The sequence below is a fragment of the Pinus tabuliformis genome, chromosome 9 (assembly GCF_031772625.1).
Source record: "Pinus tabuliformis cultivar Carrire ecotype Pingquan chromosome 9, CPIR1, whole genome shotgun sequence".
Taxonomy (NCBI): domain Eukaryota; kingdom Viridiplantae; phylum Streptophyta; class Pinopsida; order Pinales; family Pinaceae; genus Pinus; species Pinus tabuliformis.
The window spans coordinates 344,173,763-344,245,851 of NC_142307.1; positions in this window are offsets into that span (position 1 = coordinate 344,173,763).

Genomic DNA, 72,089 nt, shown 5'->3' on the forward strand with positions numbered 1-72,089 from the left:
GGATTCTATGGGGCACAGTAATAACAATATGGGGATAATAGGGGCACAACAATATTAATAAGGGATGCAAATACAATAGCAATGGGGTAATTACTAGTATTATAAGGACCCAACGATCCTTGCCGTTCAACGATTGTGGATTTCCATAATCCTTATTCATTGTAGATATCAAAGCATCATTTTGCTGTTTTGAGATGGATAGCATAAGCACTTGGGATGGGGAAGCACGATCACTAGCAACCAAATTAGTTTCTGGGCTCAGAAATGGATCAGTCAACACCGCTGGGGTATTTAAAGCTTTTAAAAATTCCATAACCTTAGCTTTATGTGGACAATCTCTCGTATAATGCTTGTCATTGCATATGCAACATGGATAACAGGGTTTCTTTTGCCCAGTAGGGTTTCCAAAAGATTTTTCAGGAGTCAAATCCTATTGTTTCTTATTTTTGTTTGTCCCTTTCTTCTTGCCTTCTGGTTGCTTCGGTTCTTTTCCTTTGTTGGTCGACACGACATTAACCTCCGAGGCAAGAAGTTTATCATTTGCCTTTTTACTGGAAACTGCAAGGGCTTTACTAGATGAGGCCTTTGCAGTTTGCGTAATTGAGGTGCCAATCACGCTGTCACCAGCATGAGAGTATTTGTTTGATTTAGGAGGAGGAGGAATGGAAAAATCTGGTCTAGGAGAATCAGGAATTTTGTCATAAAGCATGCCAGACTAAGTATAGATCAAGTCTAGATATTGCGCACGAGCAATGACTTTCTCTTTAGTGACAATTCCCCCCTTAGCCACATCTTCTGTAATAGAAGGTAATAATGACTTAATAAAACATTCAACTAGCAGCTGATTAGGAACATATGTTTTTACCATTCGACGACGACGTCACCACTCATGAATATGATCAGATATGTGGGTGGCTGTCGTTTACTTAAAATTGGTAAGAAGCTCCATTCCTATTTCGTACCTTATTGGTAACCGAAAATGGGTTAAAAAGGTGGTGGCAAGGGCGCTGAAGTTATCGAATGAAGCTCTAGGAAATTAGATGTACCATTTCGCTGCCAGACTAGTTAGCGTTCGCTGAAAAAGTTGAAGCCTAATCTAATCATCATTGAGAGTGTTGGACGAACACCACAAATGAAAGGTCATCACATGATTTGACAGATCTTCACCTAGATTTCCATTGAATTTAGGAATATCTGATGGAAGTTTATGAGGAATCACAAGCCACCAAGGGGTATAAGCAATTGGATCATTTGTCAGCCAGTTTAGATCTGGTAATTCTAGAGTTGCTACAAAGGGCAACTATTGATTCAGGTTAGGCGAGGTATACCCGGGATAAGATGGAATCACCTGAGTAGTAGGTCTTTGCATACCAGCGTAATGTATTTGATGTTGGTAAATTTGATAAGGTTGATGGGAATACCCATTATAGTATGGTTGTTGATAACCGCTTTGGAAATGTGGTTGCCCATTACTTACAAAGACTTGTTTCTCAGGTCCTTGGTATGATTGCTGGAATTGCGGTTGCTGGTATTGAATTAACCATGCTTTTTGGACCATTTGTTGTTGTCCAATACTGGATGATTAACCAAGATGAGGAGTCAGAGTACCTATTTGAGTTTGAGTCGCTCTAGATAAGGAGGCACTAACTTGAGGTTGTGATTGAATCGCTAATACGAGAGGTTGTTATATTGTAACTTGAAAAACTTGAGGTTGACATACAATAGGTAGCGCTTGTACTTGTGATATAGTCACCATTGTAGGTTTAGTGGGAATATTCAACACAGAATGGATTGGTTGCATTGAATATACAACCCTTGGTTGTTGAGGAAGTATTGGTATCCAACCGCTTGATGTAATTCTAGTTGACCTAAACTTTGTTGTAAACTCCCATATGGTTGTTCTCCAGGAGGGAACAACGAAAAGGAATATTTCCCCCCATATGGTGGTAATCCAGTACTTAAAGGGTAGATTGGCCTTTGAAGACACATTGGATTAACTTGTTGAGTTTCAACATAAGAAATACTAGATGAGAGTCTGGATGAAGAAATGGGAACTGACCATGTCATCGAGACAATCCCTGATTGGACTCCGGCTTGTTCTTGATAATTTTTCGGGACAGATGGTATACCAGCAATCATTGTAGGAATGGTAGCAGGAAGCTCCACCATAGCTATGTTAGTTGGAATAGTCCTAGATGTTGATGGTTGTTTAGACATTTTTAGTCTATCCAAAATATTTCCTAGCGTAGGAACTTGCGATGAAAAAGAACTAACTTCTAAATTAGAAGGATATAGGTGGATCCCAGTTCCAAAATGTAAGGGGGGAATGGATGGAAAATCCTCCACAATATCTTCTATCGTAATCATTCCAGGTGGAAGAGGCAGACCGTTAGGTACATAAAATATTTCTGGTGCCGAAGAAGGTACAAACTCTGCAGCGATAGATGTTGGAGGGGTGACACCTTCCGAATCAGTCCTAGATGGAGCTAGTTCAGGAATAGAAGTGTTTACCGTTACACTAGGATCAGTTCTAATGTCCTCTTGTAACTGTGGAACTTCTTCTGTAAAGGCAGATGTACCAGAAATGATTGGAGTAACTATAGTCTCTGACGATGTTGAAACACAAGTTTCAAATAAATCAGGTGAATTCGACTCAGTTAAACGAGAATTCCTTGCCCAGGATGGTTTCATTTCTGGGGTCAAAGACAGTTGACTCGCTAGTCTCCACGAATGACCGGGTTTTGATTGACTTTCTTCCATGATTGTGGATTACTTGATCAACTCAAAATAAAAAGGGGAAAAATGTTATTCCGAATTAAATGAATTTTATGACACTTTGACACAACTTGCTTTTTCAATTTTTAAGAGTCGAGAAAAAGCTAAAGATGACTCTAGTCGCCTTCGATTTTTCATGAGCCTGAAGTGACAAGTGCTCAGATGGACCTTTTCTTTTAGGGAGTCTGAAAAGGAATGAAAGTGACTACTCTGGAAATCTAGACAGAGGGATTACCAAACCAATTGCAAAACTGTAGAATACATTTTACGGTACGGGAGTCAATCTTCCTGAATGATGTGTTCAATGCATTGCGATTGATAGGGCAGCAGACATGGATTCTTAAGGATAAAGGATGTAGCCTATTGTCGTCTCCCAATATATACTCAATGGTACGTGGGAGAACAAGTCTGTACTATCACTTATCGTCTCAAAGATGAATCACCCAACCTACGATGAAAGCGATAGTTACCAGGCTTTACAACGCCGGAATACATCTCTAGCGTAGACTTTTAAATGTTGTTCGTTAGGTTCCAAAGCATTTTTATGTTCATTGGAGTTTATTTTATAGTTGATCTTTCTTAAGAAGTTTTCCTTTAAGGTTCACCATGTGATGTAGATATATAATTCCGAAATATACAATCTAATATGATAAACATTCGTTTACTTTCTTTTTGCAATGAAAATCCTAGCTACTAAGGAAAGAGAAATGAAATTCTTTCAACATAGAGTAGAGAGCACACACTAGATGCACTTTCCCTAAATCAATTTCGGCATGTAGTCTAAATGCAAATGCACATGCATGTATTGTTTTCAATTTCCTTAATGTGAGAATGACAAAAAGAAAACTAAGTATAGATCTTAACTATCTTCTTTCAAAGCGACAGTACTAACAATTTTCTCTTCAAAAAACGAAAGGAAGGCTAAGACGACACTTTGTAATTTTGAGTTTAAAACTGCTTTCGACACTTGAAATACTATTAATTCAAATCAAATACGATGGCAAAAGTGTAATCAACTATCTAAAATAGGAATTCTTTATGAAACTCTTTTTCTTGACTGAAAACGACACTTGCGACACTTTCAAATCAAAAGATGACAGTTCGATTAAGCTACTATTTGCAAAGGAGAACTGTGAATGATGAAAAATGCATAAAACAAAAACATTCATAATTCCTTCTGATGGAGGCTGAATAATGAAAAGGAAGATGGTTTCAACAGAGATATACTAATCATAGACAGCAAAACTACTGAATAAACATGATGACAATGAAGAAAAAACCAAAATCTAGATGCAGAAACAGTCTCACTCAATCATCGTACCTGTAACACAGGGAAACAGGGATGCATCTCATCTGCAACGCATGGGAGGTGAGATGCATCCAAATTTCCAAGAAGAGACAGTGCGATGGTCCAGGTATGAGACTGAGCTTGGTTTTTACTCACAGTTTGTAGCTAATTTCAAGGATTTATGCTGAGATAATGATTGTCATTAAACACAAAGTATAGGTGCTGATCTAATGAGGTTATTTGAGCTACCACCAGGGCACTTAGGATGTTTTCAAGTTAGATGTTCAGTTCATAAACCAACTCAGAGATTAACTGAAGAAACATTGATCTACTTTGCAGTTGCATATAAAAAGCAGTTCGAAGGCTAGTTGGCTTAACTTCAGGCTCCGTCTGTGGTTTATAAAGCAAACAATAGTAACAAAACAAACAAACTATTAGCTTCCCAGCGGAGTCAACATTTTTCTATCTGGAAAACTAGTGTCCATTGAGAACTGCTAATCCCACTAAGATGGGTAGCTATCTTAGAAACAAGAAAACTAAAGTTACTTGTGTTTTCCTTTATGAGAGATAGATGAGAGAGAAGTAGAGAGTATCAACCTCAGTCTTTCGCTAGTCTCCTTACTCGTTTCCTCTCTCCCTTGATAGAGCTTTCACCGCTCCTTTTTCACTTGTCCCACTTCAAAGAAAATTTGTAGAGTCAAGGCAACAAAATCACATCAAAGCATATATATCTATAGCCATAAATAATGTAGGATCACATGTACATTAACCATATAAATGCATATACAAATACAAGATTCAGAGATATACAAGCATATGGAGGAAAACTCAAATAGCTTTATTGATAGAAGTAGTAGAAGAGAGGATTAAAACCAAGCTTTCTGATCTAGCATCATCCTCCAAGTATGAAAGCCCTCTTCACCTCACATAGAGCAAGATCACCCAACAATGTCTTTAAAGAGAAACCAACAACACGTCCTTGCAAATTACAAAATTCCAGCCTCTGGATCTCTAGGATGAGGGATCCATATATAGATGTTTGCAGGAGAGTGAATCAGCTTCTAGGATTTTGATTAGTGTCATTTCACTGATAGTTCTTAGTTCCACTTGGAGATTTCTTTGATCTCTTACTCATCCTTGGGCGAATTCATAGAGGCAAGTGTCATATGAGAAGTTTCTAAAAGATTCCATGATCATCCACTTAGCAAACTGTCTCTGCCATTTGTCCTTTCTCGCTCATCGCACCCTACAGAAGGCCTATTTAGTATGCACCGCACCTCCCATGTGTAAAAGGTGAGATGCATCGCACTCTGGCCATGGAGCAGGTGAGATGATCCAGTTTTGACCAGTTCTGAGCAGTTTTTCAGGGAGAACTCCTGGGAAATGATGTAATCAGTTGACCTTGATCCTTTAAGGTATGAAACAACACTTTTAGGGGTTTGAGAGCCCTTGGTTTATTAACATATGTGATTGGGGTTGTAGTGACCAAATATGTCTATAACACCTGGCCATCCCCAATTGTAGCAAATCAATTGTCCACGACCTCTACCAGGTCCTCCTCCACCTCGTCCATGCCCCTAAAATCCTGTCTGAACAATTCTTGTATTCTGACCAAGGGGTTGCGTTTCAACATGAACCCTGTAGGATGGTGTTTTACCCATCATCAATTCATAGCTTCTACAAGTATGCTCGTCATGTCCCATCGAGCTACAAAAGTTGTAGAAAAAATGTTGCGAAGTTTGCGTATACTTATGTAACATGTGGCAATTATTCGTGCCATGTTTTCAAGCTATTTGACAGATAATGCACCATAAAGTAGGCACCACATTAGGTCCTACTTGAGCTTCTGGCCTTAAAAGCATCAGTCCTACTCCTGCAAGGTAACTTGTAAAGACCGGGCATTGGTGTTATGCTCTTGACGTGCAAGAAGATACCAGAATACCAAATATGCGAAGAAATATACCCAGAACACAGAACAATAAGAAATAATAGCATGTGTTTTATTATTTAGAAAGGAAAGCAATGTTGACTTGCCTCTATGAGGGGGAAACCTCCAAGAGAGTTGGGCTTAATTACAAAATAAGACACGACACTCCTCGAGGGGAGTCTCTATCCTTTATATAGGATTCATACATGCAATACCATGGGTCAATACCATGGTTCTTATTAATACCATCTATCTAATACCATGACCCATTTGCAACTAACTGTGGTCCCTTATTTAAATGTGGGTCAACCACTTACAATTATTAATATGGGTTTTATTGACCCTTTAACTAACTATAACTATGAATCGACCCTATTACATAAATGAGGGGTTTAGGGTTGGACCCTAACATGCCCCCCCCCCCATAAAAATAACCTTGTCCTCAAGGCTGAAGCTACGGAAACTACTGAAGAATAGTGGTTTCTTCCTAGGTCTCATCTTCTCTAGAGGTGTCTTTCCACATTACGAGGACTTCCTTGATTGTGCGGCCGCACAGGTGTCGTTCTCGCATGTCAAGAACCTGTTCAGGTTAGAGCCAGATTGAACCTTCTTCATCCAATTCCGATAGAATGGCTTGAATTCTGCAATGGTTACCAACCACTTTCTTGAGGCATGAGACATGGAAGATGGGATGGATTTTTGCAGTGGGTGGCAAGGCTAGCTTGTAGGCTACTTCTCCGATGAGTTGAAGTATTTGATATGTTCCATAGAATTTTTGAGATAATTTGTAACAACCATTGTCTTTGAGTGATGTTTGCTTATATGGTTGTAGCCTCAAGAATACCTGATCCCCTTCTTGAAATTTGCACTCTGAACGATGTTGGTCTGCTTGTTGCTTCATGTGATTTTGATCTTGATGGAGATTCTCTTTGAGGTGCACCAGCATGGTTCCACGGTTCTGTAGGAGTTGATCCACTGCTTGTACCTTTGAGCATCCCTAGATATAAGAAGTAGGTGAAAGAGGGAGTTGACCATAAACTGCTTCATATGGAGTCATTTTTGGTGGTGGCATGATAGTTATTATTATACCACCTTTCAGCTAGATATAACCACTATACCCATAGATGTTACTTTTCTGGAGTGAAACACCTAAGGTAGGTCTCTAGACATTTGTTGATTGCTTCAGTTTAACCATCAATTTGGGGATGATAGGAAGTAATGAGTTGTATTTGGGTACCTTGTAGCCTAAATATTTCTCGCCAAAAGTTACTGGTGATGATCTGGTCACGATCAGACACAATGGAAGTGGGCATGCCTTGCAATTTGAAGATCTGGTCCATGAAAGATTGAGCCACCAATGCTAGTGTAAAAGGGTGGGCTAGGGTGCAAAAATGAGCATACTTAGAAAGTTTGTCCACAATCACCATGATGGATGAGTTTTTTCCTGACTTTGGAAGACCCATAATGAAATCCATAGAAACCTCTGTCCAGATTGAGCCAGGGATGGGCAATGGCTGTAATGTGCCTGGGGATTTCACTGTTTCTCCTTTGTGGCGCTGGCACACATCACACTCAGCTACAAAAGTAAGAATGTCCTTTTTCATACCTGTTCAAATGAATGAATGTCAAGTGCGAGCATAAGTCTTCTAAAAGCCTGAATGGCCTACAATGGGAGATGAGTGCAACTCTACCAAAATGCAACTTTTAAGGGTGGATGTTGGTGATATTACTACTTTTTCCTTATAGCAAAGAATCTCGTCCTACCAAGAGTAGCCCACTGTGGAATTTGGATCCACCTACAATTTATTAATGAGTTGGGAGAGAAAAGGATGTGAAAACCATTCCTTGTGAGCCTCTTCAATCCACTCTAGAATGGGAAGAGAGATTGTTAGCAGGGTGCTTTCCTCCTCAAATTGGCGTGATAAAGCATCTGCTATGACATTTTCTCACCCTTTCTTGTAAAGTATCTCATAATAATATCCCAAAATTTTGGCTAGCCATTTATTTTGTTGTGGTGAGGATAGGCATTGCTCCAAAAAATATTCAAGGCTTTGATGGTCTGTGCATATTTGGAAACGCTGCCCCAATAAGTATGGTCGACAGGTATCCACTACATGTAAGATGGCCATCATCTCCTTCTCATAAGTAGATTGTACCAGATTTGTCCCACTTAGTTGTTGGCTAGTGGAGGCCAAGGGTCGACCTTCTTGCATTAATACAGCCCCAATACCCGTACTTGAAGCATCACATTCAACCACAAAATATTTGGTGAAGTTGGGTAGTGCCAATACGGGAGTGGAACACATGGCATGTTTGAGAGCTATAAATGCCTATTGTTCTTCATCATTCGAGAGGAATGAGTTTTTCTTGAGAAGGTGAATGAGGGATCTAGCAATGCGGCCATAATTGTGGACAAATTTGTGATAGTAGCTAGTGAGACCCAGAAATCCTCTCAAGCTCTTCAAGGTCTTTGGTTGAGGCCAATCCTGCATTGCCTGGATCTTTTTGGGATCCACCCTGACACCTTCATCCCCCACAATGTGGCCCAAATTCTCAAATTATTCCATGCCAAAAGAGCACTTGAACAATTTCACAAATAATTTATGCTTCCGAAGTAGTTGCAAGAGCAAATCTACATGTTGAAGATGTTTTTCCTAGGTGAGGCTGTAGATGAGGATGTCATCAGAGAAAACAAGGGAAAATATTCTGAGTTATGGTTTGAGCATGTAATTCATGAGGCTGTAAAAAAGTGGATGGGTAATTACAGAGACCAAATGGCATGACCAGGAATTCATAATTGCCTTCATGAGTTTAGACAACAGTGTTTGTAATGTCTACTTCTTTCATGCAAATTTGGTGATATCCTGAGTGAAGGTTGAGCTTAGTAAAGAATTGAGCCCCATTTAGTTCATCCAGCAAATCATCAACAACTGGGATGGGAAATTCATCTTTGACTGTCATCTTGTTGAGGGCCCTGAAGTCTAAACACATACGCCATTCCCCATCTTTCTTGAGCACCATGACCACAGGCGATGTGTTATCACTCAGATTTTCCTTAGAAGTTATGTGAAAGAAGGAAAGGATCCAAGGTAACTACAAACCAATCTTTTAAGTACATATCCTAGCCAATCTATACTCAGAGAGGGCTCTCTCTTTATGATTTATCGTTGTTTTAATATGATGTTAGGCTAGTTATTAATGCTGAATGGATTTGTTGTGATTTGTTTGGTGGAATTAAAGGAAACAGATGGGAAAAGCAAATATCTGGGCCATTGGGATATGGAGTCAAGTAGGAAAGGTTTATCTGGATTTGATTAATCACTATGGTAAGAGTTCACAAGGCAAGCTAGCACAGTAAGGACAAATCTAAAGGTTTCAATGGATGGAGGACTTAACCAGGGCCAAGGGAAATGAAGAATCCTTAGCAGGGATCAAGTGGAAGAAGGGAAGATTGGGAAATAGCAAGGGAAATTAAGAATCCTATACCAAGGGCCAATAAAAGGAATGAATTACAAAACTAAGGGAGCAATTAAGAATTCCCAAACTTAAGCAATTTAGTGGAAAACATTAAATGAGCAAACAGTTAAAACAGAGAGCACTTAAGCTAATTCTAATAGTATTATTCCTCGTTTGCTTTTAAGAATTGTAAGAAACACATATGATATTTAATAACATAAAGGAAAACAATATTCAAACTCAAAGAGGTGATACCTATTTGTTTCCCACAGTGCACATGAATCGAGTGAAATTTCCTCAGCTTTATTTAATCTAGTAAACCAATCCAGCCTTGATTACAATAGATCCTTTAGCTCCAAACAAAAGGTCTACAGAAATTCTTTTTAATCCACACTAATTACTTCATTTTGTAAATTATTTATACAAAAACTATTACAAAATATCTCATAACTATACGAGATTTATTATAGGAAACAAAAGTTATCTTCCATCAGAAGATAGAGACAGATGGTAAACAGATTCTTTGATGTCCCTCTATTTGTGAATGTGTTGGATGCTGGAATTCGAATTTGTATCATGTAGTTGTCTTGGTAATTGTGTGTTGGACTTCACTCTTATCTTCACCTACTGATACTCTTTACCTGTAATTACCAGACATTATCGTAGTAGACATTTTTACTCCATGGATTTAGTATAGTAACTTTATAGTATATCAGTTATACTAGTCCACCATTCATCATTTGGCATTTTCATTCTGATCATTTTCCTATACACTTCATTAGCTTCTGTGTACTTAATAAAATTGTGTTGGTTGGTGAATAGGTGTTTTACTTCATGTTCTATGTAAAAGAGGCTTTCCAAGCCATCATAAAGCACCTTTCTTGTAGGTAGTGCTTTTACTGCTGAAGAGCTAGTTTGGCTCTTGGCCTATTTCTTTAGTCTCTCGATGTAGTCATCATGTTTCATCAACTTTTCATTTATGACCAATGGGCTTGGAAGACCTTTCTCTCTCAAGATTCCATACTTTAACATGAAGTCACCTATATATGCTTGAATACTTTGACTCCTTTTCTCCAAGTTGAGCACCAAGTTCCTCTTAGTAAGAACATTCTTAATTTCGAGGATGGTGGTTGTTCTAACTTCAATATCTAATGCATCCAATTGGTACTTGTTCCTGCTATTCAAGAAGTCAATCAAATAATTTTCGTCTTCAGGCTTATCTCCTAATTCTTCTTTGGTCTTTTGTATAGCTTCCACAACTATCTTGACTAGCTCAGTCGGTTAAACAATTATTTGGATAGAAGGCCAAATATTATTGATGGAAGCAATGATATTGGCCCACAATATATTTCTCATATCTCCCGGGGGTTTTTCTAGTGTTAAGTCATTTTCCAAGACTCTGATTCTCTCCTCCATTCTTTTGTTCTTTCTTTCTTCTTCTTTGTTTTGAAATTGTGCCAGTTCATAATCTATTTCCATACTTGATATTTTTTCTTTGATATTTTTTAATTCTATAGCCTGGATACTCATCTATTCCATGGCTTTGATCACTTCATCTATTTTTTCTGTTGTTTTCCTTGCATTGGTTGATGTACCTGTAGTAGGAATAGCTTCTGCTACTGGCAGTGTTGTTACCGGTGGAAGTGTTGGTGTCAAAGATGCTGCCAGAGTGGAGGGTACTGCTGTGGAAACTATGGGTATGACAGTTGGAGGAGTGGTGGCCAGCTCACTCTACCTAGACTGTATTGCATTTTCCAATTCCTTCTCAGTTTCCTTTAGTTGTTCATTTAACTTAAGGACTAGGTCCATAAGTTCTTCTTCCTTTTGTTTCTCTATAACTTCTGCAGTTTGAGGATGGTGGAGAGGAGGGATCTTAAGCTATTTCTTTAATGCAACTATATCATAATTTTTCTTTTTGATCAATTGTTCAACTGCTTTGACATCCTTGGGATCATGTACCAATTCTATAACCAAATATTCTAAGGTTTTTATTCTGACGTCTTTACTCTGAGAGGAGGCTTTTTCTAGTTGCAACTATGTTGATGTGTTGTGCAAAGAATTTTGCAATTGGTGGGCTGTGATGGCTTTACTAGTCAATGTAGAATAGACCATTTTACCAGTCTTCTTGTGTAGTTCTATTTGGTCAATTGGATGGATATCCTTGGCCAAAACTTGAAAATCAGTTTTCAAATAGTCATCCATTGACTTAGGCTGCTCTACAGTTGGTTTGGGCTTCAAAAGCTGACATAAGCCTGGTCTGGTTAGCTCGAGCCCTTTTGAGGTAATGAGCATAGGTTTGGGCTTCAAATTTCTCATTCCTTGCTTTGATTTCTTTGTATTTCCCTTTAATGTCTAAGCTTTGTTCAGAGAAAGCTCTGAAAGAAGACACTTTTGTGCTTTGTTGTCTTTCCAATGCTTGTATATGGGAGGTGGACGACGTACCACCTGCTGGGATAGTCTCCATACTATCTGTCTTTTCTGCCATTGCATTTCGTATGGTCTCCTCAGTATATTATTCTTCTGAATAGGGATTCAACCGTTGCCTTTTAGCAAAAGTTTGATCAATAGGCATGTTGGAAGGAGTGGCCTCTTCTCTATCTCTTTTGAGATTTCTTTCCTCATTGAGGGGAGTCTGCAACACAGGGGGATTGCCCATGATTTGCTAAGGTTGAGCCAGCTCCTCTAAGATTTCGGGCTGCTCAGATTCTTCTTGTTGTTTTGAATATTCTGCTATTTTTGAGGTTCCTTGTTGCTCTGATGGGTGTGTATTGGGTTCCTGTGACTACTTTCTAGATGAAGTTTCTCCAAACACCTATACAAATGAATCCTCATAAAATCTTCTTTCTAAGTCCACCATTACATTTTCAACTTCAATTTGTGTGCTATCTTGATCTATCAGTGTGCCTTCCACCCATTCTGATTGGTTGGCGTATTGTTCAATCTCTAGGATCCTATGGTGGATATATGGTGATAACTTATGTTTCTGCCTTCTATGAGAAACTAATCCGTGAGGGCCATCAGGAGAGATGAAACTCTTTTTTTAATCTCAATCTCTCAAAGATTTCATCTGCTACCTTTCCGGCTTCTCCGTTATTGAAAATAAATAGGCCTAGATGATCCTTTATCCTAATCTAGGCCTTCTTTTTAGTCTTGACAAAGTGAATTTCATCAGAATTAATCATTTGCTTGTAGTAATCTAGAGCAAATAATCAAATGGGGAGATATTTAGGTAATTTATATGGAGGTAGTTCACACCCATAAATTCTGATTTCACTATGGTTTTGGTATAAATACTAATCCCCAACTTTGTACTGTTTGGACAACTAGAGAACCCTATTAATGTCTACACTAATTCTGGGAGGGGGATAGCCTATCAACATAATAGTTACTGGATACACAAATTGGTTAATAAAATATATATATGGATAGGGATAATCATAAGACCTGTGAAAAAGAGAAGTATGGAAAATGACGTATCTAGGATTTCCTCTGGTATCAAGTTTTTGTACAGAGAAGGAAAACCTACCAGTCTAGCAATAAAGAAACAAATGATATAGGAATGATGAATACTTGAACACCCTCTCATTTTCAAGTCTCATAAACCGATCATGCATTTTATCTGCCATGAATTTGGCATAATCAAACTTGATTGCAGGAGGTTGACCAGGGGTAAATATAGACATACCAAAAAAAATAGTTTCATCTATATACTCATTAGTGATGTATCTGCCTAGATCAAGAAATAAGGCTGACATGTAAGGATGGGGTTCCTTTGGTATGTATTTTTCTTTAGAAATGAAGGTCTGGAGGATTTGAGTACTTCTAGAACTAGACAGTTTGGAGAAGCTCTCAAGCAAATTAGGAATGGACAGGGGGGTGAGGTCTTGACCAGGATGCAAATGTAATATCTCGTTTATGGACTCAGTTATAATGGTGAAAAGGATTTTCTGGTCTGAAGATATTACAACATTCCAAACGGGGTCATAATTTGCATGGCAGTAATGAATAATTTCCATAAAGATGTGAACACTTGGGAATTGATATTTGGGCAGGTTTGACTCCTAGAGACCTATATTATCTACATGGTTTAAGCAATTATCTTTGTATTTGCAATGCAATTTCAAAGGGGTTTCATCAAAAGTGAGGTCCTTGATCTGGAAATCCTTGTCAGCCAGGGGAGGATGGTCTAAATCTCTGTGGGGAGTGGTAATTGGCCTGGCATCTAAGGTAACTAGAAGATCCATCCTTGGTTCTTGTGGATTCAAGGACAAAGGTAGGGAATTTCAGGGAATTTGTGAGGAATGGGATCGTTTTAGGGAGTTTCTAGACTGTTGAATAGCTTGCTATCACTAAATTTACTTGATTTTCACAATAATTTAGTCCAGGTTGAATATGAAAATAGGGATTTTTTCAGTAAAAAAGGTAAATACCTGGTTATGGTTGCATGACGGGACAAATGGCTCTGGCACGAGTCTACAATGGCAATCTAGAATTTAGTAGCTTCTGAAAGTTGATGGTTGGAAGCAGGGTGATGGCTCGAACGTACTCTGAGTGTGCATGGAGAACATAAGTTTCTTTTCTTGGTAAGACAAAATGATGAGTATTTTTTTTTATTAGGAAAATTCAATATTTTGTTGAGTATAATGAAAACAATAGTTGGCACCAGTTAACGGATGGGACAATTTGTCATTTAGAAAGGGTGGTAAGCGGGGGCGGTAAGTGGTATCTATCGCACTGCTTATGAGGGTGTAGTGGTATTGGGGGAGGTCCGCCCAATGCCATTCATTGGGTGACACATAGTGGCGGGGTGAATAGTGAAATTGCTCATATCAGGCAGGTAAATTTCGGCATTAGGGGCCGCCCAATATGAGCGTCAGCTGTTAGATCTGAAGGTGTCAAATCATATGGTGGTCGGGGAAGGGACTTGATTGAGATTTAATGGAGGGGTCCAACGGGGTAGTAATTGCAGATTAGGGAGTTTAAAGACATTGGGAGTGAAGTGATTGGAGGAAGGTAATTAATTAATCACAGGTTGATTAACTAATTCCTTTTTATGCAGCAGAGGGTTATATGCCTTAATTTAATTGCAGATAGATTAATTAATCTATCAATTAATCAATCTATCAATTAATCAATCTATCGAATTATTCCTTTATTTATGGTTTACATTTCAAACCCTGGCGGGATATTTAGAATAAGGGATTTTAATAATACATAGGGGATGGACTGTATTTTGTGGGAGCTAACTATAGTAAATTATGTTAATATGAAATAGATGTGGACATGAGAATATTCTAAGTAAAATTTTAAATGAAATGGATGAATTATGGGGGAGTGAATGTTGATGAGTTAGCACTTGGAACCTGTAAATCATTGGGTCGAGGGTCCAGTCCCTCCAAAAGTCAGAGAAATGCTCTGAGCCCCTTTGGTTTAAGGTTTTTGGTGCTTTGATTGTTATTTGTGGGAAATTAGTGACATTAGGGGTAAAAGCAGATGAGGGAATTAATAACTTGACTTTGTAAATGTTTCTGTTGTCCATCTTTTCAAAGTAATATGATGATGAAAGTAAATGATATGAGCTTCAACTAATCATTCATCATACACCATTCTGCAACCATTCATCTACTTACCCACTTACACATCCTACCATTTTTTATACTCTTTATTAGGGTGCACTTAAGCTGGCAAACCTTTATGAAACTTTTCTTTTCTTTTACAATGGAAATCTATCAAAGTCTATCCTTATTACATCGAAGGGCTCAGATTAAACTGTTGAGCTCTTTTATTTACTCTACCTATCTACTTATCTGTCAAGATTAAACAGTTTGATTAGATTTTATTCTCTATCTGTAAGCATGAAATTGAAAACATGGAATAACCAAGACTAAACTATTTAGTTGGCATGGATTATGGCATAACAACACTTTGCACACAATCATTATTGTATAGAAAGTAAAATAGTAGTGGCATTTGGACTTGCACACTTTCATGGTTTTTTTCTTTTCCTTGGGGTTCATTTTTCATCTTTTTTGACCTTTTTTGACCTTTTTCTTTCTTTTTGTCCTTTGATTTTTCTTTCAGGACATACCCTCTTTACATTTTTTAATTTTCTTGAATTTTTGAATATGGAAAACATTTTAAGAAAGCAAAGGTATGTACATATTACAGAGATAAACTAAGTCAATCATAAATTATGACGCTTATTGGTATAGGAACATAACAGTGGCTCCACTTGGGGATGGCTTTCCCTGGTGGAAAGTCAAGAATTGTATATCAATGGCCTTTTTAATGATTGTGATTTTACTCTGCAATTTTCCCTTTTACTTTGCTGCTTTATTGATATTTATGACAGTGAAACTTTTGAAGCTTAAGGCCTTCTCTTCAGGCTTCAACTTCAAAATTATCATCCAATCAACACTAAACCTTTATCGAAGGATATAATATGTACAACTGAAACTGATAAATTCCTAACTTGGATCAATATAGTGCTTCAACATTCAACCATTTACTGGTCTTCCTTCTACCTCTGCACCGTTCAATTCTTTAAGAATGTAAGCATTATTACCCCTAAAAGCATATATAATGTATGGACCTTTTCACAGGAAGTCAAACTTTCCATGCTTCCCTTTATCTTCCCTTGTAGAGTCCCATTTCAAAACTTTATCGCCAAGATAGAAGTCTTCTTCCTTGGTTCTTTTATCAAAAACTCTCTTAAGTTTCTCCTGAAGTACTTGGGCTCTAATGTACACTTCCTCCCTGGTTTGCTACAAATCAATGGTCTGATTGATTCTCCTCTGAATATCATTTGGGTCAACTTGGGATTCCTTGAGAAGTTTCATTACTAAAATTCCTAATGATGAAGGGAAAACTACTTCTATCCCATAGACTAATTGATAGGGACTGGTACCAATAGATTTCTTAGCTGTAATCTTGTCTGCACACAAAGCATTGATTAGTTTTTTGTTCCGTGTTTTCTTATTGTCTTCCAGTAATTTGTTAATAATATTCATTAGGCTTTTATTGGAGGATTCTGCAAGTCCATTCCCTTGTGGATAGTAGGTTGTAGAGTGACCAAGGGTTATATGGTATTTATGGCAGAAATCAATCATTCTTTTTGTTTTAAATGTTGTATCATTGTCTGTGATAATTTTATTGGGGCAACCAAATCTGGACAGAATATTGGCCTCTAGAAAACCTATGATGACAGTATCAATGGCTTGTCTCGAGGGAATGGCTTCTATCCACTTTGTAAAGTAATCTGTGGTAGTCAAGATCCACTTATGTTGAGTAGAAAAGGGGGGCCGAATTTCACCAATGAAGTCTAGACCCCAATGTTGAAAAGGATTTTCAATAGAAATGGGTTTCAAGGGTAAAGGAAGAAGCTTTCTTTTTCCTTCAAAGATTTGACACTTGTGGTGGGATGCAAAATTTTTCACATTAGAAAACAAGGTTGGCTAGTAGAATCTAGCTCTTAAGATTTTATCAATTGTCGTCTTCTAGTATAGGTACCCTCTTCAATCACCTGCATGAAATGCTTTGAGTACTTTGTCAGATTCTTCCTTTAATAAGCAACTTAACAGAATGCTTTCATGATTTTTCCAAAATAAAGTATTATCCATTATGCAAAATTTCAAATATTTAATTTTCAAGAACCTACTTTTAGTTCTGGACAACCCTAAAGGAGCTTGTCAATTTTTTAGAACGTATATTATGTCAGCATACCAGGGTGATTCTAAAAAGCCTTTGCTAATTTGTGGAGTCACCATCTCCTCTTCGTTGTCTAGTTCTGCTATAAAATTTATGCCTAGGGTTTGATAATTGGTTTCAGCCATAAGTTTAGCCAACCCTTGGCCTTTAATTAACTTTGTAGGTTTAATATCTATAAAATAATCTAATATGGTAGCTATCCACTTTCCCCTTTTACCATCAACTCCATTCTATGTTAAAATGTCTTTGACTACAACATTGGGAACATAAGCTACAATGTGAGAATATAAGATATAGAATCCGAAATCTTTAATAGCTTTTACCAAAGCAAAAGCCTATTTTTCCATTATGTTATACTTTAAAGATGCAACTATTAGAGCTTTACTAAAGAAGGTTATTGGTTGTTCAAATCCCTGATCGTTCTTCTGTAGTAAAACTGCAGCAATACTATGTTCAGGTACAAAAGAAAAACTGATAAATTCTCAGTCAAACATTGGACTTATGAGGACTGGTGTTTGATTCAAGGCTAGATTTATGTCTTCGAATGATTTTTTAGCCTCTACTATCCATTTAATATCCGAATCTTTTTTCAACATGTTATTTAGCAGTCTAATTAGTTAAGCTAGGTTAGAGATAAATCTTCTTAAGAAAATTATTTTTCCTAAAAATGCCTGAAGTTCTTTGATGTTTCTGGGGTGAGGTATTTGCAAAATAGCTTCAATCCTAGTTGGGTCAATCCTAATACCATCTTTAGAGATAATGTGGCCTAATAATTTTCCTTCTTCCAAACCAAATAAAGAATTCTTTGGATTCAGAGAGATGCCATATTTCCTGCATTTAATAAATACCTGCATTTTTAAGTCCAAAAGGAATTTTAAGATGCATAAAGGTATCCCATGAGGTTGTGAAAGCAATCTTTGCTTGGTCATCAGGATGGACTAGGATTTGGTTGTAAGCAAAGAAACCATCTAACAATGAGATCCTTGTGGAACCTACTACCCTTTGCAATATGTGATCCATTTTAGGTAGGGGATAGTTGTCTTTGAGAGAAACTTTGTTTAAATTCCTTAGGTCAACACACAGTCTTATTTCTCCTGTTTTCTTTCTTGTGGGAAAATATTAGATACCCAATCTGAAAACCTAATGGGCGCAATAATTCCTACTTCATCATTCATTTGATTTCCTTTTCAATAGAAGGTAGTAGAACAGGCTTAATTCTTCTAAGATTTTTTCTAAAGGGCTTTTGATCTTCTTTTAAAGGGATAGTGTGTTGTATAATGCTGGTATCATACGATTTGAGATCCTCATAACTCTAGGAAAAAACGTCCTGGAATTCCTTCATAAGTTCCATATATTTTAGTTTTTCATTGGGAGGCAATGATTTAGACAGTTTTATTAACTTGGGATTCTCTTTAGATCCTATGTTACATTCCTCAATGTCTGATTTCAAAGGTTCCATTTTAGTCTCTTTAGGAATATCATTTAAGTCGAATAAGTCCTCTAAAGGAGTTAATCCTTTGGGCAAGAAATTATCTTTGAGGTTTATGACTTCGTTTCATCATTAGTTACTTCATCAATTTCCATTTGTTTTAAATCTTGAATATTTGTTTTTGTCAATTTTGTAGGATGAAGTCTATCTTTTATTTGATCTCCTTCTAGTTCATTTATTTCTACTTCATTAGAGCAATTAAAATCTACTGCTATGTCAGTGTCTATGTTGGTATTTACAAATTCATTATCTAAAGTTAAAAAATTATTGATTTGTTGATCATTCTAAAATACTTGTCAATTCTTTAAATTGTCAAGAATTACAGGTCTATGCCTAACCTCAACAATGTACTGATGGTTAGGCTTGAAAGGCAACTTACAAGTACTAGCAAACATGGCTAAGCTATGAGACTGCATGTTGTGTTTTCTGGGGATAACAACAAGTTTGGTTTCTAAAAAGGTATTTAGTATTTCTATGACTGTTCCTCTATAAAATCCTAACCTAGGATCCTTGGTCATGTAAATAGCTTTAATTTGTTTGATCACTAGCTCAGAATCTCCCATGATAGAAACTCTGATGGCTCCTAACCTTTTAACCAATTTCAGTCTTAACAGAAGTGCTTCATATTCAGCCATATTGTTTGTACATTTGAAGTTTAACCTATAGGCATGACCTTCTGCATGATCATTCTATATGGTGTAAATCCATATGCCTGCTCCTGCACCTAGTTTGTTTATCAGACCATCAAATTCCAGATGCCATAAGATTTCATGTTCATAATTTTCATCTGGGGTAGTGGAATCTTTCTTAACTAGGGCATCTAGATTTTCTTTGTTATCTGATTATAAATTTGGACATTTGAATTTTCTTTTGCAATTTATTTTGGTTCTGCTATTATATCACTTAGAATATCTTCTTGATTAGTTTCAACATTTTAAAGAATAAAAATATAATGTCAGAATGTACTGAATATATAGGAAAGTTTTGAAGCTTTTCCTAACTACTCACTACATACTTCATCAAAGTTTCTCTATAAAATTTCTTGGGATGTCCAAAGACTAAAATGGTAGCATAAGACATATCAAATTGTAGAGATCCTTGGAGTTTAGCACCCCAGGATCTAGGTAACAGCATGCCATACTTGGGTGGTATATTAGCAACAACAATGTCCATGAGTATAGTTTTGGTAGGATACTGAACTAGGGAGACACACAAATCTTTTATGAGGCCTAGGCATGTAACCTGGCTTGAATCAAAGGAGAATAGATATTTATAATGTCTGGTGATATCCAGGTTAAGCTTTTCCATTATAGACTTAGTCATAAGATTGTGTGAGGCTCCAGAGTCTAGCATGGCATTATGTAGGATTTTGTTGTGGATGTTAAGGATGATATAGAAAGGTGGTATCCCTCCTTCAACTGGATTTCTGTTGACATCTAGTCCAAAAAGTAACTCAGGTTGGTCATCAAAGAGATTCACAAAATCTTCTAATTCAACATAGTTCAAAGATTTACTAATTTGAGATTTGTAAGTTTCATGTTTTACCAATTTTGTCAAAGGTACTGAAATTTTGAGCTTGGCCACTTCTGCTCCCAAATTGAAAGGAAGAGGAGATTTGTCTGTTTGAATATTTGGAATTTTAGAGCCAAAGCTCTAGGCAGTGTGTTTTTCTTTTTCATTGTTAGGAATATTTTCACTTGGATCTTCTGGAGGTTGTTCCACTCTTCCTTTGAGGGGAACTGAAGTGGAAGGGTGATCATTAGAAGGTTGGTTATATGTTACATCTTCGATGGTGGGGTTAGGAGGATTTTGATGTGGTCTAGAAAGGATCTGTAAGGTTTTTGTAGCTTGAGGATTCTGATTTAAATCTTTTCCTTTCTTAGGCTAACTTAGAATTGTTTTCCTATTTTGTTCCTGGGCATTGGTATTCCTTCTGCTTCTTAATTTGTATTGTTTATGTACTTCAAAAATAGCATAGTCATACCCTTGTTTGAAATCAAATGATTCCCCTATTTTTGTTCAGAACTGTTGGAGCACGTGTGACTCTTGGTCATCCTGAGTTAGGAAAATATCTTCGTCATCTTCTAAACCCATCAAATTTATTTGAGTGTCTGGTTCAGGGCCTTCTAAGTGTGAGGTTTCTGCATAATTTTCTTGGAAAGGTGGTCTGATGTTCCGGTTAGGAATATTCTTTCCAGTATTTTGGTTCTGGTTTTTCCTAAAATTAGGATTTCTCACTGGATTAGCTTGCTGGTTATCCCAGTGCGGTTTCCTTTCAATAATTTCAACCTTGTCTAACAGTCTTTCCATCCCTTTACCTAAAAAATCAATTTTTTGTTCAAAGGTTGTAGTTTCCTCTTTCAAGGGTACCCTTCTCTCACTCCTAGCTCTAGCACTTTTGGCAAGCAAGTTAGCTTTAACACTTACTACTACGCTTTGAATTTCTTGCAGAGTGGGGGGATTTCTTTCTCTTAATTGAAAGGCCATATTTGAATCAAATCCATCCGGAAATTTGATCAGGGCTAAACTAGGTGGAGGTCTAAGGTCAAGTTGGATAGCATTATATATACTATTAAACTTGGTACAATAGTCTTGAACAGTTTCATGGGGACCCATTTTAAGGTTTTCATGTTTAGATAAAATTTGAAGGGGGTCCTTCTTCTTTTCCCACCTATTCAAGAATTTCTGGTAAAGGACTCTTAGACTATCTATGCTCTGAGGGGCCAAGGATCTAAACCACGTTCTCACTTCCCCAGCTAGATTTTGAACAAAAATTCTCATTTGGAGCCATGTCAATCTCATAAATTTGAAAGTAATCTATCATTTTCCTAGTGTGTTGTAGGGCTGTGTATGTTCCAGTACCATCAAAGGTAGAAAAGGTAGCAATTTTACACTGGTAGTGTTGTGGCATTGCACCCTGGGGGGCAGGCATCACGAGGGGGCCATATCTATTGGCCATGATTCTAGGTTTGGGTAGTAGTGTGAACGGGAGGTCAGGTAATAGGAGGTTTTTGGGTCATGGAGGAAGAGCTAGAGGTAGTGGTGGGATGTTGGGAGATGATTGGCTGGAGAGGAAGTGAAGGGATGAATGGAGGAGTGAACTACTCTTCAAAAAAGTGAGGGAATAATGATGAACCAACAAAAAGTGAAGTTGTTTCAGAAAGTTCAGGGGTTCTATCAGTGGTAAGGGATGACTAAGTGGAGATCTGCAAATATCGATGAATTGACAAATTGGCTCATTGGGTTTCAAGTTTTCTGAGGAATTTTGGATCTTGGACTAGGTCCAATAGTTCACTATCAGATGTGGTTCTAAACAAAGAAAGTTTAAAATGTTCGTGAAAAGGGATGTCTTCCAAGAACAACCACTTGTTGTTGGGAAAAGTATCCAATACGGAATGACCCTATCCCACTCTAAGGGTGATAGTACCTCAGCAACAACCGAATGCAAAGCTATTCAAGATTACTTCTTTATGAGATGTAAGAGAGAGGAGAAAGAGATCCACTAACCGTTATCTTTCGCTAATGGTTGATCCAATCTTCCCTCTTTGCTACTTGCTCCCGGCTCCTTGCTCTTTCACTGGCCCAGCTACACCAACATCTTGCAAAATCACAAGAAAGGGAAACTACAAGAAGCATACATCCATAATTGATTCAAGGATTAGAATAAATCAAATATACAAGCATCAGTACGCCATTGAGACACATGCATATAGAAGAACCTCAAATGCTTTATTAATGGAATAAGTAAAGTTCTGAGAGTGTTACAACCATAAGAGGCCCAATCCAGCAACACCTCCCAGCAGAAAGAAATCTCCTCTTCACCTCCTTCAAGCAAATCACCCAATAGTTCTATACTCAAACCAACAGCACTTCCTTACATTCACAAGATTCCCGCCTCCCTAGACCTCATGAGAGAGCTCTATATATAGGAGATTTGGAGAAAGGATGAGTCAGCTTGAGCTTGGCATGAAGCTGACTAGTGTCCTCTCCCACTTCAGTTATTCTTCAGTTCTTGAGTCCACTTGGAGTTTCTTGCTTCCACTTGGAGATCTAGACCCTCTTACTCATCACAAGGCGAATTCCCTGATCCAAGTGTCATTTTGGAAGCTTCCTGGGCATTTGACACATTGAGGAATGACTGTGCCACTTGGCCAAACTCGCCCAGCGCAGGTAGCCTTCATTACTGTTGACATTCAGCGCAGGTACAGAGTGGAGTAGTTGACATTCAATGCAGATGCTCAGTGGAGCAGTTGACATGATCCAGAATTAGCTTGTTTTTGAGTGTTTTCAGGTGGAGAACTGATTTTTGTGCTGTGGTTTGTTGACCTTGTTCCTCTAGGGGTAGGAACAACATGTTTAGGGACTTTGGATCCCTCAGATTATTGACATTTCATGCTTCATGCTGTAAGGCACAAAAATGTCTATAACAGTTGCCCCCTAAAGTATGAGGTCGTTTATCGGGTGAAATGCTTTATCAGGAGGATCCGAAGTTCATTCAATCGCTGAGAGGTGCCCTGTAATAAAATAAAATACAATACATTATTTTTCATTCTGCTTTCATGATCTAGTTGAGGCGGGTATTCCCATGCTCAGCTTTATAAATTCATTTTGGTACATAGAACAGACGATCGTCTGATGGTAGACTGATAATTATCTACTGAAATTATCATCCTTTGAGTAGGATGATCATCTGTTGTAATAATGTACATATCAAATGTCTTTATATTTCTTGAATATATATTGCAGCCCGGATGGATGAAACTAGATCCAGGGTTTTCAAACTCGTTCGATCTTCACTCTAAGTACAAGTCGATCCATGTGAGAATTGCGCTGACGTCGAACATGGAAAGACATCGCTTGATTATTGGTCAATAATGTAAACCGTTAACAAGCGCGAGAGGAATCACCGATAATGATAATGATCCTCAAGGTACTGCAGTACAATTCACGTGGTGTGAATAGAGGACTTGGCGTCGAACACCATGCAAAATCTTCTGGTCGAAGGTCATTGATGTATACCTGTCGCCGGAAGTGAGAAACTTGCCATTGAGGCATGCAAGCTTCAAAGTATTGAGGGGGGTGTTCCTAGATCAACTTCTTGGATAATGAGCTGAAGTCGACAAGAAGCGATCCGTCAAAGGAGGGCCTTAATGAATCCCACATCAGTGACACGGAACGGAGCTAATGATTTTAGTGGAGGTGAAAACAATCTGTGAGATATGATTCAGGGTGGCGATCATGGGTGGATGAAGGATAATGTATGGCAGTGGATGGGACACGGTTGACTCTTTCTTAACAACACCTCTTGAACATATAACGACACTGATGTGATGGATCGGTAGCATTACCCCAAATGTGGATGGTTTGGCGAGGACCAAGTTTGTCGCTATTTAATCATTTTAACGAGTCTAACGACAAGGAAAACTCGGTCCTTTTCATTTTTAGAGAGTCTGAAAAGGTATAGAAAGTTAACTCCAAAATTCCTTTTTCGTCATCTAATCCCTTAAGTCCGAAAAAGTATAAAACAATACAGAAGGGATGAGTTTTCGATAACTTTAACGAGCCGAATAAAACAAGCGCTTGACCTTTTTGTGTAATAATCCCTCAGGTCCAAAAAGATTAAAATTTAGAGGAGGGATAGCTCTTCCGGTCACTTTAACGAGCTAGAAGGCCAAAACTCGGCAAACTTTTCATATTTTACGAGTCAGGAGAAAAGAGCTCAAAGAAGACTCGTCTTTTAAGGAATGAGTGATAAACAAGGATAGCAGCAGATTCCAGGTACAGGTTGGAATTTTCCAATCACGACAGTGTCACAAGGATGGCTAAGTGAAATCACTCTTCGCAGATGTTCCTCAAAATGGGTAAACAACCATATGGAGGTGAACGATTGGCCAAATGGAATGGAGGTGGCAGGTGCAAACACGACCAAGGCTTTTTATGGCTAATAAATTTACGATCACAGAGGTTATTTACCGGACATAGGTTCATTTTTTATTTAAAAATGAGCTTAAACTCTGGGGGAAACATTGCTCACTGCTTTTATTTATTTTTTAACGAGCATGAAGACCTCGTTAAAACTGCTCGAATCTTGCGTTTATTTTTTAACGAGCATGAACTTTATGCTAAAACTGCTCGATATACCAGTCATAAGATAAGAATGTCTCCTGTGAGATCTCTATTTTTTATAGAGCTTCATATTCACTAAGCTTTGCTCCCTCTCATCCTTTCTTTATGCAAGTTCGGACACGGCTAATCCCAAAAACAGATAAATAACCGCTCCTAGCTTGCACTCCAAAAGGTTTGCATGCCCCTAGGTATAAAGTACAATTTCAAGGCTGCCCCTACTTATCCAATAAAACATTTGTTTTAAATGGTGAGGCTTGCCTCTTTCTGGTTACCCAAAGATTGTTTTGTTAACACCATCAAACGAAAACACTTCCTCGGCACTGTCTACCGAAGTAGACAATGGTGAATGACCCTCGTCAAACAAGTAACCTTGACAAAATAATCTTGTTCTAGAACAACCCCTCTTCCATCCACGGATGGGGTACGGACTAGTCATATTCTTTCGCGGAAATTCTACCTTATACCCAAGGTTTCCTCTGCCCGAAGCAGACCAGGATGCATGCCCCCTGGGTTCCAATCCCATCTTTCCGAATCACTCACACTCATCGGGAAGGAGGACTGGGGGTGGAGACATTTCTTGAGTGAATAGACCATTGAGGGTTGGTATGTGACTATTTGCGATGCGTGATCCCGGAAATGAAAGTTGGTCTACGAGCTTGACCATTCTTCCTTCGTGTGGAAAACACATTACTCTAAAGAGTGAGGAAACTACAACTGTTAGGATATTCCGACACATAGGATATAGTTAAGTTCAACTTGGTCTAGCATAGAGTTAGGTTAGAGTTAGGTAAAGTGTGTTTCTTTACCGTTGTACATTTTGTAACTTACAATCCGACGGTCACGATATGTAGTGATCCGACGGTTCACTCTCACCTCGGTATTACTGACACTTGATCCGTGGCTTGACACCCGATTGGTCCATGAGTTCTATTTAAAGCGCATGGAGGGTCATTGTTCGTGTAATCCGTGCATGAGAGAAGCTTATGTAAATTTTCATTCTTTGATTAATAAATTGCCTGTAGTACCCACGTTGGGACAGGCCGTGGACTGTTTCCCTCCTTGCACTCTGAGGGTTTTAACCACGTCAAAAATACTGGTGTATTGATTTGAGATCTGGTTGTGAGCGGTGTCCTTTTGGTATTCTTTCTGTGGAACTTACCCTGTAAATTCCTACATGGTATCAGAGCTATTTGAGGGCCGCGTCCGTTGGTGATCCAAATCTGAAGCCGGTAGAACTGCATGCGGCTGTCGTTTCCTAGATCTGTTGTTTCTGACTGCTTTCGGGCCGAGAGGACTGCTCTGTTGCATTCGGAGCATCTGTTCCAGTGAGGAACCCCTTTCGTTTCACGCAAAAAGGTTTCCGGTAGCCCTAGCTGCGTCATTTTTCAGATCGGGAGGTATACAGTGTTTTTTTTTTTTTTTTTGCAGTTTACTGTTAATTTCTCTCTGCTTATTTCGGTCTCAGTTTATTTAGCCTTTTTTTTTAACCGGATCTATACCTTTCATTTCTGCGTATGCTCTTTGCCCTGCGACTCTGTACGATCTGGGCAAATCAGAAACAGAAAGGAAGGATTTTTCTCATGCGTATGCTCTTTTCCCTGCACCTTAGTGTGATCTCGGAAAATCAGAAACATTGAGAAAAATATTTAGTTTTTCGGCTAAAGCTAACCTTGAGATTTTTTTTTAAAATTTCTAGTTTTTTTGCTAAAGCTAACTTCGAGCTGCAAGGTTCATTTTTCTTTGCATATTCGTGTTGGGTTTTGTGTTTTGTGTTTTGTAGGGAAAAAGAGCTTTCTCAAGGCAAGCACGCAAACCGAGCCCCCCCCCCCCCTCTCTCTCTCTCTCAAATTTTTTGTATAGATCAATTGGTTCAAAGCTATTTTTAGAGAGTAGAGGTCTTGGGTTCAAGTCTCCATTTTGTGGGGGCGGATTTTTTCATTCCGGCACATTCGCGCGCTTTGCCGGCAACGTCAACAAGTTTTTTTTCAAAAAGCCATAACTTCTTCATCCGGAAGCCTTTTTCAAAGCCGTTTTTTTTAAAACCGCCTATTTTTTCGAGATCTATCCGTTGGTACACTTACTTTCAGCATCTTCAGCTTCAGTTTTTTAAAAAAAAATGGAAAGTCCATGCCAAGTCATTCTTGACAGCACTAACTACTTCCAATGGGTAGAATACATGGAAGATTTACTTAGAAGTAAAGGTCTCTTCAGAATAGCCACAAACCAAGAGAAGAAACCAACAGATGAAGACAAGGCGGCAAAATGGGAAAATAGACAAGATCAAGCACGTGGTTTGATAGGGATGTCTATTTCTCCTGATCTTAGATTCCACATTGCAGGACTTGAGACTCCTCATGAAGCATTAGAAAAACTTGCTAAATTTTTTGGGATTAAAAATGAAATTAGATCCCATCAACTTGAAAATGAGCTGCTTACTTTGGATCCTAATAATTTTTCTTGCATTGAAGATTTCTTGTCCAAATTCAAGACCCTTAGATATCTCTTGGAAGGTGTTAAAGTTAAGAAAGATGATGGTAACCTTATTTATTCCATCCTTACTAAGTTAGGACCAACCTACTCTGTATTTGTTTCCACTTTCCATTCTACAAGGGAAGCTTTCATTTGTCAAGGACAAGACTACAAGGCCCCTTCCTTTGACTCCTTTTGTGATTCCTTAATAAGAGAACAAGAAAAACTCTTACACCTTGGTCTTCTTAATCTTGGAAACTCTTCCACGAAAGCGTTAGCCGCCCAGCAGCACCCAAATTCAAAGAATCCTAAGAAGTCATATCCTCAAAAGAATGGTCCTAAACCATCTCAGCCTCAAAATGAAAGATCATTTCAGCAAAATGATAAGACCAATAAAAACAAATGGAAGAAGACTGATAGACATTGTAACTTTTGTAATCGAGATGGCCACTTAGAATCTAAATGCTTTAAGAAGATGGAAGCCTTGGAAGCCGCAATGAAGAAACATAACATCCATCTGGAGCCTACTTCAACTTCAACTTCCGGAACGGCACTTTCTGCATGTCATCGTCAATCATCTCAGTCTGGTTATGCATTAAATGTATCTTCTTCTTCTTCTCATTCTCATGAGTGGCTCATTGATTCTGGAGCCTCTTGTCACATGGCCAAAAACCAAGCCATGTTTTCTTCTTTAAATGATTGTAACACCAAAAATATATATATTGGTGATGATAGATCTCTTAATGTTGTAGGGACTGGAACTGTTCATCTAGACAATGGTCAGTTCAATGATGTATTATGTGTTCCAAACTTATCCTGCAACCTTCTATCTGTCTATCAGATAACTCATTCAGGTGAAGGTAAAATTGTTGAATTTTCACCTCATGATGTTGTAATCAAGGATCTAAAAGATCCTAAACAGATTCTAGCTACTGGTCTTGCTGATGATTCCAAAAGGTTGTATAAGTTTCACAACTTTGGGTCATCCCATCTTCCCTCAGTATTTGTTGCTCATAATGATGAAGTGAGCAAACTTTGGCATGAGCGATTTGGTCACTTAAACTATCGCTCCCTCAGCATCTATGTAAAGAAAATATGGTGACAGGTCTTCCTATGGTATCTTGCAAAGATGGTGTTTGTTCCGGATGTGTACTCGGAAAACATCATCGGGACAGTTTTGACAAACGTGCCTCTTGGCACGCCTCAGCCCCTTTACAGCTTGTGCACAGTGATTTATGTGGTCCTCTTCCTGTTGCTTCATTCTCTGGCTACAAGTACTTCTTAACTTTCATTGATGATTTCTCCAGACGCACTTGGGTATACTTCTTAAAACTCAAGAGCGAAGTATTTACCACTTTTTTGGCCTTCAAAGCATTTGTTGAAAAACAATCTGGACATCAAATTCTTAAGCTAAGAACTGATAATGGTGGAGAATATGTTAAAAACGCATTCATCAACTTTTGCACCGAAAATGGAATTCAAATGCAACATACTGTTCCATACACTCCACAACAAAATGGTGTAGCTGAAAGGAAAAATCGCACCTTAAAGGAAATGGCTAATTGTATGCTGCAATCTAAAGGACTCAGTCTTAGTTTTTGGGCCGAAGCAATTAATTGTGCAAATTATATAATCAATCGCACTCCTACTAAGGTTCTAGAGAATATCACTCCAGAAGAAGCTTGGAGTTCCATTAAACCAGATGTAAGTCACTTTCGTGTGTTTGGAAGTGAAGCATGGGCCCATATTCCAGATGAAAAGCATAAAGCTTTAGAACCTAAGAGTGAGAAATGTACTTTTGTTGGATATTCTGAAGATGTAAAAGGTTATAGACTTATTCCATTTAAGTCCAAAAATGTTATCATTAGAAGAGATGTAAAATTTGATGAAAATAAATCGGCCTGCGAGCCTAGTTCGGCGGATGTGCCACCTCTTCCTATCTCTTCTATCTTTGAAAACATTTCTTCTTCTGATGATGAAAGCGAGGATGATTTTCCTCCCCCACCTTCTCAGGATCCCCAACTTCCAAGATGGGTCTGTGCTACTCGGGATGCAGCAGGTGATCTTGCCGGTGATCCTACAGATCAGCGACGTACACGTTCTCAGTTTGAAAGAGCCTCTTCTTTACTGGCTCAAGCTCCAGTAAATCATGATCCTGACACTTTTGCAGAAGCTTCAGGCCATCCACATTGGGAAGCAGCTATGAATGAAGAATATCATTCATTGATGACAAATGATACATGGGATCTTGTTCCTCTACCAAAGGGACGCAAACTTGTTAGATGCAAATGGGTTTACAGAACCAAGTATGGACCAGATGGGAAAGTTGATAAACATAAAGCTCGTCTAGTTGCTAAGGGCTTTTCACAGGTTGAAGGCATTGACTACAATGAAACCTTCTCTCCAGTTGCCAAAATGAACTCTATCCGCCTTGTTCTTTCCCTTGCTGCCTCTTTAAAATGGGAAGTCCATCAAATGGATGTTAAATCTGCCTTCTTGCATGGGGACTTGCAGGAAGAAATCTATATGGAACAACCCATTGGCTTCATACAAACAGACTCCAGCCTCGTCTGTCGACTTAAGAAATCCCTTTATGGCCTCAAGCAAGCTCCTCGGGCTTGGTATGCCAAAATGGATAGCTTTCTTTTAGAATCTGGCTTTTCTAGGTGTCATTCTGACAATACTGTCTACACCAAGAAAGTGGGCAACTCTCTTATCATCCTTGTTCTTTATGTTGATGATCTTATTCTTACTGGTAGTGATCCCAACCTTATAAACCATGTGAAGTCCAGCCTTAAAAAGAAATTTGAAATGACAGACTTAGGACACTTACACTATTTTCTCGGTCTTCAAGTCTTGCAATCCCAAGAGGGTATTTTCCTTTCCCAGTCCAAGTATGCTTGTGATATTCTTCGTCATTTTCACATGGAAGACTGTAAGCCAGCCCCTTCTCCCTTTCAGTCTGGAGTCAAACTTTCAGTCTTTTGTACTTCTCCTAAAGTTGATACTACCTTATACCGTCAACTTGTCGGAAAACTCTTGTATTTAACCCATACTCGTCCTGATCTTTCCTTTGCTGTTGGCCTTGTTGCTCGTTTTATGCAAAACCCCCGTGAAAGTCATTGGAAAGCAGCTAAAAGAATACTTCGTTATGTTCGAGGTACAGTACAGTTTGGGATTCATTACAGTGCCAAAGCAGCTCCTCTGTTAGTTGGTTTCACTGATTCTGATTGGGCTGGTGACCTTGATGATCGGAAGTCTACTACCGGTTATGTCTTCACTCTTGGTTCAGGACCTATTACATGGGCTTGTAAGAAACAGGCTGCCATTTCTCTTTCGTCAGCAGAAGCAGAGTATCGCGGTGCCGTGGAAGCTAGTAAGGAAGCCTTGTGGCTTCGTCAGATCCTACACTGAAACCTTCTCTCCAGTTGCCAAAATGAACTCTATCCGCCTTGTTCTTTCCCTTGCTGCCTCTTTAAAATGGGAAGTCCATCAAATGGATGTTAAATCTGCCTTCTTGCGTGGGGACTTGCAGGAAGAAATCTATATGGAACAACCCATTGGCTTCATACAAACAGACTCCAGCCTCGTCTGTCGACTTAAGAAATCCCTTTATGGCCTCAAGCAAGCTCCTCGGGCTTGGTATGCCAAAATGGATAGCTTTCTTTTAGAATCTGGCTTTTCTAGGTGTCATTCTGACAATACTGTCTACACCAAGAAAGTGGGCAACTCTCTTATCATCCTTGTTCTTTATGTTGATGATCTTATTCTTACTGGTAGTGATCCCAACCTTATAAACCATGTGAAGTCCAGCCTTAAAAAGACATTTGAAATGACAGACTTAGGACACTTACACTATTTTCTCGGTCTTCAAGTCTTGCAATCCCAAGAGGGTATTTTCCTTTCCCAGTCCAAGTATGCTTGTGATATTCTTCGTCATTTTCACATGGAAGACTGTAAGCCAGCCCCTTCTCCCTTTCAGTATGGAGTCAAACTTTCAGTCTCTTGTACTTCTCCTGAAGTTGATACTACCTTATACCGTCAACTTGTCGGAAAACTCTTGTATTTAACCCATACTCGTCCTGATCTTTCCTTTGCTGTTGGCCTTGTTGCTCGTTTTATGCAAAACCCCCGTGAAAGTCATTGGAAAGTAGCTAAAAGAATACTTCGTTATGTTCGAGGTACAGTACAGTTTGGGATTCATTACAGTGCCAAAGCAGCTCCTCTGTTAGTTGGTTTCACTGATTCTGATTGGGCTGGTGACCTTGATGATCGGAAGTCTACTACCGGTTATGTCTTCACTCTTGGTTCAGGACCTATTACATGGGCTTGTAAGAAACAGGCTGTCATTTCTCTTTCGTCAGCAGAAGCAGAGTATCGCGGTGCCGTGGAAGCTAGTAAGGAAGCCTTGTGGCTTCGTCAGATCCTATCAGAGTTTGGCTTTGAGCAGCAGCATCCAACCACACTTTGGTGTGATAATCAAAGTGCCATTCAGCTATGCAAAGATCCAGTCCAGCATCAGCGCAGCAAACACATTGAACTACACATGCACTTCATCAGAAAGCTCATTCATGACCATGTTCTTGAAGTGCAATATTGTCCAACAGATGATCAGGTTGCAGACATCTTCACAAAGGCTCTCACAGAGGCGAAGTTCACTAAACTTCGATATATGCTTGGAGTTCAGGAAGTTGTCACTAAGGGGGGATAGGCTCTAGTGCCTCCTTCCTTCTCCTATTGTGTCATATTTGTAAATCCTTCAATCCTATCCCAAGTTGTTCTTAAGGGGGGATGTTAGGATATTCCGACACATAGGATATAGTTAAGTTCAACTTGGTCTAGCATAGAGTTAGGTTAGAGTTAGGTAAAGTGTGTTTCTTTACCGTTGTACATTTTGTAACTTACAATCCGACGGTCACGATATGTAGTGATCCGACGGTTCACTCTCACCTCGGTATTACCGACACTTGATCCGTGGCTTGACACCCGATTGGTCCATGAGTTCTATTTAAAGTGCATGGAGGGTCATTGTTCGTGTAATCCGTGCATGAGAGAAGCTTATGTAAATTTTCATTCTTTGATTAATAAATTGCCTGTAGTACCCACGTTGGGACAGGCCGTGGACTGTTTCCCTCCTTGCACTCTGAGGGTTTTAACCACGTCAAAAATACTGGTGTATTGATTTGAGATCTGGTTGTGAGCGGTGTCCTTTTGGTATTCTTTCTATGGAACTTACCCTGTAAATTCCTACAACAACTACCATGCAATATATATAGTCTCATCCAAGGAGTAGGTTATAATCCAAGGGTCCTTGAACAACCATCACGTTCATTTGAACGGTCTTCCCTTTCAATGTAACAGGCACATTGGGGAGGATCCCTAATGGTCGACTGGTTCCTTTATCAAAACCCGAGAGATTTCTTATCTCAGGTAAAAGCTTCGGGGAACCCAGTGCTTTCCAAGCAATAGAGGAAAGGATACTCACAGATGCCCCTTCATCAATGATAGTTCCAGCCATTACCGTTCTATAGATTTGGACTATGATTCTGAATGGTATACTGGCTGGCAACCGGGGTCTGCCTAGTTGGTTCCAATCAAAGGAGACAACCAGGTTGCTTGGTGGTGGGACCGAATACACGGCCGGATATGACCCTGACGATGTTCCTTCCTGCGATAAAGGAATGGGCGCATTGCCCTGATGCTCATCAGAGTCTGTGTTGATGAAAAGAATCTGGACGGTGTCATCCTTATTCTCTTCAGTGAAGGTGTCATTTGAAGATGAATCTTCATTGACGGTGTCATTTGAAGGTGAAACTTCATTGACGGTGTCATTTGAATATGAAACCTCCGAAGGCAGAACCGGGTCAACTGCCGTATCGACCTTTGGACTTTCATCCGGTCTAGATTCAGTAGGTTCATTTTCAATGACTGACGCTTTAGCTGACCACTTGAGCGGGCCAGCTGTATTTTCAACCAACGAAGGACTTGGCACGAGTTTTTTGTATCCAGGAGGAAGTCTCAACGGTGAAACCGGGCGATCTTCCAAAACTCTCTTCGCTTCGTCTAAGAAGGGACAACGGTGAATGGCGTGATCGCCTTTACACAGTTTGCAGGGGGATCTTATTCCCCCTCTTTGTCTTGAACCTTCACTTTCGCTGGTTGACGGTAAGCATTCAACATGGCTCTCCGAGGTTGATGCTTCCGAATTGTGCAACCGAGGGGACCAGTCCCTTAGTATCCGGGGAATACAGGGACAATCTCTATGGAAGTGGTCTCCTCTACATATGACACATGGCGATTTAGGCCCAGTCTGTGCTGTGTGTGGATTTTTGTCAGATGTCTTTTGTTTGCCCCCAGTCGCCTTAGGCTCCTTCTTCTTCTTCTCTCTCTCCTTCTTCTCCTTCTTCTTCATGGGAGCTTGGCTTTTGCCGGCTCTACCTTGTAAAGATGAAGGATTGGAGGAAGAGTTATAGGAAGTTGAAGGCTGGTGGGCAGCTCTAGACTCATCTAACTGTTGACTCGACTATTCAGGAACCATGGTGGTCTGAACTACATTGGTTGAGAATAGCCAAATTGGCAGGCCAATTGTCAGTCCTGGAAGCGACAATGTGGCCATGTGGGGCGCACCAACTTCTCCCCAAGAGGAGAAAGGACTAGGATTTCCATCATGTGGAATTCCTTGGTTGGGGCGTTCCATGTTCTCAACCTACAGATCAACGCAGGAATAGGAGGTGATTATGTTCCGCTTAAAATAAATTTTATAACGACGCTTTAGACACAACTTGCTTTTTCACTTTTTAAGAGTCGAGAAAAAGCTAAAGATGACTCTAGTCTCCTTCGATGTTTTAACGAGCCTGAAGTGACAAATGCTCGGATGGACTTTTTCAGTTATAGAGTTTGAAAAAGGCCAAAAGAAACTGCTCTGGAGTTCTAGGCAGAGGGTGTGCCAAACTTTTCGCAAAACCACAGAATACGTTTTACGGTACGAGTGGTCGATCTTCGTGAATGCTGTGTTCACTGCATTGCGATCAGTAGGGCGGCCGACACAGTTTCCTATGGATAAATACTTTATTCCTATAGGGGTCTCCCAATATATACGCGACGGTACGTGGGAGCACAAGTCCGTATTGATACTTATCGCTTCATCGTGGAGGAATCACCCAACCACTCAATGCTAAGATATCACGTTTAACGACACCGGAACACGTCTCTAGCTTAGACCTCTATGTGTTTCCGTTATTTTTCAATGCGTTGTTATGTAAATTCAATTAATTTTAAGGTTGATCTTATTTAGCAGTTTGCCTTTATGGATAACCACGAGATGTATAGTAACATTCCTAAATGCAGTCTAAGATGATAAGCAAGCTTTTCAATCTTTAAACTTTGAAAATCTTAACTACTGAGGGAAAAGAAAGATAACATCTTTTCACATAGATCATAGAGCACACACTAATGCACTTTTTCCCTAAATCAACATGCAAACTGTCATAATGCACATGCACAATGCAAGTATTTCTTTTCTCTTTCTTAATGTTTGTGCGACACAAAAAGAAAGCTGTTGTATAATTTCGAATTCAATTTCAAGTGAAAGCAAACAAGCTTGTCCAAAATCAAAAGACACCTTAAGATTTACTTGTTTCGACACTCGAAATATATAAACTCAAACCATATGACGAAAGCAAAAGCTCAACCAGCTATGAACAACAAATAAACTAACTCTTAAGATCAAAACGACACTTTATCATAGGTCTAGATCTAAGAGGCCACAGCAAGACTAGTTCACTTTCGTTATGGGAAACTGTAAATGATACAAGAAATACACAAAGAAAAAACACAGTTTCTTTATACAACCGAGGCGGAATAGTGGCAAGGAAAGTTGGTTTCAGATAGGCACATTGACTGGTAACAGGCAGCGAAAACAAGAGTGAAAACAGGGCAAGAAACAGCAGGAAACCCCAGTAGCACAAGGCAAGACTGGTCCAGCGCAGGTAGTACACAGGCAGTTTGACCTTCAGCGCAGGTAGCCCCTTCAGGAACTGCGCTGAAATGCAGACAGCCTTCACACATCCTGCACTGAAGAACGAAACTTTCGTTTCTCTTGGTTTCCGGGTCACAGATTGCTCAAAAATTCACAGTTTTTGGCCAAATCAGAAGCTATCAATCAAGTACACACTAAGGGATGAAAAGGAGGATGAAAAGCTGTCACTAAGAGCTTATTTAGAGTCCTTGTGGATCAGCTCTTCAAATCATAAACTTGCCCAGAAACTGAGCTAGAGTAGCTGCCCTCTACTTTGCATTTGAAAGATCCAAATGCAGTTCGATTCGGTACTCCCTGTGTTTATGAAATGAATAGCAAAAACACAAACAACCAACAAGATACGATCCCCAGCGGAGTCGCCAATTTGTTGTTGGGAAAAGTATCCAATACAAAATGACCCTATCCCACTCTAAGGGTGATAGTACCTCAGCAACAACCGAATGCAAAGCTATTCAAGATTACTTCTTTATGAGATGTAAGAGAGAGGAGAAAGAGATCCACTAACCGTTATCTTTCGCTAATGGTTGATCCAATCTTCCCTCTTTGCTGCTTGCTCCCGGCTCCTTACTCTTTCACTGGCCCAGCTACACCAAGATCCTGCAAAATCACAAGAAAGGGAAACTACAAGAAGCATACATCCATAATTGATTCAAGGATTAGAATAAATCAAATATACAAGAATCAGTACGCCATTGAGACACATGCATATAGAAGAACCTCAAATGCTTTATTAATGGAAGAAGTAAAGTTCTGAGAGTGTTACAACCATAAGAGGCCCAATCCAGCAACACCTCCCAGCAGAGAGAAATCTCCTCTTCACCTCCTTCAAGCAAATCACCCAATAGTTCTATACTCAAACCAACAGCATTTCCTTACATTCACAAGATTCCCGCCTCCCTAGACCTCATGAGAGAGCTCTATATATAGGAGATATGGAGAAAGGATGAGTCAGCTTGAGCTTGGCATGAAGTTGACTAGTGTCCTCTCCCACTTCAGTTATTCTTCAGTTCTTGAGTCCACTTGGAGTTTCTTGCTTCCACTTGGAGATCTAGACCCTCTTACTCATCACAAGGTGAATTCCCTGATCCAAGTGTCGTTTTGGAAGCTTCCTGGGCATTTGACACATTGAGGAATGACTGTGCCACTTGGCCAAACTCACCCAGCGCAGGTAGCCTTCATTACTGTTGACATTCAGCGCAGGTACAGAGTGGAGCAGTTGACATTCAGCGCAGATGCTCAGTGGAGCAGTTGACATGATCCAGAATTAGCTTGTTTTTGAGTTTTTTCAGGTGGAGAACTGATTTTTGTGTTGTGGTTTGTTGACCTTGTTCCTCTAGGGGTAGGAACAACATGTTTAGGGACTTTGGATCCCTCAGATTATTGACATTTCATGCTTCATGCTATAAGTGTTATAGACATTTTTGTGCCTTACAGCATAGAGCATGAAATGTCAATAATCTAAGGGATCCAAAGTCCCTAAACATGTTGTTCTTACCCTTAGAGGAACAAGGTCAGCAAACCACAGCACTGCAAACCAATTCTCCACTGAAAAACACTCAAAAACAGGTCAATTTTGGATCAAAGCAGCTGCTCCACTAGGCATCTGCGCTGCATAGCAGGTACAACAAAGGCTACCTGCTATGCATAGCAGGTAGAACAAAGGCTACCTGCGTTGGGCGTACTTGGACATGTGGAGGAATCTTTTTCTCAAAGTGCCAGTGCCCAGGAAGCTTCTAAAAAGACACTTGATCATAAGATTCGCCTAATGATGAGTTAAGAGCTTCTAAAACTCCAAGTGGAAGGCAGAAACTCTGAGTGAAGGACTGAAGAACAACTGGAGTTGAAGAGGACAACAAGTCACACATCAAGATGACTTACCTTCACTCCAAAACTCTATATAAGGATCTCATCCCATGGGATCAGGAGGCCGGAATTTAGCGCGAAGAATTGCTGTTGGTTTGCAGTTGTGAGCATTGGGTGATTGCTTGAGGGAGGTGAAGAAGAGATTTCTCTCCGTCAGGAAGGTGACGCTGGATTGGACCTCTCATGGTTGTATCACCGCCTGAACCTTACTTCCATATATTAATAAAGCATTTGAGGTTCTTCTATTCGCATGTGTTTCAATGATGTATTGTCTTACTTGCGTTTTTTATTTATGCTAATCCTTGAATCATTTATGCATGCATGCTTCTTGTAGTTTCCTTTTCTTGTCTTATTTGCAGGATCTCGTGTAGCTGGGCCCGTAAAAAGACTTGGAGCTGGGAGCAAGCGGCAAACAAAGGAGATAGGATCGACCATTTGCGCAAGACATCGGTAAGTGGATCTATCCCTTTTATCTCTTGCATGTCATAAAGAAGAAACTTTAGATAGCTTTGCTTTCAGCTGTTGCTAAGGAACTGTCACCCTTAGAGTGGGTTAGGGTCATTCCAAGTTGGATACTTTCCCCCACAACAGACTGGCGACTCCGCTGGGGATCGTGTCTTGTTGGTAGCTTGTGTTTCTTGCTATTCATTTCTTAAACAAAAGAGTACCGAATCGAACTGCATTCGAGTCCTTCGAATGCAAAGTAGAGGGGCAGCTACTCTAGCCCAGTGCTGGGCATGTTTATGATTTGAAGAGCTGATCCACAAGGACTCTTTTTAGCTCTTTGTGATAGTGTTCATCTTCCTTTAATCATCCTCTAGAGTATACTTGACTGATAGCCTCTGATTTGGCCAAAAACCGTTCATTTTTGAGCAAACTGTGAGCCGGAATCTGAGAGAGACGAAACTTGTCTCATCAGTGCAGCTGCAACAAAGGCTACCTGCACTGACAACGCAGGTCCTGAAGGGGCTACCTGCGCTGCATCTCAGATTGACAGTGCAGCACCTGCGCTGATCCAGTCTTGCCTTGTGCAGCTGGGATTCTCCACTGTTTGTTGCCCAGTTTTCAGTATTGTTTTTGCAGCCTGTTGTCAACCTGTATACCCAGCTGAAACCACTTCCCTTTGCCTTGATTCCCCCTCAGTTGTATGAAGAAACCGTGATTGTTCTTATTGTATTTCTTGTTGTCATTCACTGTTTCCCATAGCGAAAGCGAACTAGTCCTGCTATGACCTCTTGGATCTAGACCTATGAGAAAGTGTCGTTGTGATTCTAAGAGCTAGTTTATTACTGTTCATAGCTGCTTGAGCATTTTCTTTCGTTATATGGTTTGAATTTCAGTATTTCTTGTGTTGAAACGAGTGAATCTTAAGGTGTTCTTTTGATTATTGGACAAAACGTGTTTGCTTACGCTTGAAATCGAATTTGAAATTATACAACAACTTTCTTTTTGTATACATCAACATTAAGGAAGAAGAAAAGAGATACTTGCATTGTGCATGTGCATTTTGACAGTTTGCATGTCGATTTAGGAAAAGTGCATCAGTGTGTGCTCTATGATCTGTTTGAAAAGATGATGTCTTTCTTTTCCTTCAGTAGTTAAGGTTTTCATAAGTTGAAAGAATTGAAAAAGCTTGCTTATCATTCTTAGACTGCATTTAGGAGTTGTCTCATACATCACGTGGTGATCCATAAAGGCAAACTGCTAAACAATATCAACCTAAAAAGAACTGAATTTATCTAACAACGCTTTGAAACATAATGAAACACAGTAGAGGTCTAGGTAGAGACGTGAACCGGCGTCGTTAAACATAGTGACTGTCGATCTCTACGAAGGTGGGTGATTCCTCCTGAGGGACGATAGCACTAATACGGACTTGTGCCCCCGCGTACCGTTGCGTATATTGGGGGACCCCTATAGGAACAAAGCCTTTATCCATAGGAAGCCGTGTCGGCCGCCCTACTGATCGCAATGCAGTGAACACAGCATTCACGAAGATCGACCACTCGTACCGTAAAACGTATTCTGTGGTTTCGCGAAAGGTTTGGCACACCCTTGCCTAGAACTCCAGAGTAGTTTCTTTTGGCCTTTTTCAAACTCTATAACTGAAAAAGTCCATCCGAGCATTTGTCACTTCGGGCTCGTTAATACATCGAAGGAGACTAGAGTCATCTTTAGCTTTTTCTCGACTCTTAAAAAGTGAAAAAGCAAGTTGTGTCTTAAAAAAGCGTCTTCATATAAAATTCATCTTAAACTGAACATAATTACCCCTGATTCCTACGTTGATCTTAAAGTTGAGAACATGGAACACACCAACAAAGGGATTCCACATGATGGGACCCCTAGCCCTTTCTCCTCTTGGGGAGAAGTTGGTGCGCCCCACATGGCCACATTGTCGCTTCCAGGACTGAAAATTGGCCTGCCAGTTTGGATATTCTCAACCGCTGTAGTTCAGACCACCACGGTTCCTGAACAGTCGAGTCAACAGTTAGACCAGTCTAGAGCTACCCTCCAGCCTTCCACTTCTTATGAGCCTTCCTCCGAGCCTTCTTCTTCGAAAGGTCAAGCCGCCAAAAGTGGAGCTCCCATAGAAAAGAAGAAGGAAAAGAAGAAGAAAGAAAAGAAGCAGAAGGAGCCAAAGGCGCCTGGGGGCAAGCAAAAGATATCTAACGAAAACCCACACACAGCACGGACCGGGCCCAAATCGTCGTGTGTCATATGTAGAGGAGACCACTTCCACAGTAATTGTCCCAGTATTCCCCGGATACTAAGGGACTGGTCCCCTCATTTGCACGATTCGAAAGCGTCAACCTCTGACAACCAGGTTGAATGCTTACCATCGACCAACGAAAGTGAAGGTCGCAGACGACGAAGAGGGATGAGATTCCCCTGCGAACTGTGTGAAGGCGATCACACCCTTCGCCGTTGTCCCTTTTTAGACGAGGCAAAGAGAGTTTTGGAAGGTCAACCGGTGGCACCGGTGCTACTTCCTCCTGGATATCAAAAACTCGCGCCAGGTCCTTCGTTGGTCGAAAATACAGCTGTCTTGCTCAGAGGGCCAGCTGAAGTGTCAGTCACTGAAAGTGAACCTACTGAATCCGGACCGGACGAAAGTCCAAAGGTCGAAACGGTAGTTGACCCGGTTCTCCCTTCAGAAGTTTCATCTTCAAACACCACAGTCACTGAGGATTCATCTTCAGTTGACACCCCCGCCGAAGAGAATAAGGATGACACCGTCCATATTCTTTTCGTCAACTCCGATTCTGATGAGCATCTGGGCAAAGCGCCCACTCCTTTATCGCAGGAAGGAGCATCGTCAGGATCATATCCGGCCGTATATTCGGTCCCACCACCAAGCAACCTAGTTGCGTCCTTTGATTGGAACCAACTAGGCAGACCCCGGTTACCAGCTAGTATACCATTTAGAATTATAGTCCAAATATAGAAAATGGTGATGGCTGGAACTATCATTGATGAAGGGGCGTCTGTGAGTATCCTGTCCTCTATTGGTTGGAAAGCACTGGGTGGCCCGGCGCTTTTGCCCGAGACAAGGCGTCTCTCGGGTTTTGACAGGGGAACCAGTCGACCATTAGGGATTCTACCTAATGTGCCTATTACCTTGAAAGGGAAGGCCGTCAAGATGAATTTGATGGTCATCCAAGGACCCTTCGATTATAACCTAATCCTTGGATGGGACTACATATATTGCATGGAAGCAATAGTCTCCTCACTCTTTCGAATAATGTGTTTTCCATACGAAGGAAGAATGGTCAAGCTCGTAGACCAACTTTCATTTCCGGGATCACGCATCGCAAATAGTCACATACCTATCCTGAATGGTCTATTTGATCAAGAAAGGTCTCTACCTCCGGTGCTTCTTCCTGATGCGCGCGAGTGATTCGGGAAAGGAAGGCCGGAACCCAGGGGGCATGCGTCCTGGTCTGCTCTGGAGGCAGAAAAAACCTTGGGTGTAAAGTAGAATTTCCGCGGGAGAATATGACTAGTCCGTACCCCATCCCCCCCTTCATCTTTGAGAATCTTCCTCTGAGCCATCTTCATGGAGAAGAAGGACAAGAAGACAAAGAGAGAGATGGGCTCTCAGAAGGGGTAATTGGGAGTGGGGTTGTTCTAGAATAAGATTCTCTTGTTAAAGTTAAGTGTGTGGCGGAGCGTCGTCATTCACCTTTGTCTAAATAGGTAGGCTCTGCCAAAGAAGGGGATCCGTTTGCGGAAGCAAGTAGTAACCATCTTTGGATAAAAGGAAAGCCTCACCCATTAAAACAAATGTTTTAAAGGATAAGTAGGGGCAGCCTCCAAAGAAAGAGATTCTATTGCTGCAACAAATTGTAACCATCTTTGGATAACCTAATGATAGACATCGCGGAAGAAAGTTTCTGTTTAAAAGAATTAACAGAACAATCTTTGGGTAACCTAAAAGAGGTAAGCCTCACCTGTTGAAAACAAAGGTTTTTAACGGAAAAGTAGGGGCAACCTTGAAATTAGACTTACACCCGGGGGCATGCAAACCTCTTGGAATGCAAGCACGGGCGGCTATTTTGTTTTTTAGTTTTTTAGGTCCTCCCTTTAAACCTGTAGGTCTAACCCGTTAAACTCGTAGGATTAGCCGATACCCAGCTTGCATAAAAAGAGGGTATGGAGCAAAGCACAGGAAGATGAAGCTCTTTAAAAAATAGGAATCTTCCATGAGACCTTACTACTTTATGACTGGTAAAAACGAGCAGTTTTGGCAAAGTTCATGCTCGTTAAAAAATAAACGCAAGAACCGAGCAGTTTTAGCACATAGTTCATGCTCGTTAAAAAATAAACATAAGATTGAGCAGTGTTTTGGCGGATTCAAGCTCTTTAAAAAATGAACCCAGTACCGGTAAATAACCATCTGAGACCGTAAATTCATCAACCATAAAAGCCTTGGTCGTGTTTGTGCACCGTCACCTCCACTTGTCATTTGGCCGATCATTCACATCCACTTGATTGTTTACCTATTTTGAGGAACAGCTGCGAAGAGTGATTTCACCTAGCCATCCTTGTGACACTGCCGTGATTGGAAAATTCCAACCTGTACCTGGAATCTGCTGCTATCCCTGTTTATCATTCGTTCCTCGAAAGACGAGTCTTCTTTGAGCTCTTTTCACTGACTCGTAAAATATGAAAAGTTTGCCGAGTTTTGGCCTTCCAGCTTGTTAAAAGGACCGGAAGAGCTATCCCTCCTCTAGATTTTAATCTTTTTGGACCTGAGGGATTATTGCACAAAAAGATCGAGCGCTTGTCTGGTTCGGCTCAATAAAGATATCGAACATTCATCCCTTCTGTATTGTTTTATACTTTTTCGGACTTAAGGGATTAGATGACGAAAAAGGACCCCTGGAGTCCACTTTATGTACCCTTTTCAGACTCTGTAAAAATGAAAAGGACCAAGTTGTCTTTGTCGCTGGGCTCGTTAAAAATATTAGATAGTGACAAACTTGTCTGTAGACGAGAACGAGTTTCCATATTGCTAAGCTCATTAAAAACATAGCGATGGGCTTGCCCGAAGGGCAGGTTATAGATCAAGCATATGTTATCCTCCTCAAGCTTGACAAAAATAAAGAGGTACTGGTCAGAAATGACTGGGGAAAAATCGGGAAGAACCTCAAAGCTTAATGGTAGCAAGTCGCTCTTGAACATGACACTTTTGCCTCCGTAAATATCGGGTTGGGTTATTATCATTCACCGGTCCCTTCACCATCGTCTCGCCATACCATCCATACATGGGGTAATGCTACCGATCCATCACATCAGTGTCGTTATATGTTCAAGAGATGTCATTCAGAAAGTGTCAACCGGGTCCCATCCACTACCGTACATCATCTTTCATCCTTCCATGACCGCCACCCTGAATCATATTTCACAGATCATTTTCACCATCATCACTAGCTCTGTTCCGTGTCACTGATGTGGGATTCATTAAGGCCCTCCTTTGACGGATCACTTCCTGTCGACATCAGCTCACTATCCAAGAAGTTGATCTAGGAACACCCCCTCAGTACTTTGAAGCTTGCATGCCTCAATGGCAAGTTTCTCACTCCCGGCGATAGGTATACATTAATGACCTTCGACCAGGAGACTTTGCGTGGTGTTCGACGTCAAATCCTATATTCACACCACGTGAATTGTGCTGCAGTACCTTGAGGGTCATCATCATTATCGGTGATTCCTCTCGCGCTTGTTAACAGTTTACATTATTGACTGGTAATCAAGCGATGTCTTTCCATGTTCGACTTCAAGAAATTCTCACATGGATCGACTTGTACTAAAGTGAAGATCGGACAAGTTTGAAGACCCCGGATCTAGTTTCATCCATCCGGGCTGCGATATATATTCAGGAGATAAAAACATAGACATGTGCAGTAGATGATCATCCTACTAAAAAAGGATGATAATTAAAAGCAAAGAATTATCAGTCTATTATCAGACGATCGTCTGTTTATGTACAGCAAATGTATTTATAAAGCTGAGCATGGGAAATGCCCGCCTCAGCTAGATCATGAAAAGAAAGTATGAAAATATAATGTATTGTATTGTATTTTGTTACAGGTCACCTCCCGACGATTGAATGAACTTCGGATCCTCCTAATAAAGCATTTCACCCGATAAACGACCTCATACTTTAGGGGGCAACTGTTATAGACATTTTTGTGCCTTACAGCATAGAGCATGAAATGTCAATAATCTAAGGGATCCAAAGTCCCTAAACATGTTGTTCTTACCCTTAGAGGAACAAGGTCAGCAAACCACAGCACTGCAAACCAGTTCTCCACTGAAAAACACTCAAAAACAGGTCAATTTTGGATCAAAGCAGCTGCTCCACTAGGCATCTGCGCTGCATAGCAGGTACAACAAAGGCTACCTGCTATGCATAGCAGGTAGAACAAAGGCTACCTACGTTGGGCGTACTTGGACATGTGGAGGAATCTTTTTCTCAAAGTGCCAGTGCCCAGGAAGCTTCTAAAAAGACACTTGATCATAATATTCGCCTAATGATGAGTTAAGAGCTTCTAAAACTCCAAGTGGAAGGCAGAAACTCTGAGTGAAGGACTGAAGAACAACTGGAGTTGAAGAGGACAACAAGTCACACATCAAGATGACTTACCTTCGCTCCAAAACTCTATATAAGGATCTCATCCCATGGGATCAGGAGGCCGGAATTTAGCGCGAAGAATTGCTGTTGGTTTGCAGTTGTGAGCATTGGGTGATTGCTTGAGGGAGGTGAAGAAGAGATTTCTCTCCGTCAGGAAGGTGATGCTGGATTGGACCTCTCATGGTTGTATCGCCGCCTGAACCTTACTTCCATATATTAATAAAGCATTTGAGGTTCTTCTATTCGCATGTGTTTCAATGATGTATTGTCTTACGTGCATTTTTTATTTATGCTAATCCTTGAATCATTTATGCATGCATGCTTCTTGTAGTTTCCTTTTCTTGTCTTATTTGCAGGATCTCGTGTAGTTGGGCCCGTAAAAAGACTTGGAGCTGGGAGCAAGCGGCAAACAAAGGAGATAGGATCGACCATTTGCGTAAGACATCGGTAAGTGGATCTATCCCTTTTATCTCTTGCATGTCATAAAGAAGAAACTTTAGATAGCTTTGCTTTCAGCTGTTGCTAAGGAACTGTCACCCTTAGAGTGGGTTAGGGTCATTCCGAGTTGGATACTTTCCCCCACAACAGTAAGGCACAAAAATGTCTATAACACCACTCAACACAGTAGGAGTGTGATCTGAACAGAGGTCTACGGCTGATTGAACTCTCTTGTCTTCTAATGATTCTTGGAATCAGGTTGGGATTTTCAAACACAAGGGGAGGATTTGGGTTAGGGTTAGCCCTGGTGTAATGAGTTGTTCTCGAAGCCAGATTTCAAGTTTTTAAAATGCTTTTCTCTTATGAATTTTCACAATAACTTATAACAATCGTTCAAGATGCTTTAAATTAAACTTCTAGGTTTCTCAAAGATTTATTTTAACTGAGGATTTGTTCGATCCCTAGTATGGTCGCCACTATGTTATCACTCAAATTTTCCTTAGAAGTTATTTGAAACAAGGAAAGGATCCAACGTAACTACAAACCAATCTTTTAAGTACATATCCTAGCCAATCTATACATAGAGAGGGCTCTCTCTTTACGATTTATTGTTGTTTTAATATGATGTTAGGCTAGTTATTAATGCTCAAGGGATTTGTTATGATTTGTTTGGTGGAATTAAAGGAAACAGACGGGCAGAGTAGATATCTGGGCCATTGGGCTATGGATTCAAGTAGGAAAGGTTTATCAAGATTTGATTAATCACTGAGGTAAGAGTTCACAAGGCAAGCTAGCACATCAAGGACAAATCTCAAGGTTTCAATGGATGGAGGACTTAACTAGGGCCAAGGACAGTGAAGAATCCTTAGCAGGGATCAAGCTAAAGAAGGGAAGATTGGAAAATAGCAAGGGAAATTAAGAATCCTATACTAAGGGCCAATAAAAGGAATGAATTACAGAAATAAGGGAGCAATTAAGAATTCCAAACTTAAGCAATTTGCTGGAAAAAAATAAATGGGAAAATAGTTAAAACAGAGAGCACTTAAGCTAATTCTGATAATATTATTGCTTGTTTGCTTTTAAAAATTGTAAGACACACATATGTTATTTAATAACATAAAGGAAATCAATATTAAAACTCATAGAGGTGATACTTATTTGTTTCCCACAGTGCACATGAATCGAGTGAAATTTCCTCAACTTTATTTAATCCAGTAAACCAGTCCAGCCTTGGTTACAATAGTTCCCTAGCTCCAAACAAAAATTCTACAGAAATTATTTTTAATCCACACTAATTACTTCATTTTGTGAAGTATTTATACAAAAACTATTACAAAATATCTCATAACTCTACGATATTTATTATAAGAAACAAAAGTTATCTTCCACAAGAAGATAGAGATAGATGGTAAACAAATTGTTTGTTGTCCCTATATTTGCGAATGTGCTAGATGCTGGAATTTGAATTTGTCTCATGCAGTTGTCTTAGTAATTGTGTGCTGGACTTCACTCTTATCTTCACCTAGTGATACTCTTTCCCTGTATTTACTAGACTTTATCGCAGTAGAAATTTTTACTCCATGGATTTCTTATAGTAACTTTATAGTATATCGGTCATACTAGTCCACCATTCATCATTTGGTATTTTCATTCTGATCATTTTCCTGTACACTTCATTAGCTTCTGTGTACTTAAAAAAATTGGTCAAGTTGGTGAATAGGTGTTTTACTTCATGTTCTATGTAAAATAGGCTTTCCAAGCCATCATAAAGCACCTTTCTTGTAGGTAGTGCTTTTACTGCTAAAGAGTTGGCTTGCATCCTGGCCTATTTGTTTAGTCTCTCGATGTCGTCATCATCTGTCATCAACTTGTCATTTATGACCAATGGGCTTGGAAGACCTTTCTCTCTCAAGATGCCATACTTTAACATGAAGTCATCTATATATGCTTGAATACTTTGACTCCTTTTCTCCTAGTTGAGCATCAAGTTCCTCTTAGTAAGAACTTTCTTAGTTTCAAGGATGGTGGCTGTTTTATCTTCAATCTCTAATGCATCCAATTGGTACATGTTCTTGTTGTTCAAGAAGTCAATCAACTAATTTGCCTCTTTAGGCTTATCTCCCAATTCTTCTTTGGTCTTCTGTATAGCTTCCACAGCTATCTTGACTAGCTCAGTCTGTTAAAAAATTATCTGGATAGAAGGCTAAATATCATTGATGTAATCAATGATATTGGCCCACAATATATTTCTCATATCTCCCAGCGGTTTTTCTAGTGTTATGTCCTTCTCCAGGACTCTGATTCTCTCCTCCACTCTTTTGTTTTTTTTTTTTTTTTTTTTTTTTTTGAATTTGTACTAGTTCATAATCTGTTTCCATACTTGATATTTTTTCTTTGAGCTTTTTTAATAGCCTGGATAGTCATTTGTTCCATGGCTTTGATCACTTCATCTGTTTTTTCTGTTGTTATCCCTGCGCTAGTTGATGCACTTGTAGTAGGAATAGCTTCTGCTACTGGCAGTGTTGTTACTGGTGGAAGTGTTGGTGCCAAAGATGTTGCCAGAGTGGAGGGTACTGCTGTGGAAACTGTGTGTATGACAGTTGGAGGAGCGGTGGCCAACTCACTCTACCTATACTGTATTGTATTTTCCAATTCCTTCTCAGTTTCCTTTACCTATTCATTTAACTTAAGGACTAGGTCCATAAATTTTTCTTCCCTTTGTTTCTCTATAACTTCTACAGTTTGAGGATGGTGGAGAGGAGGGATCTGAAGCTATTTCTTTAATGCGGTTGTATCATCATTTTTCTTTTTGATCAATTGTTTAGCTGTTTTGACATCATTGGGATCATGTCCTAATTCTATCACTAGATCTTCTAAGGTTTTTATTCTGACATCTTTAGCCTGAGAAGAGGCCTTTTCCAGTTGTAGCTGTGCTGTTGTGTTGTGCAAAGAATTTTGAAATTGGTAGGTTGTGATGGCTTTACTAGTCAATGTAGAATAGACCATTTCACCAGTCTATTTATGCAGTTCTATTTGGTCAATCTGATGGATATCCTTAGCCAAAACTTCAAAATCAGTTTCAAATAGTCAGCCATTGACTTAGGCTATTGTACAGTTGGTTTCAAGAAACTCATTTGCATTTTTCATTCTTTTATGTCAAAAGCTGACATAAGCCTACTCTGATTAGTTGGAGCCATTTTGAGGTAATGAGAATAGGCTTGGGCTTTTAATTTCTCATTCCTTGCTTTGATTTCTTTGTATTTCCCTTTAATGTCTAAGCTCTGTTTAGAGAAAGCTCTGAAAGAAGACACTTACCAATGCTTGTATATGGGAGGTGGACGATGTACCACCTGCTTGGATAGTCTGCATACTATCTGTCTTTTCTGCCACTGCATTGCTTGTGGTCTCCTCAGTATATTCTTCTTCTAAATAGGGATTGAACCTTTGCCTTTCAGCAAAAGTTTGATCAATAGGCCTGCTGGAAGGAGTGGCCTCTTCTCTATCTCTTTTGAGATTTCTTTCCTCATTGAGGGGAGTCTGCAACACAGGGGGATTCCCCATGATTTGTTGAGGTTGAGCCAACTCCTCTGAGATTTCGAGCTGCTCATATTCTTCTTTTTGTTCTAAATATTTTACTCTTTCTGAGGTTCCTTGTTGCTTTGATGGCTGTGTACTGGGTTCTTGTGATTGCATTCTGGATGAGGTTTCTCCAAACACCTGTATAAATGAATCCTCATCAAATATTCTTTCTAAGTCCACCATTACATTTTCAACTTCAACTTGTGTGCTATCTTGATCTATCAGTGTGCCTTCCACCCATTCTGATTGGTTGGCATATTGTTCAATCTCTGGGATCCTATGGTGGATATATGGTGATAGCTTATCTTTCTGCGTTCTGTCACAAATGAATCTGTGAGGGGCATAAGGCTAGATGAAACTCTTCTTTTAATCTCAATCTGTCAAGGATTTCATCTGCTACCTTTCTAGCTTCTCTATTATTGCAAATAAAAGGGCCTAGATGATCCTTTATCCTCAGCTGGGCCTTCTTTTTAGTCTTACCAAAGTGAATTTCATCAAAATTAATCATTCGCCTATATTACTCTAGAGAAAATGAATGGGGAGATATTTATGTAATTTTTATGGAGGCTGCTCACACCCATAAAGTCTGATTTCGGTATGGTTTTAGTATAAATACCAATCCCCAAACTTGTATTGTTTGGACAGCTGGAGAACCCTATTAATGTCTGCATTGATTCTGGGAGGGGGATAGCCTATCAAAATTGTAGTTACTAGATACACAAATTGGTCAATAAAATCTGTATATGGGTAGGGAGAATCATAAGACCTGTGAAAAAGAGAAGTCCAGAAAATGATAGATCTAGGATTTCTTCTGGTATCAAGCTTTTGTACAGAGAAGGGAAACCTATCAGACTGGTAATAAAGGAAAAAATGATACAAGACCGATGAATACTTAACACCCTCTCATTTTCAAGTCTCATAAACTGATCATGCATTTTATCTGCCATGAATTTGGCATAATCGAACTTGACCATAGGAGGTTGACCGGGGCTAAATATAGACATACCAGCAAAATAGTTTCATCTATATACTCATTAGTGGTGGAACCCAGAATGCATGATAGCATTGTTGTGATGTCTCTGCCCAGATCAGAAAAGGAGGCTAACATGTAAGGAGGGGGTTCCTTTGGTATATTGTTTTCTTCAGAAACGAAGGTCTGGAGGATTTGAGTACTTCTGGAAATAGACAGTTTGGAGAACCTCTCAAGAAAACCAGGAATGGACAGGGGGGTGAGGTCTTGACCAGGCTGCAACTATAATACCTCGTTTATGGACTTAGCTGTAATGGTGGAAAGGATTTTTTGGTCTGAGGATATTACATCTTTCAAAACAGGGTCATAATTTGCATGGTAATAATGAATAATTTCCAGAAAGACGTGAACACTTGGGAATTGATATTTGGGCCGGTTTGACTCCTAGAAACCTATATTATCTCCATGGTTTAAGTAATTATCTCTGTATCTACAATGCAATTTCAAAGGGGTTTCATCAAAAGTGAAGTCCTTGATCTGGAAATCCTTGTCCGCCAGGGGAAGATGGTCTAAATCTCTGTGGGGAGTGGTAATTGGCCTGGCATCCAAGGCAAATGGAACATCCATCCTTGGTTCTTGTGTATTCAAGGACGAAGGTATGGAATTTCAGGGAATTTGTGAAGAATGGTATCGTTTCAGGGAGTTTCTAGATTGTCGAACAACTTGTTATCACTAAATTTACTTGATTTTCATAGCAATTTAGTCCAGGTTGAATATGAAAATAGGGTTTTCTATGTAAAACAGGTAAATACCTAGTTATGGTTGCATGAAGGGACAAATGGCTCTAGTGCACTATTTGCATGGAGTGAATGGGTCTGCAATGGTAATATAGAATTCAACAGCTTCTGAAAGTTGACAGTTGGAAGCAGGGTGACGTCTCAAACATACACTGAGTTTGCATGGAGAACATAAGTTTCTTTTCTTGGCAGGACAAAATAATGAGTATTTTTGTTTTTATTTGGAAAAGTCAAAGTTTTGGCGGGTATAATGAAAATGACAGCCGGCACCAGTTAACGGATGGGACATTTTTTCATTTAGTGAGGGTGGTAAGTGGGGGCAGTAAGTGGTATCTATCGCACCACTTATGAGGGTGTAGTGGTATTAGGAGAGGTCTGCCCAATGCCATTCATTGGGTCACACGTAGCGGCGGGGTGAATAGTGAAACTGCTCATATCGGGTGGGTAAAGTTCGGCATTAGAGGCCACCCGATATGAGCGTTAGCCATTAGATATAAAGGTGTCAGACCATATGGTGCTCAAGGAAGGGACTTGATCGAGATTTAATGGAGGGGCCCGATGGGGTAGTAATTGTGGATTAGGGAGATTAATGACATCGAGAGTGAAGCGATTGGAGGAAGGTTCTTAATTAATCACAGGTTGATTAACTAATTCCTTTTTATGCAGAAGAGGGTTATATGTCTTAATTTAATCGCAGATAGATTAATTAATCTATCGATTAATCAATCTATCGAATTATTCCTGTATTTATGGTTTATATTCAAACCAGGGCATGATATTTAGAATAAGGGATTTTAATAATACATAGGGGATGGAGTGTATTTTGCGAGAGCTAATTATAGTAAATTATGTTAATATGAAATAGATGTGGACATGAGAATATGCTAAGTAAAATGTTAAATGAGATGGATGAATTATGGAGGAGTGAATGTTGATGAGTTAGCACTTGGAACCTATAAATCATTGGGTTGAGGTTCTGGTCCCTCCAAAATTCAGAGAAATGCTCTGAGCCCCTTTGGTTTAAGGTTTTTGGTGCTTTGATTGTTATTTGTGGAAAATTAGTGACATTAGGGGTAAAAGCAGATGAGGGAATTAATAACTTGATTTTGTAAATGTTTATGTTGTCCATGTTTTCAAAGTAATATGATGATGAAAGTAAATGATATGAGCTTCAACTAATCATTCATGATACACCATTCTACACCCATTCATCTACTTACCCACTTACACATCCTACCATTTTTTATACTCTTTATTATGGTGCACTTAAGCTGGCAAATCCTTATGAAACTTTTCTTTTCTTTTACAATGGAAATCTATCTAAGTCTATCCTTATTACATCCAAGGGCTTAGATTAAACTATTGAGCTCCTTTATTTACTCTACCTATCTAATTATCTGCCAAGATTTAACACTTTGGTTAGATTTTATTCTCTATCTCTAAGCATGAAATTGAAAACATGGAATAACCAAGATTAAACTATTTAGTTACCATGGATTGTGGTATAACAACACTTTGCACACAATCATTATTTTATAGAAAGTAAAATAGTAGTGGCATTTGGACTTCCACACTTTCATAGTCTTTTTCTTTTCCTTGGGGTTCATTTTTCATCTTTTTTGACCTTTTTCTTTCATTTTGTCCTATGATTTTTCTTTTAGGACATACCCTCTTTACATTTTTTATTTTTTTTGAATTTTTGAATATGGAAAACATTTGCAAAAAGCAAAGGTATGTACATATTACAGAGATAAACTAAGTCAATCATAAATTATGACACCTATTGGTATAGGAACATAACAATGGCTCCACTTGGGGATGGGTTTCCTTAGTGGAAAGTCAAGAACTATAAATCAATGACCTTATGAAAGATTGTGATTTTGCTCTACAATTTTCCCTTTTACTTTGCTGCTTTATTGATATTTGTGACAGTGAAACTTTTGAAGCTTAGGGCCTTCTCTTTGGGCTTCAACTCCAAAATTACCATCCAAGCAACACTAAACCTTTATCAAAGGATATATTATGTACAACTGAAACTAATAAATTAGTAACTTGGATCGATATAGTGCTTCAACATTTGACCATTTACTGGTCCTCCATCTACCTCTACACCATTCAATTCTTTAAGAAAGTAAGAATTATTACCCCTAAAAGAATATATAATGTATGGACCTTTCCACAGGAAGTCAAACTTTCCATGCTTCCCTTTATCTTCCCTTCTGGAGTCCCATTTCAAAAATTTATCACTAAGATAGAAGTCTTCTGCCTTGGTTCTTTTATCAAAAAATTTCTTGAGTTTCTCCGGAAGTACTTGGGCTCTGATGTATACTTCCTCCCTAGTTTGTTGCAAATGAATGGTCTGATTGATTCTCCTCTGAGTATCATTTGGCTCAACTTGGGATTCCCAGAGTAGTTTCATTGCTAGAATTCCTAATGATGAAGGGAAAACTGCTTCTATCCCATAAACTAATTGATAAGGACTCGTACAAATAGATTTCTTAGTTGTAAACCTGTCTGCCAACTAAGCATTGGTTAGTTTTTTCTTCCATGTTTTCTTATTGTCTTCCAGTAATTTTTTAATAATATTCATTAGGATTTTATTGGAGGATTTTTCAAGTCCATTCCATTGTGGACAGTAGGTTGTAGAGTGGCCAAGGGTTATATGTTATTTATGGTAGAAATCAATCATTCTTTTTTATTTAAATGCTGCAACATTATCTGTGATAATTTTATTGGGGCAACCAAATCTGGACAGAATATTGGCCTCTAGAAAACCTATGATGATAGTATCAATGGCTTGTATGGAGGGAATGGCTTCTATCCACTTTGTAAAGTAATATGTGGTAGTCAAGATCCACTTATGTTGAGTAGAAGAGGGGGGCTAAATTTCACCAATGAAGTCTAGACCCCACTGTTGAAAAGGTTTTTCAGTAGAAATGGGTTTCAAGGGTAAAGGAATAATCTTTCTTTTTCCTTCAAAAATTTTACACTTGTGGTAGGACACTACAAACTTTTTCACATCAAAAAACAAGGTTAGCCAGTAGAATCCGGCTCTTAAGATTTTATCAGTTGTCGTCTTCTAGTAGAGGTGCCCTCTGCAATCACCTGCATGAAATTCTTGGAGTACTTTGTCAGAGTATTCCTTTAATAAGCAATTTAACATAATGCTTTCATGATTTTTCCAAAATAAAGTATTATCCATTATGCAAAATCTAAAGATATAATTTTCAAGAACCTGCTTTTAGTTCTGGACAACCCTGGAGGAGCTTGTAAATTTTGTAGAATGTATATTATGTTAGCGTACCAGGGTGAGTCTAAAAAGGCTTGGTTGATCTGTGGAGTCACCATATCCTTTCATTGTCCAGTTCTGCTATAATATTTATGCGTAGGTCTTGATAACTGGTTTCATCCATAAATTTAGCTAGCCCTTGGCCTTTGATTAACTTTGTAGGTTTAATCTCTATGTCATACTCTAACATGGTAGTTATCCACTTTCCCCTTTTACCATCAACTCCATTCTGTGTTAAAATGTCTTTGACTACAACATTGGGAACATAAGCTACAATGTGAGAATATAAGATATAGACTCTGAAATCTTTAATAGCTTTTACCAAAGAAAAAGCCTATTTTTCCATTATGTTATACTTTAAATATGCATCTCTAAGTGATTTACTAAACAAGGCTATTGGTTGTTCAAATCCCTAATCATTCTTCTGTAGTAAAACTGTAGCAATACTATGTTCAGATGCAAAAGAAGAAATGATAAATTCTCAGTCAAACATTGGGACTTATGAGCACTGGTGTTTGAGTCAAGGCTAGTTTTATGTCTTCGAATATTTTTTAGCCTTTACCGTCCATTTAATAACCAAATATTTTTTCAACATGTTATTTAGCAGTATAATTAGTTTAGATAGGTTAGAGATAAATCTTCTTAAAAAAATTATTTTTCCTAAAAATGCTTGAAGTTTTTTGATGTTTCTCAGGTGAGGTATTTGCAAAATAGCTTCAATCCTGGTTGGGTCAATCCTGATACCATCTTTAGAGATAATGTGGCCTAATAATTTTCCTTCTTCCAACCCAAATAAAGACTACTTTGGATTTAGAGAGATGCCATATTTATTGAATTTAATAAAGACCTGCCTAAGATGATCCAGGTGATGTTGATCTGATTTGGAAAACATTGTGATATCATCAAGGTATATAACTAGGAAATCATGGATTTCCTTAGCGAAGGAAATATCCATTGCCCTTTGAAAGGTGGCCCCTTCATTTTTAAGTCCAAAAGGCATTTTAACATACATAAAGGCACCCCATGGGGTTGTGAAAGTAGTCTTTTCTTGGTCATCAGGATGGACTAGGATTTGGTTGTAACCAGAGAAACCATCTAACAATGACATCCTTGTGGAACCTACTACCCTTTGCAATATGTGATCCATTTTAGGTAGGGGATAGTTATCTTTGAGTGAAACTTTGTTTAAATTCCTTAGGTCAACACACAGTATTATTTCTCCTATTTTCTTTCTTGTGGGGACAAGATTAGATACCCAATCTGAAAACCTAATGGGCACAATAATTCCTGCTTCATACATTCGTTTGGTTTCCTTTTTAATAGAAGGTGGTAGAATAGGGTTAATTCTTCTAAGCTTTTGTCTAAAGGGCTTCTGATCTTCTTTTAAAGGGATAGTGTGTTGTATAATGGTGGTGTTATAGGATTTCAGATCCTCACAACTCCGGGAAAAAAACGTCACGTAATTCCTTCATAAGTTCCATATATTTCAGTTTTTCATTGGGAGGAAATGATTTAGACAGTTTTATAGCTTGGGATTCTCTTAAGATCCTATGTTACATTCCTCAATGTCTGATTTCAAAGGTTCCATTTTAGGGTTTTTAGGAATATGATTTAAGTTGAATAAGTCCTCCAAAGGAGTTAATCCTTTGGGCAAGAAATTATCTTTGAGGTTTATGACTTTGGTTTCATCATCAATTACTTCATCAATTTCCATTTGTTTTAAATCTTGAATATTTGTCTAATGAATTTTGTAGGATGAAGTCTATATTTTATTTCATCTCCTTCTAATTCATTTATTTCTACTTCATTAGAGCAATTAAAATATACTGCTATGTCAGTATCTATGTTGGTATTTACAAATTCATTGTCTAAAGTTAAAAAATTATTGATTTGCTGATCATTTTCAAATACTTTCCAGTTCTTTAAATTTTCAAGAATTGCAGGTATATGCCTAACCTCAGCAGTGTACTGATGGTTAGGCTCGAAAGGAAACTTACAAGTACTAGCAAACATGGCTAAGATGTGAGCCTGCATGTTGTGTTTTATGGGGATAACAACAAGTTTCGTTTCTAAAAAGGTATTTAGTATTTCTATGACTTTTCTTCTATAAATTCCTAACATAGGATCCTTGGTCATGTAAATAGCTTTAATTTTTTTTATCACTAACTCAGAATATCCCATGATAGAAACTATGATGGATCCTAACCTTTTAACCAGTTTCAGTCCTAACAGAAGTGCTTCATATTTGGCCATATTGTTTGTACATTTGAAGTTGAACCTATAGGCATGACCTTCTACATGATCATTCTCTAAGTTGTAAATCCATATTCCTGCTCCTGCACCTAGCTTGTTTACCGAAACATCAAATTCCAGATGCCATAATATTTCATGTTCATAATTTTTCATCTGGGTTAGTGGAATCTTTCTTAACTAGGGCATCTAGATTTTCCTTTTTATCTGATATCTCATGAATTTGGACATCTGAATTTTCTTTTGCAATTTCTTTTGGTTCTACTGTTATATCACTTGGAATATCTTCTTGATTAGTTTCAACATTGTAAAGAATAAAAGAATCCATGTCAGAATGTACTAAATATATAGGAAAGTTCTGAGGCTTTTCTTGACTACTCACTAGATACTTCATCAAAGTTTCTCTATACAATTTCTTGGGATGTCCAAAGACTGAAATGGTAGCATAAGACATATCCAATTGAAAAGATCCTTGGAGTTTATCACCCCAAGATCTAGATAACGGCATGCCATACTTGGGTGGAATATCAGCAATAACAATGTCCATGAGTATAGTTTTGGCAGGATACTCAACAAGGGAGACACACAAATATTTTATAAGACCTAGGCATTTAACCTGGTGTTATCGGGAAGTCTAGTGTCCACTCGGAGCTGCTAGTCCCACTAAGACTCGTAGCTATCTTAGAAATAAACAAACTAAAACTACTTTCGTTTTCCTTTATGAGAAGTAGATAAGAGAGGAATGAAGGATACCAATCTCAGTCTTGCGCTTGGTTCCTTGCTCAGTTCCTCTCCCTTCTGACAGATCCTTGCCACTTTCTCCTTCATCTACCCAGCTTCAAAGAGCACCTGTGGAATCAAAGTAGCATAATACTATCAAGGAACAGAGATCTACAATCATAAAAAATATAGGACTAGATATATATTGACCACACAAATGCATATATCATCAAACATACAAGAATGTGGAGGAAAACTTGAATAGCTTTATTAATATCAAGAATAAGCAAAGAGGATTACAACCAATTGTTCTGACCCAGCGTCATCCTCCAGCATGAAAGCCCTTCTTTCACCTCATGAAAATCATAGATCACCCAACACTATGATATTCCAACAAGATACCAACAACACTTCCTTACAAGATACAAAATTCCAGCCTCTGGATCTCTGGGATGAGGGATCCATATATAGATTATTACTGGGGGATGATTTGGCTTCTGGGATTCTGATTAGTCTCCTCTCTCTGATAGTTCTTGATTCCACTTGGAGATTGATGATCTCTTACTCATCCCTGGGCGAATTCAGAGAGGCAAATGTCACAGGAGAAGTTTCTGGAAGATTCCATCATCATCCACTCCGCAAACTGTCTTTGCCATTTGTTCACGCTTGCCCATCGCGCCCCATAGAAGGGATTTTCAGTATGCATCGCACCTCCCGTGTGCATTAGGTGGGATGCATCACGCTTTGACCATGGAGCAGGTGAGATGGTCCAGTTTTGACCAGTTCTGAGCAGTTTTTCATGGAGAACTTCAGGGAGATGATGTAATCAGCTGACCTTGTTCTTTTAGGGTATGGAACAACAATTTTAAGGACTTAGGAGCCCTTAGTTTATGGACATGTTTGATTGGGGTTATAGTGCGCAAAAATGTCTATAACAGTTGCCCCCTAAAGCATGAGGTCGTTAATCTTTTGATGTCGGGTGAAATGCTTTATCATGAGGATCTGAAGTTTTTTCGAGCTAGAAGGCGACCTATAATAAGATACAATACAATACATTATCTTCATAATAATTTTCATGATCTAGCTGAGTCGGGCATTCCCATGCTCAGCTTTATAAATTCATTTTCATGTACATAAGATAGATAACCGTCTATGCGGGAGACTGATGATTCTGATAGAGCCATCATCCTTTGATTCAGATGATCATCTATGCAACAACAATGTACATTTGATGTCTTTATTTTCCTAAATATATCGCAGCCCGAATGGATGAAACTAAATATGGGGTCTTCAAACTCATTCAATCTTCACTTGGAGTACAAGTCGATCCATGTGAAAGATGTTCTGGAGTCAAACATGGAAAGACATCGCCTGATTACCAGCCAATGATGTAAGCTGTTACCAGGCGCACGAGGAATCACCGATAATGATGATGACCCTCAAGGTACTACAGTACAATTCACGTGGCGTGAATAAGGGACTTGGCGTCGAACATTGCGCAAAATCTTTCGGTCGAAGGCCATTGATGTAAACCTGTCGCCGGAAGTTAGAAACTTTCCATTGAGGCATGCAAGCTTTAAAGTACTGAAAGGGTTGTTCCTAAGTCGACTTCTTGGATAATGAGTTGATGTCGACAAGAAGTGACTCACCATAGGAGGGCCTTAATGAATCCCACATCTACGACATGGAATGGAGTAAATGATTTTGGAGATGAAAATGATCTGATGATACAGGGTTTAGGGTGGCAGTCATGAAAGGATGGAGCGTGAATGTATTACAACGGATGAGACATAGGTGAATTCTCTGAGCGAATTCTCTTGAACATACCGACAACACTGACATGATGGATTGGTAGCGTTAACCCAAAATATGGATGGTGTGATGGACCAATGGTGATATGACCAGTGAACAGAACAACCCAACCCGACTCGGATGCGGAGTGAAAGTGTCATGTTCAAGAGCAACTTGCCACCAATAAAGTTTCTTCAAGTTTTCTTCCCAATTTTTCCCCAGTCATTGTTGACCAGTACCTCTTCATTTTTGTCAAGATTGAGGAGGATAACATACGCTTGTTCTATAATTTTCCCTTCGGGAAAACCCGTTTCTATATTTTAACGAGCCTAGCAACAGTGAAACTCGTTCTTCTCTGTATGGACAAGTTTGTTGCTATTCGGTTTTAACGAGTTTAACGACAAAGATAACTCGTTCATTTTCAATTTTAGAGAGTCTGAAAGGGATGTAAAGGAAACTCCAATAGTCCTTTTTCATCATGTAATCCCTTAAGTCCTAAAAAGTATAAAATAATATGAAAGGGATGATTTTTTGGTAATTTTAACGAGCCGAACAAGACAAGCGCTCGATCTTTTTGTGTAATAATCCCTCAGGTCCAAAAGTTTAAAATCTAGAGGAGGGATAGCACTTCTGGTCACTTTAACGAGCTGGAGAGGCCAATCGCTTGGCAATCTTTTCATATTTTACTATTCAGTTGAAAAGAGCTTAAAGGAGACTTGTTTTTTGAGGAAAGAGTGATAATTTCGGGTAGCAGCTGATTCCAGGTAAGGTTTGGATTTTTTCAATCACGGCAGTGTCACAAGGATGGCTAACAGGATCAGTCTTCGCAGCTGTTCCTCAAAAAGGGTAAACAATCAAATGGAGGTGAATGATAGGCTAAAACAGAGTGGAGCTGATGATGAGAACACGACCAGGGCTCAAAAGCTAATGATAATGCATTCACAATGGTTATTTACTGGAAATTGGTTCATTTTTTAATGATCTTAAACTCTGGGGGAACATTTGCTCATTGCTTATGTTTAATTTTTAACGAGCTTGAACTCCACATAAAACCTGCTCGTGCCAGTCTTATAATAAGGATATCTCATCTAAGATGCCATTTTTTATGGAGCTTGCACCTTACGAAGCTTTGCCCCGGATCCTTTCTTTATGCAAGTTATGAACGACCAATCCTACGAGTTTAAAGGGTTTGAGAATCTACAAACTAAGAAAACAAATGGTCGCTCTTCACTTGTATGCAAAAAGGTTTGCATGCCCCCAGGTATAGTGAAAAATTTCCAAGTTACCATATAGAAGTTCCTACTTTCACAAGATAATTTCCATCCACACCGCAGATAGAAAAACTTCCTGGCTTAGTCCATCTGGACCAGGGTGGTTCTAAATCCCAACCTCCTAACCTTGACGAAGGAATCTTATTCCAATCTAATCCCATTTTCCTAAATGGATGGGTGTGTCAGACTAGTCATATATCCTCCGCGGAAACCTACCCTATACCCAAGGTTTTCCTACCGAAACAGACCAGGGTGCATGCCCCCTGGGATTCAGTCATGTCCTCCCAAATCACTCGAGCTCATCAGGTGGACAGACTGGAGATTGATGAGACATCCCTTGCGTGAAAAGATCATTTAGGGATGGTATTTGACTATTATCTATGTGTGAGCCAGGAAATGACAGCTGGTCTATGAGCTTGACCACTCTGCCTTCATGCGGAAAACACATTACTCTAAAGAGTGAGGAGACAATGGCTCCCATGCTATAGATATAGTTGCATCCAAGGAGTAGATTATAATCTAGAGGTACTCAGACTACCATTACGTTCATGTAAATGGTTTTCCTTCTCAACGTTATGGGCACATTGGGAAGGATCCCTAATGGTCGACTGGTTCCTTTGTCGAAGCCTGTCAGATTTCTCATCTCAGGCAGAAGCGATGGAGAACCAAGCGCTTCCCAAGTAATTGAGGAAAGGATACTCAGAGAATCCCCTTCATCTATGATGGTACTGACCATGATCATTTTGTAAGCTTGTACAATGATTCAGAATGGTACATTGGCCGGTACCCAGGGTCTGCCTAGTAGATTTGAATCGAAAGAAACAACTAGGTTGCTTTGAGGTGGGACCGAATAGACAGCCGGATATGACTCTGATGAACTTCCTTCCTGCGGTAAAGGAACGGGTAGACTTCCCCCATGTTCATCGGAGTCTGTGTTTACGAAAATAATTTGGATGGTGTTGTTCTCATTCTCTTCGGTGATTATGTCATCTAAAGATGGACCTTCCGAAGACAAGACCGGGTTGACTGCCACCTCAACCTTTTGACTTTCATCTGGTATGGGTTCAGTGGGTTTATCTTCAATGGTAGATGCCTCGACCGATCACAATGGTGTGTCAGTCGAATTTTCAACTAGTGAAGGGCTTGGCAAGAGTTTCTTATATCTAGGAGGAAGCCGTAATGGTGAAGCCGGACGGTCATCCAAAACTCTTTTAGCTTCATCTAGGAAGGGACAACGGTGGAGGGCATGATTTCCTTCACACAGTCTACAAGGAAATTTACATTTTACTTTTTTTCCAGGGACTTCATTTTCACTAGTTGATGGTGTGCTCTCGACATGATCGTTAGAGGTCGATGACACCGGATTGTGCAAATGGGGAGACCAGTCCCTTAAGATCTGAGGAATGCAGGGGCAATCTCGGTGGTAGTGGTCTCCTTTGCAAATGACACATGGTGATTTAGGCTTGGACGACACAGTGTGTGGATTTTCGCTAGACGATGCATGGTTGCCCCCTTTCGTCTTTGGCTCCTTCTTCTTCTTCTCTTTGTTATTCTTCTCCTTCTTCTCCTTAGTTACTTGGCTTTTTGCCTTACTGGCTTTATCAATCGAAGAGGAGGGAGGAGAGGGAGAATCGGATGAAGTAGAAGGTTGGGGGTAACTTTAGTATCATCTAGTTGCTGACTTGATTGTTCAGGAATTACGGTGTTCTGAACGACAGAGGTCAAGAAGAGCCATATTGGAAAGCCAATTGTCAATCCTGGAAGCGACAATGTGGCCATATGAGATGCACCAAAATCTCCCCAAGAGGAGAAAGGAATAGGATTTCCTCCATGGGGAACTCCTTGGTTGGTGGACTCCGTTTTCCTCAACCTAAGACCAATGCGGGAATGGTGATATTATTCCAATTAAAATAAATTTTAGACACTTTGGCACAAATTGTTTTTCAATTTTTAAGAGTCGAGAAAAAACAAAAGATGACTCTAGTTGCCTTCGATCTTTAATGAGCCTGAAGTGACAAGTGCTCAAATGGACCTTTTCCTTTAAGGAGTCTGAAAAGGAATGAAAGAGACTACTCTGGAAATCTAGACAGAGGGATTACCAAACCAATCACAAAACTGCAGAATACTTTTTACGGTACGGTAGTCAATCTTACCGAATGTTGTGTTCAGTGCATTGCAATTGATAGGGTGGTGGACACGGCTTCCTATGGATAAAGGATATAGCCTATTGTGGTCTCCCAATATATACTCAACAGTACATGGGAGCACAAGTCCATACTGGAACTTATCGTCTCAAAGAGGAGGAATCACCCAACCAATAGTGAAAGCGACAGTTACCAGGCTTTACGACGCTAGAATATGTCTCTAGCCTAGACTTCTAGATGTTGTGCATTAGGTTCCAAAGCATTTTTAGGTTCATTAAATTTATTTTACAGTTGATATTTCTTAAGAAATTTGCCTTTCAGGTTCACTGCGTGATGTAGATGTACAATTCCTAAAATGCAATCTAAGATGATAAACAATCGTTTAATCTTCTTTTTGCAATGAAAATCTTAGCTACTAAAGAAAGAGAGATGATATTCTTTCAACATAGCGCAGAGAGCACACACTAGATGCGCTGTCCTAAATCAAGCAGTCTAAACGAAAATGCACATGCATGTATTTGTTTTCAGCTTTCTTAATGTGTGAATGACAAGAAGAATTCTACGTACAAATTTGAATTATCTTTTCAAAGCGACAGTACTAACAAATTTCTCTTCAAAAATGAAAGGAAGATAATAACGACACTTTACTATTTTGAATTGAAAACTGCTTTCGATACTTGAAGAACTACTAATTCAAATCAAATACAAGAGTAACTGTATAATCGACCATCAAGAACAATAGAATTCTTTTCTTTGACTGAAAATGATACTTGCGACACTTTCAAATCAAAAGACGACAGTTCAACTATGCTACTACTTTGTAAAAGAGAACTGAAAATGGTGGAAAATACATAAAAACATTCACAGTTCTTTTCACAATGGAGGAAGAATGATGGAAAGGAAGGGGGTTTCCACAGTGGTATACTGATCACAGACAACAAAACTCCAGAATAGAGCTGAAAAGAGTGAAGAAAAACCAAGACCTGGAGGCAAAATTAGCCTTTTCTGATCATCGCACCTGTAACACAGGGAAACAGGGATGCATCCCACCTACTGCACATGGGAGGTGCGATGCATACTGGTTTCCTTGAAGAGAGGGTGCGATGGTACCAGGACGAGACTTTACTTGGCTCTTGGTCACAATTTGCAGCTCAGTTCAGGGATTTAGGTCGAGCAAATGATATACAGTAAATACAAATCATAGGGGCTGATCTAATGAGGTTACTAGAGCCACCACTAGGGAAATTATAAAGCTTGCAAATCGATTGTTCAGTTTATAAACAAAACCCAGAGATAGACTGAAGCAGCATTGATCTACTTTTCACTTCCATAGCAAATGTAGTTCGAAGGTTCGCTGGCTTGACTTCAGGCTCCGTCTGTAAGTTTATAAAACAAACAAATATAGACAAATAAACAATCTATTCGCTCCCCAGTGGAGTCGCCATTTTGTTATCGGGAAATCTAGTGTCCACTCGGAGCTACTAGTCCCACTAAGACTGGTAGTTATCTTAGAAACAAACTAACTAAAACTACTTTCATTTTCCTTTATGAGAAGTAGATAAGAGAGGAATGAAGGAAACCAACCTCAGTCTTGCGCTTGGTTCCTTGCTCGGTTCCTCTCCCTTCTGACAGCTCCTCGCCGCTTTCTGTTTCGTCTACCCAGCTTCAAAGAGCACCTGTGGAATCAAAGCAGCATAATACTATCGAAGAACAGAGATCTACAATCATAAACAATATAGGACTAGATATATATTGACCACACAAATGCATATATCATCAAACATACAAGAATGTGGAGGAAAACTTGAATAGCTTTATTAATATCAAGAATAAGCAAAGAGGATTACAACCGATTGTTCTGACCCAGCGTCACCCTCCAGCATGAAAGCCCTTCTTTCACCTCATGAAAATCTTAGATCACCCAACACTATGATATTCCAACAAGATACCAACAACACTTCCTTATAAGATACAAAATTCCAGCCTCTGGATCTCTGGGATGAGGGATCCATATATAGATGATTGCAGGGGGGTGATTCAGCTTCTCGGATTCTGATTAGTGTCCTCTCTCTGATAGTTCTTGATTCCGCTTGGAGATTGATGATCTCTTACTCATACCTTGGCGAATTCGGAGAGGCAAGTGTCACAGGAGAAGTTTCTAGAATATTCCATGATCATCCACTTTGCAAACTGTCTCTGCCATTTGTCCACTCTTGCCCATCGCACCCCATAGAAGGGCTTTTCAGTATGCATTGCACCTCCCATGTGCATTAGGTGGGATGCATCACACTTTGACCATGGAGCAGGTGAGATGGTCCAGTTCTGAGCAGTTTTTCATAAAGAACTTCTGGGAGATGATGTAATCAGCTGACCTTGTTCTTTTAGGGTATGGAATGACACTTTTAGGGACTTAGGAGCCCTTGGTTTATGGACATGTTTGATTGGGATTGTAGTGCCCAAAAATGTCTATAACACTTGGCTTGAACCAAAGGAAAATAGATCTTTATAAGGTCTAGTGATATCTAGGTTAAGCTTTTCCATTACAGACTTAGGCATAAGATTGTGTGAGGCTCCAAAGTCTAGCATGGCATTGTGTAGGATTTTTTCGTGGATGTTGAGGTTGATGTAGAAAGGTGGTATCCCTCCTTCAACTAGCTTTCCATTGACATCTGGTCCGAAAAGTAACTCAAGTTGGTCATCAAAGAGATTCACAGAATCTTCATTTTCAACATAGTTTAGAGATTTACTAATTTGAGATCTATAAGTTTCATGTTTTACCAATTCTGTCAAAGGTACTAAAATTTTGAGCTTGGCCACTTCTTCTCCCAAATTGAAAGGAAGAGGAGATTTGTCTGTTTGAATATTTGGAATTTTAGAGCCAAAGCTCTGGGCAGTGCATTTTTCTTTTTCATTGTTAGGAATATTTTCACTTGGACCTTCTGGAGGTTGTTCCATTGTTCCTTTGAGGAGAATTGAAGTGGAAGGGTGCTCGTTAGAAGGCTTATTATCTGTTACATCTTCAATGGTGGGGTTAGGATGAAATTCATGTGGTCTAGAAAGGATCTGTAAGGTTTTTGTAACTTGAGGATTCTGATTTAAATCTTTTCCTTTCTTAGAATGACTCAGAATTGTTTTCATGGTTTGTTCCAAGACATCGGTATTCCTTCTGATTCTTAAGTTGTACTATTTATGTACTTCAAAAATAGCAGAGTCATACCCTTGTTTGAAATCAAAAGATTCCCTTGTTTGGGTTCAGAACTGTTGGAGCACGTGTGACACTTGGTCATCCTGAGTTAGGAAAATATCTTCATCATCATCTAAACCCGTCAAATTTATCTGAGTGTCTTTTTCAGGGTCTTCTAAGTGTGAGGCTTTTGCATAATTTTCTTGGAAAGGTGATCTGATATTCTGGTCAGGAATATTCTTTCCAGTATTCTCGTTCTGGATTTTCCTAAAATTAGGAATTTTCATTGGATTAGCCTGTTGGTTATCCCAGCGCAGTTTCCTTTTAATAATTTCAACTTTGTCCAATAGTCTTTCCATCCCTTTAGCTAATGCATCAATTTTTTGTTCAAAGGGTGTAGTTTCCTCTTTCAAGGGTATCCTTCTCTCACTCCTAGCTCTAGCTCTTTTTGAAATCAGGTTAGCTTCAACACTTACTGCTACACTTTGCATTTCTTCCAAAGTGGGGGGATTTCTTTGTCTTAATTGAAAAGCCATATCTAAATCAAATCCATCCAGAAATTTGATCAAGGCTAAACCAGGTGGAGGTCTAAGGTCAAGTGGGATGGCATTATATACAGTATTAAACCTGGTACAATAGTCCTGAACAGTTTCATGGGGACCCCTTTTAAGGTTTTCATATTCAGATAAAATTTGAAGGGGGTCCTTCTTCTTTTCCCACCTATTCAAGAATTGTTGGTAAAGGACTCTTAGACTATCTATGCTCTGAGGGGTCAAGGATCTAAACCACGTTCTCACTTCCCCAGCTAGACTTTGAACAAAAATTCTCATTTGGACATCAGCCACGTCAATCTCATAAATTTCAAAGTAATCTGTCATTTTCCTAGTGTGTTGTAGGGCTATGTATGTTCTAATACCATCAAAGGTAGCAATTTTACTCTGGTAGTCTTGTGGCATTGCACCTTGGGGGGCAGGCATCATGAGGGGGGCATATCTATTGGCCATGATTCTAGGTTGGGTAGTAGTGTGAATGAGAGTTGGGGTAACAGGAGATGTTTGGGTCATGCAGGAAGAGCTAGAGGTAGTGGTGGGATGTTGGGAGATGATTGGCTGGAGAGGAAGTGAAGGGATGAATGGAGGAGTGGAATGGTTTTCAGAAAAGTGAGGTAATAATGATGAACCAATAGAAAGTGAAGTTTTTTCAGAAATTTCAGGGGTTCTATCAGTGGTAAGGGATGACTGAGTGGAGTTATGCAGATATCAATCAATTGACAAATTGGCTCGTTGGGTTTCAAGGTCTCTGAGGAATTCTAGATCTTGGACTAGGTCTAATAGTTCACTATCAGATGTGGTTCTAAATAGAGACAGTTCCAAAAGTTCATCAAAAGGGAGGTCTTCCAAGAACAACCACTCAACAGGGCAGGAATGTGATCTAAACAAAGGTCTAGGGCTAACTAAACTCTCTTGTCTTCGAATGTTTCTTCGAATCAGGTTGGGATTTTCAAACACAAGGGGAGGATTTGGGTCAGGGTTAGCTCTGGTGTGATGAGTTCTTCCTGAAGCGAGATTTCAAGTTTTTTAAATGCTTTTCTCTTATTAATTTTGACGATAACTTCTAACAATCCTTCAAGATGCTTTAAATTAAACTTCTAGGTTTCTCAAAGGTTTATTTTAACTGAGGATTTGTTCGATCCCCTATTTGGTTGCCATTATGTTATCATTTAGGTTTTCCTTAGAAGTTATTTAAAAGAAGGAAAGGATCCAAGGTAACTATAAACCAATCTTTAAATACAGATCCTAGCCAATCTATACTTAGAGAGGGATCTCTCTTTATGATTTATCGTTGTTTTAATATGATGTTAGGATAGTTATTAATGCTCAAGGGATTTTTTGTGATTTTTTTGGTGGAATTAAAGGAAACAGATGCATAGAGCAGATATCTGGGCCATTGGGCTATGGAGTCAAGTAGGAAAGTTTTATCAGGATTTGATTAATCACTGAGGTAAGAGTTCACAAGGCAAGCTAGCACAACAAGGACAAATCTAAAGGTTTCAATGGATGGAGGACTTAACCAAGGCCAAGGGCGAGGAAGAATCCTTAGCAGGGATCAAGCTAAAGAAGGGAAGATTGGCAAATAGCAAGGGAAATTAAGAATCCTATACCAAGGGCCAATAAAAGGAATGAATTACAGAAATAAGGGAGAAATTAAGAATTCCCAAACTTAAGCAATTTATTGGAAAACATTAAATGAGAAAACAGTTAAAACAAAGAGAACTTAGCTAATTCTGATAGTATTATTCCTTGTTTAATTTTAAGAATTGTAAGAAACACATATGATATTTAATAACACAAAGGAAAACAATATTCAAGCTCAGAGAGGTGATACTTATTTGTTTCCCACAGTGCACATGAATCGAGTGAAATGTCCTCAGCTTTATTTAATCTAGTAAACCAGTCCAGCCTTGATTACAATAGATCCTTTAGCTCCAAACAAAAAGTATACAGAAATGATTTTTAATCCACTCTAATTACTTCATTTTGTGAAGTATTTATACAAAAACTATTACAAAATATATCATAACTATACGAGATTTATTATAGGAAACAAAATTTATCTTCCACAAGAAGATAGAGATAGATGGCAAACAGATTGTTTGTTGTCCCTTTATTTGTGAATATGCTGGATGCTGGAATTCAAATTTGTCTGATGCAGTTGTCTTGGTAATTGTGTGTTGGACTTCACTCTTATCTTCACCTACTAATACTCTTTGCCTGCGCTGATACTCTTTACCTGTATTTACCAGATTTTATAGTAGTAGACATTTTTACACGATGGATTTACTATAGTAACTTTATAGTATATTGGGCATACTGGTCAACCATTCATCATTCGGTATTTTCATTCTGATCATTTTCCTGTACATTTCATTAGCCTTTGTGTACTTAACAAAATTGCGTTGGTTGGTGAGTAAGTGTTTTACTTCATGTTCTTTGTAAAATAGGCTTTCCAAGCCATCATAAAACACCTTTCTTGTAGGTAGTGCTTTTACTACTGAAGAGCTGGCTTGGCTCCTAACCTATTTGTTTAGTCTCTCGATGTAGTCATCATGTGTCATCAACTTGTCATTTATGACTAGTGGGCTTGGAAGACCTTTCTCTCTAAATATGCCATACTTTAACATGAAGTCATCTATACCTTCTTTAATACTTTGACTCCTTTTCTCGAAGTTGAGCATCAAGTTCCTCTTAGTAAGAAATTTCTTAATTTTGAGGAAGGTGGTTGTTCTATCTTCAATTTCTAATGCATCCAATTAGTACTTGTTCATGTTGTTCAAGAATTCAATCAACTGATTTTCCTCTTCAGGCTTATCTCCTATTTCTTCTTTGGTCTTCTATATAGCTTCCACATCTATCTTGACTAGCTCAGTCTGTTCAAAAATTATCTGGATAGAAGGCCAAATATGATTGATGTAATCAATGATATTGGCCTGCAATATATTTCTCATATCTCCTAGTGGTTTTTCTAGTATTAATTCCTTTTCCAGGACTCTGATTCTCTCCTCCATTATTTTATTCTTTCTTTATTCTTCTTTGTTTTGAATTTGTGCTGGTTCATAATCTGTTTCCATACTTGATATTTTTTCTTTGAGGTTTTTGAATTCTGTAGCCTAGATAGTCATCTGTTCCATGGCTTTGATCACTTCATTTGTTTTTTCTATTGTTGTCCCTGCACTGGTTGACATACCTATAGTAGGAATAGCTTCTACTACTGGCAGTGTTGTTACCAGTGGAAGTGTTGGTGCCAAAGATGCTGCCAGAGTGGAGAGTACTACTATGGAAACTGTGGGTATGATAGTTGGAGGAGTGGTGGCCAGCTCACTCTGCCTAGACTATATTGCATTTTCCAATTCCTTCTCAGTTTTCTTGTTCCTTTTGTTTCACTATAACTTCTAGAGTTTGAGGATGGTGGAGAGGAGGGATCTTAAGCTATTTATTTAATGTAGCTATATCATCATTTTTCTTTTTGATAAATTGTTCAGTTACTTTGACATCCTTGGTATCATGTCCCAATTCTATCACTAGATCTTCTAAGGTTTTTATTCTTATGTCTTTAGTCTGAGAGGAGGCTTTTTCCAGTTGCAGTTGTGTTGTTGTGTTGTGCAAAGAATTTTGAAATTGGTGGGCTGTGATGGCTTTACTAGTTAATGTAGAAGAGACCATTTCACTAGTCTGCTTGGGCAGTTCTATTTGGTCAATCAAATGGATATCCTTGGCCAAAACTTCAAAATCAATTTTCAAATAGTCAGCCATTGACTTAGGCTATTGTACAGTTGGTTTTAGGAAACTCATTTTTGTTTTTCCTTCTTTTATGTCAAAAGCTGACATAAGCCTGGTCTAATTCTTTGGAGCCATTTTGAGGTAATGAGCATAGGTCTAGGCTTTTAATTTCTCATTCCTTACTTTGATTTATTTGTATTCCCCTTTAATGTCTAAGCTTTGTTTAGAGAAAGCTCTGAAAGAAGACACTTTTGTGCTTTGTTGTCTTTCCAATGCTTGTATATGGGAGTTGGATGGTGTACCACCTACTAGGATAGTCTGCATACTATCTATCTTTTCTGCCACTGTGTTGCCTATGGTCTCCTCAGTATATTCTTCTTTTGAATAGAGATTCAACCTTTTCTTTTTAGTAAAAGTTTTATCAATAGGCCTGCTGGAAGGAGTGGCCTCTTCTCTATCTCTTTTGAGATTTCTTTCCTCATTGGACAGAACCCAACCCTCTAGATTTCATCTGGCAAAGATTATGCATGATCTAGAGAGAGACATGAGAACTATGGTCTCAAGCAGTGTCAGGTGCTACAGATCGCAATATACATAAGGGTCTGATAGTAGTACTCGGCCCAACCTTTCAGGGCTATAACCAAGGAGTAACAACCGTACCCTTAGCCATACAACCCGACTACCCTATCATATGCGTGAGTAATCTCCATGAGTGTTGTTCTCAGTGTACTGTAGCAACAAGATGACCGATGGTTTATCTATGGCAAGGTTTCAAGAGAGCCTATGGGGCTTCCAATATACCCAGAGGGTACTTGGAAGACAGTGCGTGTGCGGTTCTGTCTAATGCACAACTACTCGAAGGGGTACCCACAGGGGTTACAAGGGAGTACAACAAGCGTGACTACATCTTGCATTTCCTACATCGATGCCTCCCCAAATCCGCAGGTTTATGCACTCAATGACAAATTCTGTGGTTTAAAGACGTCGAAACACATCTCTAGCTGAAAAACAATTATACTAAAAATGGATATCCCACCAGCCATAGAAAGTGCTCTGATACCACTTGTTATGCTCTTGACCTATGAGAAGATACTGGAATACCAAATATGTGAAGAAATATACCTAGAACATAGAACAATAAGAAATAATAACATGTATTTTATTATTCAGAAAGGAAAACAATGTTCACTTGCCTCTTCGAGGGGGCAACCTCCGATAGAGTTGGGCTCAATTACAAAATAAGACATGACGCTCCTCAAGGGGACTCTCTATCCTTTATATAGGATTCATACATGCAATACCATGGGTTAGTACAATGGTTCTTATTAATACCATCTATCTAACACCATGGCCCATTTGTAACTAACTGTGGTCCCTTCTTTAAATGCGGGTCAACCACTTACAGTTATTAATATGGGCTTTATTAACTCTTTAACTAACTATAAATATGACTCAACCTTATTACATAAATAAGGGGGTTAGGGTTGGACCATAACAAGTGGTCTTTGTCACAACCATGACTCTTGCATTTCATGCACCATACTTATTCGTCCACTTATGGTTGAAACGTCATATCCTTCTTCAAGCTTTGCATCTCAAGGCACAGATTCTTCAATTGTGCATGAATCTATTGAACTGCTAGGTTAGGATCTTGCATTGGGGTCACATGCAGTCTCATGGCAATCTCTAGGGCTTCTGCCTGAGTTTTTATCTTCTGTGCGACAAAACGCTCATCAAGTGTGGTAGTAATGAAGCTACAAACCACTTGTGATGTTGTCCATCCGTTAGATTCATGTTTGCTTCGCGAATCGTACATTTCAGCCTCTAATCTAGTTCCCAAGGTGTCTCACCTGGTAGTATCGTGATTTCATTAAATCTAATAACCAATTGCGCTTCAGATTTAGGCCTGTTAAATTCCCTATTCAGTGTTTCTTCATTGTGCACTACTTTCGCATTCGGGTTATCGTTGGAGTACTTAATATACCAAGTCAGTGCGCAATCTTGTAGGACACTAACAAGTGTTTACTTATTTATATGGTGATCTATAACACCTTGAGCTTCCCATACATCCTTCACTACGAACCAGAATTGGTCTGGATCCTCATTTCCCAAGCCTTTGAACAAAGGCAACATCACTGTGTACGCAATACTGAATCGCAGTGGTGGTGGGGGTGGTATGGGTGAAGATGGAGGTGATGGACGTGAAGTTGGCGGTGGTGTGGGCAGAGGTGGTATTCATGGAATTGTTTGTCTTATCAGATGAATAACACTTCACAGAGAGACCTTCTTGAGATCTTCTTCATCCCCTTGTGGAGGTACTATTTTCTCAACCCTTATTTCCTTTGTTCCTGTAAATCTTTCCGCTTTGTGTAGCCCCGAACATCAAGGTAACTGCATAACCCGCTTTTTGAGCAAAAACATTTTAATCCAAGTATTCAAAGACTTTACGTACTTAACACATGGTCCTTTGAGAAAGTGTCTCTCTACCTCGCTTTAGTAACAAATCCTCCTATAATGCGATCGAGCTAATGATCAACAACGTTCACAATGTTATCCTCCAATGCTTCCAACCTTCGCACTAGCTCTGGGGTCCATACAATACGACCATCAAGTTTCCGCCTTCCTTGGCTTTCTGCTAGCTTCACGATCCACTCATATAGATCAATAGGGAAGGACGCAGAAAATATTTTATGGATCTCTGGATACAGGTAGCTATCTAGCGACTGTTCTTTTGGCAATCGTGGGTTTCTACTTTCTTGCGCCACGAACTCGTGAATTCTTCTGTCCAACTAGCCTTCGATTTCTTTCTTAGTTGGATTCCAGTGATACGACATCGCACATATCTCATGCAGATTCTGATCCCGACAATGGAACCATTTGTTCGCTTGAGGGGGCCTGACATAAGTTCAATGTTAGTTAGCCAAACAAATCCCTACACTACTAGCCCTTTCGACATCAGCTCGCGTAGTGCAGATTGAAGTCTCACCCGAAGCAGTATGGGGGGATGCTGGAACCAAGTTTCTGCACCCTTTAGATGGTTATGATGTTGGTTTATTCCAACTATACCTTCCTTTGCACAGGTTGCTTCGAGCTTTATTCTACC